This window comes from Nicotiana sylvestris, chromosome 2 (genome assembly GCF_000393655.2).
Source record: "Nicotiana sylvestris chromosome 2, ASM39365v2, whole genome shotgun sequence".
NCBI classification, from domain to species: domain Eukaryota; kingdom Viridiplantae; phylum Streptophyta; class Magnoliopsida; order Solanales; family Solanaceae; genus Nicotiana; species Nicotiana sylvestris.
Genome location: NC_091058.1, coordinates 121192961 through 121265049, shown reverse-complemented (window position 1 = coordinate 121265049; position 72089 = coordinate 121192961). Strand labels below are relative to the sequence as shown.

The 72089-nt window shown below is 39.3% G+C and overlaps 3 protein-coding genes across 4 annotated transcripts; 2 read left to right on the top strand and 1 right to left on the bottom strand.

The window, feature by feature from the left end:
• Positions 1-23132: 23132 nt before the first annotated feature.
• On the top strand, positions 23133-26786 carry LOC104231910 (mitochondrial import receptor subunit TOM20). Its single transcript, XM_009784973.2, has 6 exons — positions 23133-23416; positions 23603-23681; positions 24015-24184; positions 24265-24312; positions 26067-26153; positions 26478-26786. The coding sequence occupies exons 1-6, from the start codon at positions 23321-23323 to the stop codon at positions 26604-26606; spliced, it is 609 nt and encodes a 202-aa protein (XP_009783275.1). The 5' UTR covers positions 23133-23320; the 3' UTR covers positions 26607-26786.
• A 101-nt stretch (positions 26787-26887) lies between these two features.
• LOC104231909 (protein NUCLEAR FUSION DEFECTIVE 4-like) lies at positions 26888-35186 on the bottom strand. 2 transcript variants are annotated; one of them, XM_070168180.1, is made up of 3 exons: positions 34553-35186; positions 27804-28741; positions 26888-27717 (listed from the first exon to the last, which is right to left on the bottom strand). In XM_070168180.1, exons 1-3 carry the CDS (start codon positions 34889-34891, stop codon positions 27210-27212), a joined length of 1785 nt encoding a protein of 594 aa, XP_070024281.1. In that variant the 5' UTR covers positions 34892-35186; the 3' UTR covers positions 26888-27209. The 2 variants fall into 2 exon arrangements, with proteins under 2 accessions (XP_070024281.1, XP_070024282.1); XM_070168181.1 differs by having other exon boundaries at positions 27804-28900; positions 34553-34693.
• Positions 35187-55978: 20792 nt separating this feature from the next.
• Positions 55979-58771, top strand: LOC104235014 (nuclear transport factor 2B-like). The gene is made up of 2 exons (XM_009788685.2): positions 55979-56375; positions 58482-58771. The coding sequence occupies exons 1-2, from the start codon at positions 56082-56084 to the stop codon at positions 58554-58556; spliced, it is 369 nt and encodes a 122-aa protein (XP_009786987.1). The 5' UTR covers positions 55979-56081; the 3' UTR covers positions 58557-58771.
• Positions 58772-72089: the final 13318 nt, after the last annotated feature.

Genomic DNA, 72089 nt, shown 5'->3' with positions numbered 1-72089 from the left:
CAATCTCCGACGACTGGGCGGTGCAGGCCTTCACTCAAGGCCTAAATGAACGAAGCTCAGTGGCCTCGATGCAGCTGAAAGAGAATCTGATCGAGTATCTCGCCGTAATCTAGTCGGACGTTCACAACCGGTACCAGTCAAAGATCAGGGTCGAGGATGACCATTTCGGAGCACCCTCGGGCTCAGTATATCCAAGAAGACTCCTGGCGAAGGAGTCAAAATCGAACAAAGAGAGGTATCAGCCATACCCCAATGATAAGAGGAATGCCCCGAAATGCAATCCGTCTCGCAACGATCGGTTGGTAAACCGAGGATAGAATTCTCAGGGACTCATCAATAGAGGCGGATTTTACAGGGACACAGGGCCAACGAGGATGCCTCGCCTATCATAATACAACTTCAACATCGATGTACCGAACATCGTGTTCACCATCAGCAAAATTAGGGACACCGAATGGCCCAAGCCTATTCAGTCGGATCCTTCCCAGAGGAATCACAACTTAGTATGTGCACTTCATAATACGCACGGCCATAAGACCAAAGATTGCCACCAGCTCCGAAAGGAAATAGCCAAGCTACTCAATAAAATTCACCGCCGAGAATTTTTTAGCGATCGGGCTAAAATCTAGTTCCGAGAAAGAGAGGAGGCCAAGAAGAACGAAGCAAACGAGCCATGACACTTATCCACATGATATTTGAGGGGTGTCGACACTCCCTAGAAACCCGCGATGAGGAGGACAAAAATATCCATCACTAGAGAAAAACGAACCCTGGGGATACGTACCTGAGTATGCCCTCACATTTGGCGAAGAAGACTCCGAAACCTCGCCCTAACCTCATAGCAACGCACTGGTAACCTCTTCTTCCGTTCATTCATTTCGAATAAAACATGTGCTCGTGAATCCAGGTAGCTCAACCAACATTATTAGGTCGAGAGTAATAGAGCAGCTCAGACTGCTAGACCAAATTGTGCCCGCCTCTCGAGTCCCTAACCGATTCAACATGGCGATCGAAAAAACAAAAAGAGAGACCACTCTCCCAGTCAGCATGGTTGGCGTGGCCCAAAATGTCAAATTCCATGTCATTAAAGAAGACATGAAATACTACGCCTTATCCGGGCGACCAAGGACACACTACATGAGAACAACACCATCCACCCTCCACCAAATGATGAAATTTCCAACAGAGGATGGGGTTAAAACCATCTACGGGGAACAACGCACGGCAAGGGAAGCGATCGCGGTACGTAACGTAGCGCCGGCACCAATATCTCAACTCTCGAAAGAGTCAAAGGATAATCAAACTATGTCTTCGGCTAAGCCCGATTAAAAATAGCGGAGGACCGTACCGAGTCCTCGCTCTAAACAATAGGGACACATAAGACCTCGAAACATCGCCGGCGCATACCACGATAAGGTAAGACCACCTCCCTTTTTCATTATTTTACACTAACCCATATGTAGGCACCCAGTCAAGGCGGTCAAAAGTGCTAACCCAACCCGAAGGCCTCAAGGCCTTAACGGCATCCGTTGCACTCTTTTCCTTCGGCCGAGCTTTTCTTTGGAGTACGAGATACTTTGGCGAAAGACATTCTTTGATTGTTTAGCATAAGTACATGTTGTTTTGTTTTCGTGAGCCCGGCTTATGCAGACACGGTTCATTTGACCGTTTGGCCCGGTACATCATTTCCTATTGGAACCTTGTTTGTTGTTCCCTGGTTCTTCTGAGTAGATAACCTCTCAAGGGGGTGCCCTCAAGTGTTCAGGGTTGATTGTAAAAGAAGCCTTGTAAGCTTGTTGGATCCATAAGACCCCGAGCGGGCAGACTCGGTCTAGTAAGACCTATTTAAGGTAGCAACCAAACTGGAAGACCTCAAGCAAGGCATGAATCATACTTGTACCAAGTATCAACAAAACTGTAAGACCTCAAGCAAGGCATGAATCATACTTGTACCAAGTATCAACAAAACTATAAGACCTCAAGCAAGGCATGAATCATGCTTATACCAAGTATCAACAACACTGTAAGACCTCAAAAGGCATGAAAATTTTGTAAGACCTTACTACAGGCATAAACTCAATCCTAAAGTTTAGGCTATATGTTGCATTTGTAAGACTCCCAAAAGGGCATACCCTCGATGTAGACGCCTAAACTACTATACTCAGGATCAAAATTTGAAAGCTTGAGGGTCAAAGTGAGCTTGAGTCGTAACCCGATTCGGAGACTGGATCCAAAATAGTTAACTATACATGCCTAAGGGCAAAGCATAAGAGCTATCGTCGCCAACTTCATGAGCCTCAGGGCCACACACATAAAAGGTCGCTTCGACCCAAGGCGTAAGAGTCGTTATCGCCAGCCCACACAAATACAGAACTTGAGGGTCAATTGTGCTTGAGTCGAAACCCGACTCGGAGACTGAACCCAAAATAAATAAAATACAAATGCCCAAGGGCAAGGCGTAAGAGCCATTGTCGCCCGCCCATGCAGACACAAAAGCTTGAGGGTCGAATGAGCTCAAGTCGAAGCCCGACTCGGAGACTAAACCCAAAATAGTTGAGCAAAAGCATAAGAGCTCTAATGCCAGCTTATACTAAAGGCCGCATCGACCTAACGCGTAAGAGCCCCAAGGCCTACCTAATGAGCCCCGGAGCCGTATCACGAATCTAAGGATTCTCACCAACTCTGAAACCAATCCACCTGGTCAGAAGTGAAGTAGAAAGGGGTACATAAGAAATAAAGCTTCAAGATTTCTTTTATTCACATACATGAAAAAGTGCATTCTCTATCTACAAATACGCTCTGAAAATATCACATACAAGATGGCAAAGTCTACACTCCGCCCCTGAGGGATAAGGCCTACCAGCTTCATCTTCAATCTCCTCACCGTCGGACAGAAGTGACCGAGCATCACGCTCATCTGCCCTCGCTCGCGCCAACTCTTCCGAGAGAACAAAACTCTTGACACCGATCTCCTCGAGAACCTTCCTTCAGGATCTGCAACGAGCATATTCTTTGACCCTCTCTTCACGATCGAGGACCATCTTCAACTCAGTTTGGGCATTGGTAGCATCCTTCAAATAAATCGCCATCTCCTGATCAGCCTTAGCCCGGCTCAGTAGCTTCGGCCCGAGCATCAACGATCTCAGCCCTGACCTTCGAAAGTTCGGATTCGAGCTTCGTGATCATATCCGCTTGAATTGAAGCATTATCATGAGCTAAGAAGAGTTGGACCTTGAAGGCAGGAACTTTAGCCAAGGCGACTTTCTCCTCTGAAGCTTAAACCTGCACCTGAGCTCTTAGCTCGACGCATTCATTCCTGATTCGGTCGGCTTCACCCCTGAGGTGTTCCAGGGCCTCCGTCTTTTTCTGTAGCTGGGATACGCAAAGAATTAACTTGATAAGTTAAAAAGCAAAATGCATACCCGCCCGAGAAGGGAAGTTACCTACTCTATCAAATAGCTCTCGTAATTCGAGCTCCGGTACGCCTCATATTGCTAGTGTATCAACTCAACTTCCTTCTCATTGCAAAGGAGCAAAACAGACCTACCCTCATCCAGAGCTTTTCGGAGCCTAGCCCCATGACGGAGTAGCTCGGACCTAAGCATGTCAAAGGCTTGCAAAAGAAAAACTCGAAAAGGAAGGGAAGATGCGAGATTCAAAAGGCCTATGTCAAAGCTCACCGTAATGTGAAATCGGCGGACTTCCTTGAAGGCCGAGCATACCCTGTTAATCTAGTCCCCTCGACCTTGGAAGAATCAACCCCGGTCGAAGCACGATCACTTGGAGGAGCCACCTCTCCAGAACTGGAAACTTTGGGTGCAGCAGGCTCGGGCGATGTTTCTTCCTCAAAGACTCGGCCCCGTTTTGCCCTGCTGTGAGCGCCATCTCACTTTGCTCTGCAAATGCATATCCCATTTATCATTGTCGTCCTTTAGTTAGGAAGCTGGCAACCCCTCCCTCTTTCCGGAGGTGCACAACCTCGCCCTTGGAGACCTTCTGATACTACGATGGCAAAATTAATACATAAAAAGGGGAAAATGTTTTCCAAATGTATGTGGGATCGGGAAAAATCAATACACACACATACCATGATGTTTTGCTTCCCCTCTGCCCCAGGATACAGCTCGCCACTTGCACTCATCACAAGTCGAATGGGCCGCCAGCTTTCGGACCCAAATGGGCAGATCAGGAACTTCGCCCGGCACCCATGAAATTGCTGCAGAGAAGGGAGAAACACGATTAATAAACTAGCTTCCGCCATGAGCAAATTTGAGAAAGCACGAGACGCTCCACTCACGTGTATAATTCCATTCCTCGGGGAATGGCATAAGTTCCACGAGGATAACGTCAATCGTCCAGACCCGGACGAACCGACTAATCCACTCTCGATCTCCATCTTCCTCGTCATCAATAACAAAGGGCATGGACGAGCGACACCGCAAGGTTAGCAGACCTCGATAATGAAAGGGCCGGTACAGCCTGACAAGATGACTGAGTGTGAATTCAAGCCCTGTCTTCTCCACAAAGAACCTCATCATAAGCACTATTCACCAAAACGACGGATGTATCTACGCCAAAGTAACCCGATACTTTAAACAGAAATCGAGCACGTCCCTATCAAGGGGGCCTAGTGCAAAAGGGTACCAGTATACATTCAGGAATCCATCGGCAAGGTCCGTGATACCCTTATCCGGGGGAAGCACCTGTAACGCTACCCTCTCGCCCCATCTGCAGTCTCTTCTTACCAACTCAAGGTGCTCCTCTCTTATCAAAGACATAGTCTTCAAGGTAAACTCCCGTGGATCCTAAGCGCTGGGAGTGGAACTCTCCCCTCTCTGCCGGGCAGACCCTGAAGTAGCAGTTATGACTTTGGCGGGACTAGTAAACTGAAGCTGGAACCTACACAAACACTTTGGTGCTAAGGTAACGAAGGACCTGACGCCGAAACAGAAGGATAGCTATCTAAAATAGTGGGATCTCCCAAGGAGTGGGAGCAACTCCATATATATGTGGGGAAACAGCAACGGTTCCCCTACCCAAGTTAGGCTCCAAAAGGCCAACAACATTATCTCCAGTCCCGAGGTGGTTCCTGACCTCGAGGACCTCCATTAAAGAGAAGTTAGGCTTTAAAAGGCCAGCAACATCATCTCCAGTCCTGAGGTGGTACCCGACCTCGAGGACCTTCATTGAAAGGAAGTCAGGCTTTAAAAGGCTAACAACATCATCTCCAGTTCCGAGGTGATATCTGACCTCAAGGGCTCTTCTCAAGAAGAAAAGTAAGAACTTCCCTCAAGACATCGCCTAAATATGGGAAAGCCTCATTGGGAACATATCTACAACGCCTTAAGATATTATCTACACCAAGTTCAAAGCAAATCTCCAAGGTGCCCAAAGCTGGTCCTTACTCAGATACCGCTTTCAAAAATTCCAAGGATCGAGGTACTATTCCCATGTAACTCAAGGGCCTTGACGGCCCGAGTCTATCGGACGAATTCAGGCTTGGTCCGAGGAACAACGGTGGGCTTGGGGAGGAGCCATGATTATTAACCGAAGACTGGAAAGAATACTCACACCCGAGTTCGATACTAACGATCGTCGATAGAGGCATACATTCGGAATCCCTGTAGATGCACGAGAATATGGCAAATATCAAAGGCAGAAGCAAGAAAATATCTTTATATTCATAAAACTTTTCTTACAACGGTCCTCGAGGGGTTCTTACATATGGTTACAAAAGCCCGCAAGGGGTCCTTACACAGAACAAAGAAGAAAAGGGGTGCACACCCATAATAAAAGCCTAAGGGCCTAGTCTACCCTTGAAGGTTCATCTCCGGTAGTAGCATCTCCGAGCGCCACCTCCTCGAACTCACATCCTCGAAGGCAATTCCTTCGATCGCCACCTCCCCTAGGTTCCCAGCTCGATCCCATGGAATAACTTCGCCGAGGGAGAAGATGAAGAAGAGGAAAAGGGGAGGATGCAGAAGAGGCAGAAAAAAGAGACATAACCCGCTGAAGCCAAAGGTTGAAGATTCGGCAGGCCCCAACCTCAATAGCAGGTTGTGCCATCTTATCCCTTGGCAGAAAAAACCCAAGGGATGAAGTGCCATACCAGGCCAGGGTAGGAGAGTGAGCAGCAGTGTATAGTTCGAATACTCTCCCGAGCAACGGTGTAGAGTCCAAACGCCCTTTTATATCGGAGGATGCCAGTCGCCCCCGTATCATCATCTCGAACCAATAAGGGCAACAGTAGCAGGCATAACAATAACAACAACAACAACAACGACAAGACGGTATGATCTTGCTCGACAAGGGGAAGCTCAGGCAGAAGGCCGCCACACAGCCAATGGGAATGCTGCCAAATAAACTTAAGTCCGTGAACTACAAACATGGAGATCAACAATAAAGAAAGAGGGAGAGAAGAAAGGGACGAATGAATGGAGGAAGGCACTTGGAATAGGGAGATAACGCCAGAATACCCCCATTTATAGGGGGCGAAAATGACACGGCCATCAATGCCTTTGGAAAACTGACCGGCAGGTAAAATTAATACGTTCTCGAAGATCTGAATCGATGATGGTACTGTCACTTTGGAGAACGGGAATCGACAGCGCATTGAATGGCGTCGAAAAGACAAGTCCATGGGATGTCCCAGTTATCGTGAAAACTCACGCGACAGGTTACGTCATCAGCATGACGTCGTCACGGGAAGCCCGAGGAGTCGGGTATCAGAATCATTTCCCATCGCTTCGTTCTGGGAAACGCGAAGACTATCTATATGCAGCGAAATCAGAGGGTCCAATTTCTTGCTATTTAAGTCACTTCAGAAGAACACCTCGAGACCTCGAGGACGCGAAGCTGTGACCCAGTTCCCTCCATCGGAGCTCATAGATGCCCAACCTAAAGAGAATACTGATCGAGGCTAGAGTAAAATGGGGAATTCCCAAGGCATGCGGCTAAGTCTGACAAAGACGGCCTGTCCGGAACCTGTATCAAGATGTCACGTCTAGCCGTCCCATCTCCATACCTTTACAATTAATGCATTTTGTATTATGTTGGATTTCCCCTCCTATATAAAGGGGATCCTCATCACTTTGTAAAAGGATGCGGTTGCTCCAACTATTCTACACAAGATCAATAACTACACTCTCTCTTTTCTCTCTAACTTACTCGCTCGAGATTATCACTTTCATTTATTGTTTTCATAATTGTTCTTCATTCATTGCTCTCCATAGGCCATAAAGAGACTCTAACGATTATATTGTAACTGTTAGCCCTCCCCCGGTTATCCCCGATATCTCGAGCCCGAGCCCAAGCATCGACCTCGAGACCCCTCATCGGTCAGTCCGAGGCCCGAATAGCTAACCCCTCAGTTTGACTATAACTCTACTTTAGCTCGCATTTTATTTTTATCTTCACATATCTAGCATCGACTGCTTAAACAACAAGCATAAAAATAGATCATGTACTTTTAGAGTCCTATCAACAAATTTAATTGTCATTACCATACTCACAGTAAACATACCCAAATAGCATCGAACTTCTTCAAAGTCCGAGGGAGCCCAACTACAAAGTCCATAGTGATCTGCTCCCACTTCCACTCTAGAATATTCATCAGTTGAAGCAAGCCACCCAGTCTCTGATGCTCATATTTCACCTGCTGACAATTGAGACACCGAGCTACAAATCCCACAATGTCTTTCTTCATTCTCCTCCACCAATAATGTTGCCTCAAATCCTGATACATCTTCGCGACACCCGGATGAATAGAATACCGCGAGCTATGGGCCTCCTCCAGAATCAACTCCCAAAGCCCATCTACATTGGGCACACATATCCGGCCCTGCATCCTCAACACCCCATTATCACCAATGGTCATATCTCTGACATCATCGTGCTGAACTCTATCCTTAAGGACAAGCAAATGAGGATCATCATACTGGCGCTCTCTGATGCGATCATATAAAGAAGACCGAAAAATCACACAAGCCAATACCCGACTGGGCTTCGAAATATCTCACCTCACAAACCGATTAGCCAAGGCCTGAACATCAACTACAAGAGGTCTCTCTCCAACTGGAATATATGCCAAACTCCCCATACTCGCCGCCTTCTAGCTCAAAGCATCGGCCACTACATTGGCCTTCCCCGGATGGTACAAAATAGTAATATCATAATCCTTTAGCAACTCCAACCATCTCCGCTGCCTCAAATTGAGATCCTTCTACTTGAACAAGTGCTGGAGGCTGCGATGATCAGTAAACACCTCACAAGACACACCATACAAGTAATGTCTCCAAATCTTCAACGCGTGAACAATGGCAGCCAACTCCAAATCATGAACATGGTAGTTCTTCTCATGGGGCTCAACTGACGAGAAGCATAAGCAATAACCCTATCATCCTGCATCAAAACACACCCAATACCAACTCTCGAAGCATCACAATACACAGTATAAAAACCTAAAATTGATGGCAATACCAACACTAGAGTTGTGGTCAAGGTAGTCTTGAGCTTCTGAAAGTTCTCTTCACATTCATCCGACCACACAAATGGAGCGCCCTTCTCAGTCAACTTGGTCAAGAGCGATGCAATAAATGAAAATCCCTAAACAAACCGGCGGTAATACCCCGCCAAGCCAAGAAAACTATGAATCTCAGTGACTGAGGATGGTCTGGGCCAACTCTGAACCGCCTCTATTTTCTTTGAATCAACTTGAATACCCTCGCTGGACACCATGTGCCCCAAGAAAGCCATTGAACTAAGCCAAAACTCACACTTGGAGAATTTTGCATAAAGCTTCTCCTCCCTCAATCTCTGCAACACAACTCTTATGCTCCGCGTGCTCCTCCTGACTACGCGAATACGCCAGAATATCATCAATGAAAACTATGATAAACGAGTCGAGATAAGGCCGGAACACGCTATTCATCAAATGCATGAACGCTGCTGGGGCATTGGTCAGCCCAAAAGACATCACCAAGAACCCATAATGACCATATCGGGTCCTGAAAGCCGTTTTAAGAATATCCGAGTCCTTGATCTTCAACTAGTGATAACCTAAACGGAGATCAATCTCAGAGAACACCCCTGCTCCCTGAAGCTGGTCAAACAAATTATCAATGCGAGGCAAAGGATACTTGTTCTGAATTGTTACTTTGTTCAATTGCCTATAGTCAATACACATCCTCATAGTGCCATCCTTCTTCTTCACAAATAGAACCGGCACACCCCAAGGCGACACACTAGACCGAATGAACCCCTTATTAAGGAGTTTCTAAAGCTGCTCCTTTAACTCCTTCAACTCCGCTGGTGCCATACGATACAGTGGAATATAAATGGGCTGAGTGTCCAGTACCAGATCAATACCAAAATTAATATCCCTGTCCGACGGCATGCCTGGCAGGTCTGTAGGAAACACGTCGGAAAATCCCTCACAACTAGAACATAATCAATACCAGAAGTCTTTACACTAACATTCCTTACCAATGCTAAGTATGAAAGACAACCATTCCCAACCATACGCTGGGCTTTCAAGAAAGAAATCACCCTACTGAGAACATAATCGGTCGAACCTCGCCACTCAATCCGTGGCACACCCGGCATAGCCAAAGTCACTGTTTTAGTGTGACAATCTAATATAGCACGACATGGAGATAGCCAATCCATGCCTAATATAACATCAAAATCCACCATACATAACAATAAAAGATCCACTCGGGTCTCCAGACCCCCAATAGTCACCACACACTACCGGTACACACGGTCTACAACAACAGTATCGACCACTAGAGTAGATACACGAACAGATGAAACAAGAGACTCATAGGGCATATCCAAATAACGAGCAAACTATGATGACACATAAGAATACCTGTGATTATAGCATCTGAAGCAATAACATCGGGTCTAGTTGGAAGGGTATAGAAACGGGCCTGACCACCACCTGATCGACCTCCCCCTCTAGGGTGACCCTTAGCTGACTGGCCTCCATCCCTAGATGATTGGGTGGGTATTGGTGAAGTAACTGGTGCCAAAGCCGATGGTTGACTTCTTTGTTGAGATGAACCTGCAAGATGATGAGGACACAGCCTCCACATATGACCCATCTCTCCACACTCATAGCAACTCCCGGGTGCTGGAGATGGGGACTGAAGGGAGCCCTCAGCACCGAAATGACTAGCAGATGCACCTGGCATAGAAGAACCCTGAACTGATGGAGAACGGGACAAACTCTAAGCTGGAAGGGCACTAAGTAATGACTGGCCCTGATGAGAACTGTGAGAACCATGACCCGATAACGCCCCACAATAACCTAGGCGAGCTGGCTGAGCATGCCTGAATGGACGACCTCTACCGTGCTGAAACTGACCTCTCAAAGAAGCACCACCATAACTACCAGATCCCCGAGGCCTCTTGGCCTCCCTCTCATCTCTCTCCTGGCGACAAACTGACTCAATCTCACAAGCAATATCTACAACCTCCTCAAAAGTAGCACAAGACACCCTCTCTCTGGTCATGAGAAACAAAACTGATATGTGAGGTCATCAACAAACCTCTTAATCCTCTCTCTTTGTAGGAACCAACCAAACAGCATGACGAGCTAACTCCGAGAACCTCATCTCATACTGCATCACAGTCATCTCTTTCTAACATAACCACTCGAACTGCCTGCCCAGCTCCTCTCTGCGAGACTGTGGCACATACTTCTCCAAAAAGAGAATAAAGAACTGCTTCCTGGTAAGGGGTGTTGCACCAATAGGCCTACACCTATCATAAGCCTCCCATCAAGTAAAGGCAGCTCCAAAAAACTGAAAAGTAGTGAAAGCGACCCCGCTAGTCTCCAGAATACCCGTTGTGCGAAGAATCCTCTGACACTTTTTCAAGAAACCTTGGGCATCCTCGCCCTCTGCACCACTGAAATTCGGAGGCTGAAGTCTACCAACCTTTCCAACATGCGTTGCTCGTCCTCTGGCATGGCAGGAGCTACATAGTCTTGAGCAGCTACAACCGGCTGGGCTGGATGTGCCCCCGGTGTCTGAAGTCCCTGCACGACCTTCTCAGGTGTGCGAGCGGCAGGAGTCTGGTTACCTCCCCCGACCTGAGAAGTAGTTGCGGCTGTAATAACTGAAACTGCCTAAGCTAGGCCAGTGCATACTGATATAATCTGAGCGAAGGCCTCATGAAGACCCAAAATCACAATGGGCATAGTTGGTGCCTGAGCTGGTGCTGTTAGAGCGTCCACAGCTGGGACCTGATCCTGAACTGGGGCGACTGGTGAATCTGCAGGTGCTGCCCTAGCTGTTGTACGAGCAAGAATTTCAAGAATATAAAAGTTTTTCCTAAAGGTTCTGTAGCCTCTCGAGGATAAATACATATGTCTCGGTACCAATCCGCGAGACTATATTAAACCTGCTCATGACTCGTGAGACCTATGTAACCTAGGCTCTTATACCAACTTGTCACGACCCTAAACCCAGACCCGGTTATGATGGCGCCTTTCGTGAAGATAAGGCTAGCTGACACATACCCCAGATTAATTAACAGATAGAAAGAGTCATAATCAAATCATTAATAAAGATAAATCCCAAAATATAGTGAAATATATCAACTGCATAAACAAAACACAGCCCGACATCGGGTTGCCACCAATGAGCATCTAACATAAGTTTAGGAATACGAAAAAGGGACTATATAGTCTATTACAAAATCTAGTACAGGGGGAAGAAATAATGATAAGAGGGAGAAACACTAGGCTACGAACGCCGAGCAGCTACCTAGCGGACTCCGAAAATCTGCTGGAAGCTATCAACCCTCGCTAGCAGGACCTGAAGCTCCTGAATCTGCACACAGGGTGCAGGGAGTAAAGTGAGTACTCCAACTTAGTGAGTAATAACAATAAATGAAGACTGGGCGATAAGAAATCACATAAAAACACAATAACATGCTATAAAGAGGCAGAGTAAAACTAGTGAAGTGCAATAAAACAGTGAAATCTCATAAAACACCTTAGTTCAGTATAAGTTTCTTTAAAACACCTTTTTAACAGTTAGACAGGTAAATGAAAGGCAGCTAGAAAAGATAAACACATAAAATCCGTCCCTCGGGCACAATGTCAACAGAATCAGCCCCTCAAGCAATAACATGGAACAATACCAGCCCCTCGGGCTATATCTCATATCACAATAGGTACCCACACTTATTGGGGGTGTACAGACTCCGAGAGGGGTCCCTTACAGCCCAAACGCAATATCAAGCCATCTCGTGGCATAATCAATAGGTTCTCAGCCTCATATCAAGCCACCTCGTGGCGTATAACTCAGACCCTCGGCCCTACTCAGTCAGAAATCTTTAAAATCCACTCGGGTACAATAAAACATGATGCTCAACCCAAAATATCATTTAAAGTATTAAAACAGAGTAAGCATGGCTGAGTTATGAAAGCAGTATAATATAGCATGACTGAGTACGGATATAAAATCAAAACAGTGAGGAAATAGTAGTAAAAATTCCCTAAGGGTCCAAATAGTTGGCATGAGGCTCAAATATGGCATTCAGCCCAAAACGTGATGATAGCGAACAGTTTCAATCAAATACGCGGTAAAACAGTTATTCGGGGTGGACTAAGTCACAATCCCCAATGGTGCACGACCCCACGCTCATCATCTAGCATGTATGTCACCTCAACATAGCACAATGATGTGAAATCCGGGATTTCATACCCTCAGGACAACATTTACAATCATTACTCACCTCAATCTGGTCCAAACCCTAGCTCGCGATGCCTTTTCCCCTCAAATCGGCCTCCAGATGCTCCAAATCTAACCAAAATCAGTACATAACCATCAAAATATGCTAAGGGAACGAAGCCCACTCAAAGTAATCAAAATACCATGCAAATCCCGAAATTAACCGAACCCGACCCCCGGGCCCACGTCTTTAAATTTGATAAATTTTACATCATTAGATTCCTTATCTCCCCACGAATTTATACATATTAACAACAACAACAACAATAACCCAGTAAAATCCCATAAGTGGGGTTTGGGGAGGGTAGTGTGTACGCAGACCTTACTCCTACCCCGAAGGGGTAAAGAGGTTGTTTCCGAAAGACTCTCGACTCAAGATAATAAAAAGACAAAAGGAGAGAATATTAGATTCACCACGGAGATCATAGGAAAAAAGGAACATAAAATGCAGAAGAAAAATGCAAAGCAAAAACGATGGCTAGTAAATGGATCCTGTGTCGAAAATAGAAAATAGTAAGGCACGACATTTCCCCTAGCTATCTTAGGCAAAACTCCACCGGACTAGGCTCACAAAGGTACAAAGTAATGCAAGACTCAACTACCTCCTAGCCTACAACCGTAATACTCGACCTTCACAACTTCCTATCAAGTGTAAGGTCCTCAGAAATCTGAAGCCTCGCCATATCTTGCCTGATCACCTCTCCCCAATACTTCTTAGGCCGCCCTCTACCTCTTCTCGTGCCTTCCACAACCAGCCGCTCACACATCCTTACTAGAGCATCTGGACTTCTCCTCTATACATGCCTGAACCATCTAAGCCTCGATTCCCGCATCTTGTCATCAATGGGAGCCATGTGCACCTTCTCCCGGATATCATCATTCCTAATATTGTCCATCCTAGTGTGCCCGCACATCCACCTCAACATCCTCATTTCTGCTACTTTCATCTTTTGGATATGTGATTTCTTGACAGGCCAACACTCAGCCCCATACATCATAGCTAATCTAACCACCGCTTTATAGAACTTACCTTTGAGTATCGTTGGCACTCTCTTGTCATACAAGACTCCAGATTCTAACCTCCACTTCATCCATCCTACCCCAATACGGTGTGTGACATCCTCGTCGATCTCCCATCCCCCATGGATAACCGAACCAAGGTACTTGAAGCTGCCTCTACTTGGGATAACCTGTGACTCAAGCCTCACATCCACGTCACTTCCCCCGGCCCAGCGCTGAACTTACACTCAAGGTATTCTGTCTTCATTCTACTTAGCTTGAAACCCTTAGACTCAAGAATATGCCTCCAAACTTCCAATCTCTCGCTAACACTGGCTTGTGAGTCATCAATCAGAGTTCATACATATTAAAAGTACTAAAATCCAATCACAAATGACCCTTCAAATCCTTGCTCGAAGGTCTCCAAATTCTCAAGCCCTAGTTTCCCAAATTTTAACCCTAAATTTCCATAATTACAGCTCTAATCCGTGAAATAATATCATAGAAATGAGTTTTAGGTTCAACAATTTTACCTCAATGAAGTTTCTTAAACTCCTTCTTCAAAATCTCCCAAAAAGCTCCAAAATCGACTTAAAATGGTGAAGAAATAACTCAAATTCGCAAAGGAAATCTTTTATACCTTCTGGCCTAGGCTTTTCACACCTACGGTCCATTACTCGCTCCTGCACAACCACTTCTGCGGTCCCAAGCGCCGCTTCTGCGGTCATCACTTAAGCCTTCAATTTTCGCATCTGCGATGCACAACCCGCACCTGCTCCATCGCAGGTGCGGTTCCTTAATCGCTTCTGCGGTTCCTGCCTTCCTTGGCTCCTTCCGCTTTTGCGGCTGGTCTTCCGATCTGCGGGGGTCGCACCTGCGGCCTTTCAACTGTAGATGCGGTTATGACAGCAGTCCTAAAACTTCAACTGTCATTTCCAAATTCCTATCTTTCTGCCAACTATCAGAAATCATCCTGAGGCCCCCTAGACCTCAACCAAAAGCACAAACAAGTCATATACTACCATCCAAACTTATACAAATCTTCAAAACACCTCAAACAACATCGAATCAACCAAAACACATCGGATTCAAGCCTAAGGTTCTCAAAATCTTCCAAATTATGCTTTTGATAAAAAAGTCTATCAAACCACGTCCAAATGACCTGAAATTTTACACACACATTCCAAATGACACAACGGACCTACTTCAACTCTCGAAATTCCATTCTAACCCCTATATCAAAATCTCACCTATCAACCGGAAAACGCCAAAATTCCACTTTCGCCAATTCAAGCCTAAATCTACTACGGACCTCCAAAACACATTTCGATCACGCTCCTAAGTCCCAAATCACCTCCCGAATCTATCTGAACAATCGGAACTCACATCCGAACCCCTTTTTATATTATATATCCGGTTGACTTTTCCAACTTAAGCTTACTCAAAAGAGACTAAGTGTCTCACACCTTACCAAAACCTTTCCGAACCCGAGCCAACCAACCCGATCACACATAGTATCGATAAATAAAGAAATAAGAAGCAGAAATGGGGGAAACGAAGTGGTAACTCATGAAACGACCGGCCGGGTTGTTATATATTTGGTTGCTTCTGTTACTCTATTGATACCAAGCCTCGTAAGAATAAGTTTCTTCTCAGCTCTTTTTCTTATGTCTTTGTGGGTTATCCCTTGAGTTCTAGTGCGCCGTTCAGCAGTTTGAGGCCATGAGCATCTTCACTTTGGGTATTATGACTCCTACGCATGGTCAGAATTGAAATTTAGGAAGTTTGGAGTCGATTTAGAAAAAGAATTCTCATTTCAGAAGCTTTAAGTTGGAAAAATCGACTAAGGTTGGATTTTTGAGTAAACGACTTCGGAATTGGGATTAAAGGTTCCAGCAGGTTCGTATGATGATTTTAGACTAGGGCGTATATCCGGATCGGGTTTTGGATGACCAGCAAGTGTTTCAGCGCCTATTGTGGAAGTTGGCATTTTGGAAGAAATTCATAAATTTGGGTTGAAGTGCATTGCAATATTATCGATGTTCGTTTGAGATTCCGAGTCCAGGAATAGCTCCGTATAGTGATTCTGGAATTAGGAGCGTGTCCAAAAGTGGATTCGAAGGTCTGTAGGTCATTTTGGCGTCATTTGGCTAAAATTAGAAATTTGAAGGTTTTTGAGAAGTTGATCGGAAGTGCACTTTTTGATATCGAGGTCGAAATCTGATTCTGGAAGTTGGAGTAGTTCCTTAATGTCTAGTGTGACTTGTGTGCAAAATTTGAGGCTAATCAGACGTGATTTGATAGGTTTCGGCATCGAATGTAGAAGTTTGAAGTTCAGAAGTTCATTAAGCTTGAATTGGATTGCGATTCATGGTTTTAGCGTTGTTTGATGTAATTTGAAGGCTCGACTAAGTTTGTAATGTGTTTTGGGATGTGTTGGTATAATTGGTTGAGGCCTCGAGGGCCTCGGGTGGAATCCGGATGGTAAACGGATCGAGTTTGGACTTGGAAGAAAGGCTGGAGCAGTTGCCATCTGGTGTAACTGCACCTGCGAGGTTTGGGTTGCAGGTGCGTAGCCGCAGAAGCGGCTATGAGGATCACAGAAGCGGCTTTGGCTGGGGAAGGTTGGGATCACAAATGCGGTCGAGTTCCGCAAAAGCGGGACTGCACCTGCGCACGTGGGATCGTAGATGCGAAGGTGCATAAGTGCTGTTAGGGGCTACAGATGCGGGGTTTCGTGGCCTGATGGAGGACCACAGAAGCAGTATACTTGGACGCACCTAAGGAACTGCAGAAACGGTCAAGTGACCGCAGGTGCGAGGATTGCTGGGCAGTGATGTTTCTTTAAAGCGGGGATTTGGCCCATTTTCTTCCATTCTCTCTTGCTTGGGCGATTTTTGGAGAGCATTAAGTGAGGTTTTTCATCATCTACATCAATGTAATTTAATCCCACCTCTTGTAAGTTAAATACACGGTTTTATTATGGATTCAAGCATGAAAATCTATAGAAATTATGGGATTTGGAAGAAAACCTAGAAATTGATATTTTTGAATTTTGACCACGAATTTGGGCATGGAACTTGGAATAAATTATATATTTGAGTTCGTGGTGTTATGGGTAAAGTTTATCTTCAAAAATATTTTGGAATGCGGGCACACGGGCTCGAGGGTGATTTTATCGACTTTTTGATCGGGGTCAGAAATTGTTATAAATTGGATTATAATGAGTATTAGAGTATGTTTTTATGGGTTTGTATATTTATTGACCAGTTTTGGAGAGTTGGGCATCGATTTGAATTATTGGAAAGGCTTGGGAGACGACTATGGAGCTTCGGAGCGATGTACGTCTCCTTTCTAACCTTGTAAGAGGGAATTTACCCCATAGGTAAAATAATTCAATACGTGCTTCTATTTGTGGGGGCTACGTATGCACGAGGTGACGAGAGTCCGTAAGTAGCTACTATTCATGTTTATGTCCGGGTAGTTTTAGGTTTACACCATACTTTATGGACATTGTTACTTGATTATACTTGTTAATTGTATCAAATGGAACTAAGTTGAGAATTTTTTAAGGATTTTAAAGCTTCAAGTTGAATTGTCTTTATTTGAAAAAAATCAAGAAAGGGTTATGATTTAATGATAAATTTATATTTGACTATGTTGCAAGTATGATCCGCGAGCGGGTAATTTCTTAAATTTATATTTGACCGCATCACAAGTATGATCCGCGAGCGGGGTAATTCCTTAAATTTATGTTTGACTGCGTTGCATGTATGATTCGCGAGCGGGATAATTAGATGCATCTATGGTTCGCGTCGTTCGACCCTCGGCAGTGCACATTTTAAATATTATGTTGGACCGGGTCATACGACCTCGTCATGATTTGCGCATGACTTAATTGACTGTTTTGGAAACCCTTATTTCAACTTGATCTCAATAATGCCTTCTTGCATGGTGACCTTGATGAGGAAGTTTTCATGAAACTCCCTCCTGGTCTCTCTGCTGCTCCTTCCTCCTTTTCTGTTACTTTAGCGCATAGACTTCAAAAGTCTCTTTATGGGTTGAGACAGGATTCTAGGCAATGGCGTGCCAAATTGTTTCAAGCCTTGCATTTCAGAGGTTATACTCATTCTCTAGTGATTACTCTCTGCTTACAAAGGGTTCTGGCAGTTCTTTGGTTATTTTGGTTGTCTATGTGGATGCTATTTTACTTACTGGGGTTGATGTATCTGACATATCTTCTCTCAAGGCATTTTTGGATGATCAATTTAAAATAAAAAAATCTTGGGTCCTTTAACTACTTTCTTGGTATTGAGGTTTTGTATACTACTTTGGGAGTTCTTTTGCATTAGAGAAAGTTCTTTCATGATCTCTTGGCTGAGTTTCATTCTTCTAATTGTTCCCCTGTTACTTACCCTCTTGAATTGAATGTGAAATCGAAAGCTAAGGATGAGGAACCTCTTCCAAGACCCGAGGTATACAAAAGCCTGATTGATAGATTTAATTTCCTTACACACATCAGTCCCGATCTTAAATTTATTATGCAACATCTTAACCTGTTTATGCAGCAGCCTTGTGTGCCTCACATAAAGGCTACCATGCATCTGTTGAGGTACCTCAAAGGCAACTCTGATTTTGGGATTTTCTTCTCACATTCTTCTGACTTGTCCTTGCAAGCTTATTATTATGACAGTGACTGCGGCTTCTATCCGGACAGTAGAAGATCTGTTTCTGGGTGTTGTATTTTCCTTGGTGGTAGCTTGATCGACTGAAAGTCCAAAAAATAGGCAGTGGTTTCTTTGTCTTCAGCTCAAGCTAAGTACAAGGTCCATGTGCAAAGTAGTGACAGTGATTATTTGGGTATGCAGGCTGTTATCTGATCTTGGTGTCCTTTATGTTCCTCCCGTTCCTCTCTTTTGTGATGGCTTGTTTTCCATACACAACGCTCGTAATCCAGTTTTTTATGAGCGGCCAAAGTATATTAAATTGGATTGTCATTTTGTCCAGAGCAAGCTTGTTGAAGGGTTGATCACATTGTCCCACAATTCCAGTGCTTCCCAGCTTGGTGATGTCTTCACCAAGGCATTATCTAGTCCTGTTCATCATCTACATATTATCAAGTTAGGGGTTTTGTCACCCTCCAACTTGAGGAAGGCAGCTGGGATTATAGATATGGGCTAATTTCTCCTAAGCCCAATGTATCTATTTCTAATAGTATAGGCCCATATTTTATTTTAGTTGGTTCATTTATTTCGTAACATAGCCGGATAAATGTTATTTTGTTATTGGGATGTGTATAAATGGAAAAGGGGATTCGATTTGTAAAGAGAGATTCATTTTTCATCAATCAATAATATTTGGAACCTTCTTCTCTCTCTCAAAGCACTAACGTAGCCCCAATTTTCCTTCATTAAATTCATACAATTGCTGATTGTTAAGAAATAAGGCAACCAAATTTCTTCCGAGCTCCAACAGCCACCTCATCGAGAATGGACTTTCAATTGTCATCTCATAAATATTTCACGGGGTATCCTATTTGATCGCTCCATTTAACTAGTATTCACTTTGCTTAAAATAGATTAATTAGTACTCAAAGTACATATAACTTCTTTTATAATAATAATAATAATAATAATAATAATTATTACTACTGCTACTGCTACTGCTACTGCTACTGCTACTGCTACTGCTACTGCTACTGCTACTGCTACTGCTACTGCTACTGCTACTGCTACTGCTACTGCTACTGCTACTGCTACTGCTACTGCTACTGCTACTGCTACTGCTACTGCTACTGCTACTGCTACTGCTACTGCTACTGCTACTGCTACTGCTACTGCTACTGCTACTGCTACTGCTACTGCTACTGCTACTGCTACTGCTACTGCTACTGCTACTGCTACTGCTACTGCTACTACTACTACTACTACTACTACTGCATTTCAGACCAATTAAGTCTTAGGAGCATCTTGTGCCATATGGATATAGCTTCAATATTAATGATCTAAAACTGGGTAAATATGTAAGGGAAATTTTCGCTCCTATATCATACAGGAAACTATATTACCAAATATGTTCATAGTTTGCATATTACCCTTTATGCTAATAGTATTTCTACATAATATATACAATGCATTAAATAAGGAATCATTATAGTTGTAGGATTCCTTATTTAGGCGCGCTAAAAAAGGAGACTTAAATATTTTTCAGATCTTCCAACGCAGATGATAACGCCCAACTATGCCTTTTAAAAGACAAAGCGATCACTGCAAATATAATCGGTTTTAAGTCCGGAATCGAATCCTCAAGGAACTAACTTATCTATTACACTTTTCGGCAATGTTATTATCAACTCAATCAATTTCTAGATGCAAGATTTTTGATCAATAAAGACTGAGTTCTTTTGTTTAACTACTTCACTACTATTAAAATAACAATAAGCTAAAACAAAGATAATTCAATGGTAAAAAGGTCTAGGGCAGTGATTTCCCCAATTGCTAGTTTAGGTCTTGACTCTTCCGCTATAATCTTGTCGTAATACTCTATAAGGATTAAGAGTTATGGGCTATCGTAATTATCTCTCGGTCAACTACAATAATTTACTAGAGCATTCTCTCGAACTACTCTAGCTGACAATAGTTATGCAACTCTAAATTATCCCACCAAAGTTTTGTTATCTCTAAACCCACTTTTAAGTTCAAGTAATGAATCTCTTCAATTACCCAAAAGTGGTGTTGTTCAACAGCTATCTAACCTAATATTCTTTCTCAAGCAATATAAGGTAATTAGACACGATTAATCAAGGACCCATTCAATTAATCACCATACAAAACATAGTTGAACAATCATATCGTAAATCCGGCTGGATTATAACAACTTGAGTCAAGACTTCAACCAACAATTGGTTCCATCAACCCTAGATAAGTGTTTAGCTACTCATAACAAAATAAGAGAGAACTACTAAATTATTCATAATATAAAATTGCAAGAATTAAAAGGAGATAAAAAAACTCTAATGTTTGGTTGATCTTCTCATACTTCTTCTTCCTCCAAAAGTAGTCTAAAATTAGCTTCCCCTTTCAGTTGGCGAGTTTCTAAAGCTTATAAGGGTTTTACAAAAGTTTCCCCGAAATTATACTTTGGTCCACAACTTCCAGCGGAGTGAACAGTTCACCGCGGTCGCGGTGGCCTTCTTGCCTAGACCATTATGTTTCTTGGTGTTCGGGTACTTCTCGAGTGGGCGTTTTTCTTCACATTATCGCCTCCAAAACACTCCATGTTGCTTCCTCTCATATAATATCCCCTGCTAAACAAAAGAATACTATTTAGAGCATTTTGTTGGCAATTTATCTATAAAACAACAACAAAGTATGGTCATATTAAGGTGTAAATATCAACTATATAGCCTAATATCAGCAGATCATGCACAGTAATCACTATCGTCAACTTCTTTACAAAATTTCCGTACTCTATTTTTTGCGCTAAACTCTGTTTCAACATTTTCTCTGATTTTACAAATCAAAATCGACAAAAATCTTCTACAATTCTTCTGCAACAAAAGCAATTATGGCAAAAATACAGTGCAAAGGAAAAGAGAGCAGCAATTTCACCATTGACAACCATTAAAAAGCTTTGAACTCAAATTTGTATTTTTAAAAATCATTATTTGTTTGGATTGAGTGTTGTTGAAAATAATTGGGAATATGGTTTGGAGTTTATATCTTAATTTTGAGGGGTTTTGGTGAAGATTCGACTTGGTTTTGACTGAATTTCAGATTGAAACTCGAAGAAGAAGAAGAAGACGTATATTGCAGAAATTGTAGACAAATTGTAGATAAATTGCAGACAGTTGCTTATTTATTTTTCTTTTATTCATTTACCTATTGTATGAAAGTTGAACAACATTGTATAAAAATTATATTTAAGTGGATGATTTAGTACTATTTTGGACAAAAATATGTATAAAAAATGTGAAACATACATTTCAGGGGAAGCATTTCGAGTTACGTACCCAGTTTATAGATATTTTGTGGATAAATTGTAGATTATTTGTATTCTGATTGTAGATGCTTTATTTTCTGTTTTCACAAATAAAAAAATGACTAAAACTTCTACAAATCTTTTGAAAAAACGCAATTATGTCAAAAATTTCAATTATGCTACAATTGAATGGGAATTGGGATATTAAAATTCAATGTACCCAATTTGTAGATATTTTGTAGATTATTTGTATTCTGATTGTAGATACTTTGTTTTCTGTTTTCACAAATCAAAAACGACTAAAACTTCTACAAATCTTCTGCAAAAAACGCAATTATGTCGAAAATTCCAATTATGCTACAATTGAATGAGAATTGGGATATTAAAATTCAATGTACCCAATTTGTAGATATTTTTTTGATAAATTGTAGATTATTTGTATTCTGATTGTATATGCTTTATTTTCTGTTTTCATAAATCAAAAACGACTAAAACTTCTACAAATCTTCTGCAAAAAACGCAATTATGTCGAATATCCCGATTATGCTACAATTCTGTGATTCTCCTATATGCTCTTGTTACTCCTTACGAAACTGCTATGCTAAATATGGAATCCAAACAAATATTTCTGCAATTTTTCTTCAAGAAAAATAATTAAACAATAGTCTACAATTTTTCTTCAATTTATCTACAATTTCTGCAATATACGTCTTCTTCTTCTTCTTCTTCTTCTTCTTCGAATTTCAATCTGAAATTCAGCTAAAACCAAGTCTAATCTTCATCAAAATCCCTCAACATTGAGATATAAACTCCAAACCATATTCTCAATTATTTACAACAACATCCAATCCAAACAAATAATGATTTTTGAAAACCCAAATTTGAATTCAAAGCTTCAAAGCTTTTTAATGGTTGTCAATGGTGGAATTGCTGCTTTCTTTTCCTTTCCTCTTATATTACTGAAAGAACCCGAAATCATAACCATCAAAAGTTATTGCTGTGTATGAAACTTTGAAGATTTGACTTCAATTTTGACTGGTTGTAGAAGAAAAAATCTTGATTTTGGACGTTAATGATAGCAGGTATCAATTGTTTTTCTACATTTAGCAGAGGGTTTCAATTGTTTTTCTGGTTTTTCTGGTTTTTGGGTGTGTGGTGATATATGAGTGAGGGTGTGGGGTTGGGGGGATTTGGAGGAATATACGGTATAAGAGTGATATAAAGTACAATTAATGTACAACTAAAAAACCTTATGGTATAAAATTAATAATTAGTTATACTAAATATAATTATATCAAACCTTAAATATTGATGGTAATATAGTTTCTTATATGGCACAGGAATGTAAAAATTCCAATAAACCCCGCTTTCATTCGGCTATATTAAAGCCCATCACTCCAGCCCACTATATTTTTTCATACCCCTGACGTGTCACAAGCTGTGTTGTAGTACAAGTTGACGTTGCATACTGTCTTAGATTTTTAAGTTCAGTCCCCTCCGTCGACAAAACCAAGGGCGGGCCGCCATTAGGAAGTGGGAAAGAGGATTTTGGTAGAACCCTAATAAAAATAGTAAGGTCCTAAGTAACAGTGGACATGGATATGCAAAGCGAGTTCGATCGCCTCCTCTTCTTCGAGCACGCTCGTAAGACTGCTGAAACTACCTACGCTCAGAATCCCCTCGATGCTGATGTGCGTATTTCTCCTTTTTATCTTCTCATTTCAAGCTTATAATTTGCTACTATAGTAATAAGGAATATATATAGAGTTATGTTTATTTGTGTTCCACCAGCTTGATGTGTTTTTATATTTGTAAGTTATATGCTATATTGCCTCAATAAACTGAATCTATTGTTTCTGATATAATAACAAATGCAGAACTTGACGAGATGGGGAGGTGCATTATTGGAATTATCACAGTTCCAGCCCGTTCCTGAATCTAAACAGATGATTTCTGGTATTGTACTACCTACTTGAATCTTGGGTTTTGATTAAACAGTGCTAAAAATTGGATTTTTGAGGACAATCTCCTGCTGTTGATAAAATATATTTGCAGACGATTTTTTTTTTTTTTGGGAGGGGGAGGGGGGGAGGGATAATTTAATTTATTTTATTTTATTCAAGACAATGTTTCTCTTCGAAAAAAATGTTGCTTTTCCCTGCTGTTTATCCATATCAATCTCTATTCCCATGCTTAAAGACAGAACTGTTTTGGTACTTTGGGTTTTTAAAGTTCTCTTTTTTTGTCCGGCTTTTGTTGTTTAATTTATGGTTGGAATTAACTCTGTAGAGGCAACCTCAAAGTTGGAGGAGGCATTGGAGGTTAATCCTGAAAAACATGAAACTCTTTGGTGTTTGGGGAATGCACATACATCTCATGCATTTTTAACTCCTGATATGGACGAGGCTAAGGTTTACTTTGACAAAGCAACTCAGTGCTTTCAGCAGGCAGTTGATGCGGTATATATTTCTCAGCAGAAATTCCAAGTGTTTGTGCTTACTGTTGCAATTACCTTAGCTTTTTGGTCCTCTGAATGCAGGATCCAGGAAATGACATTTACCGCAAGTCTTTGGAAGTTACCTCTAAGGTGAAGCTCTTTTTTTTTTTTAGCTAACTTTCGATATGTTCTATCCTCAGCATCCTTATATTTCGTTTAGATATTTCAAATGAATGCTTGAGCAACTTAAAAGGCAGTTATTGTAAGACAGCCATTCAATTTTGGTGTTGAGCCAAATGCAATAAGTGCAATTATCTTATAAAAGAAGAATAGGTAACTTCCATCAAGATATACGTTATCCCTCATTGCATGTGCTCATACAGCTATACATATTATATCCATGGCGTTAGTAAGTGAACTACTTATTGTACTAATTCTGTTCCTGGAGGTCCCTTATAAAGAAATTGTGTTTCTGGAGGTCTTTTTGACTTCCAATTCAGTTCCCACTTCCTTTACATTGCTAGGAATTCACAAAAGTAGCAACAGCTAAGGAAAAATAATACGTAAGACCCTAAAATGAAGAAGGAATTTAGAAAAATGAGAGGTGAAATAGAACTGAAGCGAAGATGCACTAAACACCATATAGCAAGTGACAGTATACTTCAGAATTTACCTATCCAACAGAAAAAAAGGAGACTATGAAATCTGCAAATTTTTCCGCTACATCTGTATTTATTTTATTCTGTTGTTATTCACATAATTATGAGGTGTGAGACTCCTTAGAAGGTTTCGTCGGAGTTTACTAGGCTGGCTGGGTATTTCTCTGGTTTCGGTGGTGATGAAGTGGATCCCACGGGTCCGGAAAACATTCAAATTTACTATATTAAAGATTTACTAAGGTTGCAAAGGAAAAGCTTTTCCCTGCTTTAGGCATCTTAATTTCTTTATACAGATAACATTCAGCATTTACTGTATTAAAGATTTATTAAGCTTTCAGAGGAAAAAACTTTTTCCCTCTCCAGGCATCTTAATTTGTAAGCTATACGGGAAGCATTATGGACCTGATTAGAATGGTGTGATGACACTGAAAGCGCTACTATTATATAGATGCACATTAACATCCTTTTGATCTTCCACTCAAAAACCATCCTTTTGATCTTTTGGCTTTTGTTTGTGGTCTCTATTGAATCCTCTCTTCCTTATTTCTCCCCCGCTGGTATATTTCCCAAATATAGCAAAGCAATCCTTTGATGGAGATGTTTGCTCTGCATATAAGATTATGTGGGCATATAAATGTCGATTTACTGCAATGCGAATGGACTTTAATGTAATGAAGTTCAATATTAGCTTTTATTGTCAAAATTATTGCACATACTAATGAGGTACTAAGATGACTATTTTTCTTTCTTTCTGATTGCTTGGTTTTCGTTGAGCAAATGTTTGCTGGCATGGACCGGTACTTGCTTATAAAAGATGATTCACTTTTCTTCTTTTGCATGTATCTTCCTAAACCTTGTAGAGAATGGTGGTTTTTGGAGAGTTCTGAATAGATGAAGCTTTGTCTATCTAATGACCAGTTGGTTTCAATATTTTTTAGTCTGACCCTGTTTCCTGTTAGGGGAAAAAAAACCAATACAGTTGGATTCTTCTATCAGGCTAAGAATTTAGAGAAGTGTAACTCTGGATTGAGTTGCATTTTGTCTTTGGTAAATAATGTTGGTGTGTGATTCTGTTTATTCAATGCGAACAAGCTTATTATAAATGTCCCAACTAGGTGTTGCAGCTTGTGGTAATTTTTGATTGTTTTTGTTTATCCTTTTTGCCAAATTTGTGGTATTTCTACTCATGAAATGTCTCGTGTTCTGGTTGGAATCTCAATTATAATTCATCTACGTTATGATCAGGCTCCAGAGTTGCACATGGAAATCCACAAACAGGGTTCCATGCCACAAGCTATGGGACCAGAGCCTTCTACATCGACAAGCACAAAGGTACACCCCCATCTCTTGATATGAGCAATCTCTTATCCTTCTTAGTTGCATTAATGTACGATTAATGCGTCTTGTTTTTCTTTCTTTTTTTAAATTATTCTTCAAAGTCATGATGTCTTTCCTTTCAGAGCCCTATTTTTCTCTTTCATTTTGTACGCCTTTAAAAGTTTTACTTTACCCTCCATGGTAATTAATTTGAAACATTAAAAGTCCTCAAAGATAGGTGTTGAAGTTACGAAAATCTGCTGGTTTTATCAAATTTAGTTCCATTTTATCAAACTGTTGTTGCTTATTCACCATTATGTGTCTGTTCTTGCATTGCAGAGTTCCAAAAAGAAGAAGAGCAGTGATCTCAAGTATGACATTTTTGGATGGGTAATACTTGCAGTTGGTATTGTTGCATGGGTGGGATTTGCAAAATCTAATATGCCGCCACCGCCTCCTCCACAATGAAGCTAGAATACAGCTTTACTGGCCAAGATACATGTCAGTTTTTCATTTAGTTACTGAAATTAAGACTTTTGCTAGTGTAATAGATTAAATAAGAACATTTTTTTTTCTCTTGATATATTTCATGGAGTTCGGCTTTGACCTATGGTTTTAATTCATTATAATTTTATGCAAATTAATCTACTTGCGTTTCTTGGTTATCGAATTTAGATAGATGTCATTCCTGTAGTTGCTGCCATCAAAAACTTATACAAAAATTACTTGAGCGGCCAACCGATGTCCACTTGACCACAATCTCTGGCTGCAGAAGGACTTAATATTAACAAAGAAACAGTACAGTGACTTAATATTGACATCCAAACTTCAACAATTTCAAGTTCGAGAAAATGCAGATATACAAAAATCACTTGCAACACAAATATGTATATTTCACCCAACCATGGACAACTACCAACAGCAAAACCAGGCTATTGTGCTTTCTTTGTCGCTTGCTCTCAGCCAGAGGAGCTCTATTTATGGTTATGCAGTGTCATGCCATGAAAATAGCGAGGGTGTCTCTCTTCAGGATGCTTAGATTTCCATCCCTTTTGTACTTTTGAGGATAAATTATGTACGAGACTTTCCATACATTTGAGCATACACAGTCTTCGTGCGGTACACCAGAATCATGCTTAGAACAGCTGCAATAATGCAAAGTCCTGACATTATCAAAGAAGTCAAGAAGAAGCAAATGGCGCCTTCACACTTGAGAGGTTCATCCATGTTAAGAAAACTTGTCAAAACCGAAGCCAAATTCAACTGTCCATCATTGTGCTGTTGAGCTTGCTTTTCAGCTTCCCAGTCATATATACTACTGGCAATAAGACCTGAGAATACTAATGAACCAGCTGGATTGGCAAGAGTGAGGAAATTGTACAATGCCCCAAAATTTTTTAAGCCAAACAATTCTGAAGCAGCAGCTGGTACAATCGCCCAATGAGCCCCATAACCAAGTCCAACCAAAAGAGTACCAATGTACATTGCCCCAGGCCAACCCATAGCAAAGAAGAAATGGCCAATGGCCATTACAACTTGGGCAACAGCCATAGCTGCATGTCTTGGATATGCATTATCCCTGTTTGTCAATAAGACAATGTTGTGTTAGAAATTTCTTAGAATTTAAGTGAAACCATCAATGTATGAGCAGTAAATTTCATGTACCTGACAATTATTTCAGAAAAGTATCCACCCCCAATACGGCCAAGGAAGTTCCATATGCTGATCAAGGAAACAAATACATGTGTGTTATTAGATCCTAAAGATTGGCTCATCTGTCCCAAGTTATCAATGACAGTTAAACCAGAACCAGAACCTAAAAGCAGTGAGAAAAACATAAGCCAAAAATCTGCCTTTTTTAAAGCCTGCAGTAATGTAAAGTCCTCCCCCCTATGGGGACCCCTTCTTCTTTTGATCCTCACTGCTCCTTCAGCAGCTGCTTGTGCTAGTTTCACTTGTAGTTGGGCAATTCTTTTTTGCCTTTCTAAAGCCGGAAGCAAGTCTACTTCCTTTGGCTTCTCTTCTTCAACCTCACTAAATATAATTTCATGACCATCGTCCTGTTCAGAATTTTCAGGATCTTGTTTCTGTGACTCGGATAGTACTAGTGCCTCTTCTGCTGGTACTCTTCGCTCTTGAGAGAAACTCAAGGAGATGGGAATCACAATAGGGATTATCAAGAGGATAAATAGAATAGCTGTGAAGATTATGACAACATTGTGGCTAACATCAATAAGGTCTTCAACAAGCATAACTCCCATTAAGTAAGAAGCCAAAAGGAGACATATGCTGTAAATAAATGAAAAACTTAATCCATCGGAAGGCCTGATTTGTCTGTGGCCTCCAACAGGCCTGATTATAAACATGAGAGCGATAATTACCATTGCTGGTCCAACGGCAATCATAAATATAAGTGAAGCATGATCTGGGGAATGGATTACTGCATATATTTGAGTCAAAATAGCACCACCTAAGCCAGCAAATCCTTTAAGAATCCCAACCACAGGACCACGGCTTTTGGGGAAGTTTTGCACACAAGAGACCAAAGCTGCTGTATTAAAGTAGGTCTCACCATTTGTTCCTACAAATATAAGAATACACATCTGCAGAGAAATGGCTAAAATTAAGTCAGGCGTTTCCCGTGATGATACAGCACTATAGTAGACACCAGCTAATTATGCCAGTAGATGTCATGGATAAGACATTATGGTGGCCAGCAAATAAGGGACTTTGATCAACATCTGAGGTGAATGACCAACCGTCTGAGAGAAGCACAATGAATATTCATCATATAGATATCCCGATGCAAAACAAAGAATCTTGCTGCTATGCAAGCAAATTGAAGACATGCTATATGAATTCTCACTAATCAAGCCGCTCCACTTAAGCTCATATATATAGGACCGATATTATCCAAAATAAATAAAAAGTACTCGAGGTTCTCTATGTTTTCTACTAGAAATGAGGATATCTAGATGAGGAGATTGTTGATACGTAATGTGCAAGCTATCCAATAAGTAGGGAAAAAAAAGCAGTCCACTTCTCCCAAATATACTATTGCACCTTCCCTTTTACATTTACAAACTTCCTCAAAATAGAAACATCAAACTGTTGCGGAAGCCAAATGTATATAGTGTGAATGAGTCACAACTAATATATCAAAAATTATGACAGCTACCAAATAATAAATAAGACAATAAAGCAACAATAAAATGAACACCAGAACTTACGAGGTTCGGCCAATTTTGCCTACTTCCTCGGACACAACCAATATTTTATTTCATTCCAAAAATACAAGTGAAATAATATTAAAGAGAGAAGATACAAATGCCTTAAGAAGATGAGAAGGCAAATGAGATGTGTTTTTAAATCCTAAACATTAGGCCTTCTTTTATAGGGAGAAATTCTCCCCAAATTAAGTCTCCCACCGATGTGGGAGTTTGCCATTTCAACAAATCTCCACCTTGGCAAAATTCCACATCTTCAATTTTTTTTCGGTAACAAATTTTGGTTGTGTCTTCATCTTCAATCTTCAGTATTCAACAATGTTGATCAAATCCAAACAATATTGAAACTTGACCGCAGTCACCACTTTTATCAGCATATCAGCAGGATTCTCTGTAGTATGAATTTTCTTCACCGTGACTCCACCTTCTTCTATGATTTCTCGTACGAAATGATACCGAATTTCAATGTGCTTCGTCCTTGCATGATAAACTTGGTTCTTCGCTAATTGAATAACACTTTGACTATCACAAAAAATTGTGATACTTTTTTGTTCAACACCAAGCTCTTTTAGCAACCCCTGAAGCCAAATTGCCTCTTTCACAGCCTCTGTAATAGCCATGTACTCCGCCTCTGTTGTAGACAAAGCAACTGTTGACTGCAAAGTACACTTCCAACTAACTGGTGCCTTTGCAAAAATAAACACATAACCAGTAGTTGATCTTCGTTTGTCCAGATCACCCGCAAAATCTGAGTCACAATATCCAACTACAGACTGATTGCCTTCCTTCTCAAAAACTAACCCAACATCTACAGTATTGTGAATATACCGTAGAATCCACTTCACAGCTTACCAATGCTACTTTCCTGGATTATGCATATATCTACTAATAACTCCAACAGTTTGTGAAATGTCAGGTCTCGTACAGACCATTGCATACATCAAGCTACCAACAACATTTGCATATGGTACCCTTGACATATACTCCTGTTCAGCTTCATCTTTTGGCGACATAGTAGCACTTAGCTTAAAATAGGGAGCAAGTGGAGTAATAACCGGCTTAGTCTTCTCATTTATGCCAAAACACTGCAGTACTCTCTTCAAATATTCTTTCTGAGATAAACAGAGTTTCTTTGAACGTCTATCTCTTATTATCTTCTTGCCAAGAATTTTCTTTGCCTCACCTAGATCCTTCATCTCAAACTCCTTCTTTAGTTGAATCTTCAACTTATCAATTTCTTCCGAATTCTCGGAAGCTATCAACATATCATCAACATATAGGAGAAGATATACAAATGAACCATCTTTAAGCTTGCACAAATACACACAATGATTATATTTGCTTCTCTTGTACCCTTGCCGCAACATAAACTCGTCAAATCGCTTGTACCATTGTCTAGAAGATTGTTTTAATCCATACAATAATTTTTCAAGTTTGCACACTATATTTTCTTTTCTAGCAACTTTGAATCCTTCTGGCTGAGTCATGTAGATTTCCTCCTCCAAGTTTCCATGTAAAAACGCAGTTTTTACATCCATCTGAACTAGTTCCAAATCCAACTGTGCTACCAAAGCCAACATAATTCTAATGGAGGAATATTTTACAACTGGAGAAAACATTTCATTGTAATCAATTCCCTCCTTTTGAGCATATCCTTTGGCCACCAATCTTGCTTTGTAGCGAACATCTTCTTGGTTAGAAAATCCTTCTTTCTTTGCAAATACCCATTTGCACCCAATTGCTTTCTTTCCCTTCGAGAGATTGGCCAATCTCCATGTATGATTCTGATGAACGGACTGTATTTCATCATTCATGGCAATCCTCCACTTATCTTCTTCTGAACTTTGGACTGCGTCTTTATAAGTATAGGAACATCATCAGCTACAATTGAGGTGACACAAACAACTGTCTCTATAAGACGAATAGGTTTTGTTATTGTCCTTTTTGGCATGCTGGTTGCTATTGATTCAAGTTGTTGTTGAGGTTCCTGAGTTGGAATCTCCCTCTCTACTGGCTCTTCTTCCAGAGGATAATCTTCATTTGTTTCCTCCTCTGCTTCTTGTGTAGGAAAAATAAATTTTCCCTCAAACTCCACCTGCTTAGAAGCACCCTCATTTTGTTTGGTATCTTCTGTTACCTTATTTACCATAGTAGATTCATCAAAGGTAACATCCCTGCTGAATATTACTTTCTTTGTCATAGGACACCATAAGCGATATCTTTTGACTCCAGAAGTAATTCCCATAAAAATAGCCTTCTTTGCCCTTGGATCCAATTTTGACTCTATCACATGATAATATGCACTTGAGCCAAATACTTGCAAAGAGTCATAATCTACAGCAGACTTTCCATACCATTTTTTAAATGGTGTCTTGCCATCAATAACAACAGATGGTAAGCGATTAATGAGGTGGCATGCATATATAATTGCCTCAGCCCAAAATTCTTTGCCCAAGCCAGCATTGGACAACATACACTGTACCTTCTCCAGCAAGGTCTGGTTCATATGTTCTGCCACTCCATTTTGTTGTGGTGTATGTCTGATAGTGAAGTGTCGAACGATGTCATCATTTTCATAGACCTTATTGAAATGGTCATTTTTGTATTCACCTCCATTGTATGTGCGAATACACTTGATCCTCCTTCCTGTTTGATTCTCCACCATCGTCTTCCATTTGAGAAAAATTCCCAACACTTCATCTTTGCTCTTCATTGTATACACCCACACTTTTCTGGAAAAATCATCAACAAAGGTTACAAAATAGTGCTTCCCACCCAATAAATGTGTTTTGGAAGGACCCCAAACATCAGAGTGTACATAATCCAAAATGCCTTTAGTATTATGGATCGCTGTACCAAATTTAACCCTTATCTGTTTCCCTTTGACACAATGCTCGCAAAACTCCAAGTTGCAAACCTTTACTCCTTTTAACAATCCTTGATTTGATAAAGTTTTCAAGGATTTTCCTCCAGTATGTCCCAAGCACATGTGCCATAGCCTGGTTGCTTCTGCCTCTTTTTCATCATTGGATGTTACTGTCGCTGTCCCAATAACTGTACTACCGCGATAACGATACATGTTATTGTTCTTCCGATTGGCCTTCATTACCACTAGTGCACCGGATTATACTCTCATCACTCCATTTTCTGTAATGATTTTGAACCCTTTTGATTCTAGGGCTCTCACAGAGATGAGATTTTTCTTCAAACCCGGTACATATCAAATATCTGTTAATGTTCTGATCATTCCATCATGGTTCCTTAATTGTATTGAACCAATACCATATGAGGTAAGAGGGCTGTTATCCGCTGTGTTGACGATTCCATATTCTCCTTCTTGAAATCCACGAACCAGTCCCTGTTGGGACACATATGATAGCTACAAGCCGAGTCCATCACCCATATGTCTGATGATGTTGATGGCTCTGTTGTAACTAATGAGAAGTCTGAATCATCACAATCAGCTACATTTGAATCCATAATGGCCTTTCCATTGTTATGTTTGGCCTTATTCTTCAACTTTGGACAGTCTTTCTTCCAGTGCCCCTTTTCTCGACAAAAGGCACATTCATCTTTGCTGGGTCTAGATCTTGACTTGGATCTTCCTTTCTTTGTCCTCGTTTGATTTTGAGGACGACCCCTCACAACTAGTGTTTCTCCTTCTCCGCCCTTTTGTTTTTCTCCCTTTCTTTGTTCATAGCTGTACAAAGTCGAACAAACTTCTCTAAGAGAAATTTCGTCATTCCCATGGAGTAGAGTAGTTTCAAGGTGCTCGTACTCATCAGGAAGTGACCCCAACAACATCAAGGCCAAGTCACCATCATCAAAAGTTGCATCCATATTTTGCAAATCTGTGACCAACTTATTGAAACTGGTGATATGTCCATTCATCGTGGTACTAGGAACATAGGTGAAGCGAAACAATCTCTTCTTCATGTACAATTTATTTTGACTGTTTTTCTTCAATAATTTATCCTCCAATGCTTTCCATAATTTACTTGCAGAAGTTTCCTTTGTGTATGGATATTTCTGCTCTCTAGCAAGGTAGGATCGAATGGTACCGCAAGCAATACAGTTGATAATTCTCCAATCTTCTTCTCCAATAACATCTTGTCTTTTTTCTTCAATGGCAAGATTAGCCCTTGTTGAAAAAGGACATCTAGAACCTCGCCTTGCCACATCCCAAAATGTCCTGACCCGTCAAAAATTTCTATCGCAAATTTTGCATTTGACACAATTCTTGTCATAAGCGAAGATGCCAATGATGACGTATTGTTGACACTTGATGTAGATTCTTCTTGTTTATTGTCTTCCATCTTTGACACAAATATTATTTAATAGCTGATGACACAAATCAAGATTATTTCCTTTCTGGTGTGGAAGATCAGACTAAGCTGCAACCACAGAGCATACTGAGACAAAACCTTGACTCAGTTACCAAGATAAATCTTTTCTGATGTGGAAGATCAGACTATGCTGCAACCACAGAGCATACTTAGACAGTACCTTGACACTGATACCAATTGTTGCGGAAGCCAAATGTATATAGTGTGAATGAGTCACAACTAATATACCAAAAATTATGACAGCCACCAAATAATAAATAAGACAATAAAGCAACAATAAAATGAACACCAATTCGGCCAATTTTGCATACTTCTTCGGACACAACCAATATTTTATTCCATTCCAAAAATACAAGTGCAATAATACTAAAAAAAGAAGATACAAATGACTTAAGAAGATGAGAAGGAAAATGAGATGTGTTTTTAAATCCTAAACATTAGGCGTTCTTTTATAGGGATAAATTCTCCCCAAATTAAGTCTCCCACGGATGTGGGAGTTTGCCATTTTCAACACAAACAAGATTAAAAAAAGCAGAATTCTTAAAGAGCATCAATATACAGAAACATGTTCTTCGAGGCCATCTGAGCTCAAGGCTTTTTAGTTATGCAAGAAATTTTCAGTTGAAGCAAATTGTACAAGTAATACATAGATTCTAACTGATGCAAAAGCAAATAGGCCTACTAAATGCAAGAGTACCACACAAATAGTTTGAGTTTGACAAAGCAAAACTTTTGATTTAATAATCCCTGAACAAACATGAAATAAGTGGACAAGGAAAAAGAGCAAGATACCCTTTACAAAGAGGAGCAGATTGAGGGAAAAGAGCAGAAGGATACTCACAGCCCATAATGGCAAAGGAAAAGTTCGGCCAGTGACAATGAGCCAAACCCAACCATAACCAATAAAGTTCTGAATAGCACCAACAAGAAGTGCAGCCCATAAAGGCAAGATTTCACACAAAGTACCAGCCAAGAATCCAACACTATCACCCAAGTCCTTTGCCACACCCAATCGAGCAATCTGCTTCTGGTTATAATTCAGAGAGCTTTTAATTATAGGAGAAATGCTGCCGAAGAGATATCCAATGCCAGCAAAAGTTTGAATCCACATTGCAACAACAAAAACCAGCCATCTGTTGTGGAAGAAGAAACCAAATCTTTCTTTCAAATGAACCATCATTATTGGATATAATAATTCTGGCAATTAACAGCTTCAGAACTTCTCAAAGTTCAATCTGTTTTTTTTTTTTTTTGGTTATGAACGAAGTTAATGGTCCTGTCTTTGTTTGGGGTGGAGGTGGGATACGTTACGTATGGTTTCTCTGTTCACTCTCTTATTGTTTTTTATAAGAGCAGAGCAGAGGAGCAGGGCATCAAGGTGGGACGCAGGTAAACTATAATGCTCTTGTTTTCTCGGCGTATTATATTATAAATTTATAATACTCTTGATGATGTTTTATTGGTGTTTGCACATTAAAAACATGAAGAAAAGGGACCCGTTTGATGAAAGAAAAATAATACTACTCACCCATAAGGATAGGGGGCGGGAGACGAGGGACGCAACACATTCATTATTTTAGAACCAATTTTATAAATACTTAAATTAATAAAATATTTATATTAAATTGGAAAAAGCAAAAATCACTTATACAATATCTTTTTACCTTCGGTTATCATTCATATTGTTGATATTAACAAATTGACTTGTATTTGCTAATTTAATGAAATTACAACCTAAAGTATAATAGAGGAGAATTTTGGATCAATAATAAAAGTAAAAAAGGTAAATTTAGATATTCTTTCAAATATTTTGACAGGTAAAATTCATTCATTCCATGTTATAGCTCCATTAAAGTCAATGACCAATACAGAACAATTTACTAACGGTATGAAAGACTTCAAAATATAACAGGGAGTAAAATTAAAGTATTTTGTATCGTAAATAAAAAGATTGTTTGAATATAATACCATATATATAGCAGTAAATTAATTACAATTTTGGAGCCGTATCCAAATAACAGAAGGTATTGGTATGAGACTAGAGACAGGTCATAGTAGGAGATAACGACGGAATGGCCACTCAAATTTGTTGCGATAAAAGAAAAAAAAAAAAACAAAAACAAAGCACATACTGATGGTTATCGTGCTTTCCGTTCGCGATGGAGTGGCCTTCTGTTTCTGTAAATGCTACACTACAAAAAGCTAGTGTCCCACCAGTGTAACCGTCTTGGTTAGGATTTGAAGGTCTTAAGTACACTTTTGCATTCAAAATAAATCTGCTATGTATATCGAGCGTCGCTACAAATATATCACTACTTTTTTTTAAAGATATATAGATATATATATGAAAATTTTTGTAGAACTTTTCAGTGTTGGTGACCCTCTCCTTACAACATAGGTCCGCCTCTATGATTCTGCTGCTTTTTGTTTGTTTTCGTGTTCTAATCTGGTCTTCCTCTCCCACATGCCTCTATGAAGCATGCCATATTTCATGTCTTTTTAGTTTAATCATCTGCTATTTTAAAGGCAATTAATTCATATTTATGCCGAATAAGGTTACTAAAGGAAAAATATATTCTCTACTGTAAAAAGTTTCATTTTTAAAACTCAAATCCAAACGATCTAATTTAGAATGGAGGGATCGAGTTGGAATCCTACCACACCCCCTGTAGTTTGAACTCTTTTAACATATACGCTGTTACTACCCTTTTTTAATTAACAAAGATGATGTGGAAATGAACTTGTGTTATTTAAATTTGAAAGGAACTATTAAAGCACGACTCCAAAGCATAACAAGAGTAACTAATACACGTTCAATCTTTTTATACATTTTAAAGCTAACTTGTACATTAAATTAGACTTAATTAATAGCTGGTGTGCGACTCTTTTAAATAAGAGTATATAGTACTTTTATATGTTCATAAACAGAACAGATATCCATTGGCTTCAATGGGTCGCAACTCATCGAATATCCAAGCTCGACAGTGATACTATTAGACTAATGAACATTTGTAGTCGGTAAAAAGCCTAGAATAGCAATTCCAACCCCGCCTCCCTACCAAGTAGCTATCCGAACCTTATATTATTTTTACGAATTGATAAATAGAGAATGTCATTATCATTAATCAATCATATATTTGGAGAGAAGGTAGTGTCGAACAATATCAGAGTGGATTGTTTGTACACGCTTTTAGGCATTGTTTATCTTATTTTATATGGATCACTTTTCAAAAAATAGCTTAGCTGGACAGGATAAGCTCGTCAGGATTCTAATGGCTCCTTGAGTCCTTGTCAAGTTATACAAAACAGGGAGCCCATATGATGGATTTTATTTACATATAAGGTCATATTAGGATCTCGAACAAAAATGTCGGTATGTCCGAGTGGTGGTTGACACAGACTTGAAATCTGTTGGGCTTCGCCCGTGCAGGTTCGAGCCCTGCTGTCGACACTTTTTTGCTTTTTGCTTTTTGCTTTTTGCTTTTTGCTTTTTGCTTTTTGCTTTTTAGTATGTGCGAAAGTATTGGCACGAGCCTGCTTAAAATTCAAAGGCATACTAACTCAGACGAGGAATTATGGCTTATGACTTATGAGTGGAACTAGTTGGGTGCGGACAAGATGACGCTAACTCAGAGGAGGGCTTATGGCTTATGACTTGTGAGTGGAACTAGTTGGGTGCGGACAAGATGTTTTGCATTTTTTTTATGACGGTGGTGTCTGGACCAATTTGTGCGAACCTTGATTATTCCATCAAATACCTACTTGTATACGGCGGAAACCAGGCTCATCTATTGCACGACGGATCGGGACTGAAACATGATGGATTGAAGATTGACCCCAGGTCCCATCGAACCAAAGTACGAAGTCAGAACATACGTCTTCAAAATCTTCGAGCCCGTGACTTTGGAGTCGACCCGACTCCGATTAAGCCCGAGGAAACATTATCGGACCCAATAACGGAAGAACGAAATATCCACGACCGGTCGGATATCATGGCGAGAATCTCGGCACGTATCAACGAGAGATTGGTTAATTAGCAAATCATGAGATTTCCTACTTTTTATAGAATTGTATCTAAAGTTAGACTCCCCTACCATATAAAGGGGGTCTAATTCTTTATAATAGACATGGTAACACGCATCCCAAAACTTTATAATATTTTTTTCTTTCTGCAAGCTACCGTTCTTCTGTTTTTGACATCATTTGAATCACATTCAGTTCGAGTGAGATCTATTTTCTCAAGGCTATAATTGTTGAAGTCACACGGTTTGAATTCACTTTTTTATTTTTTGCTTTATTTATAATTCAATCTATCACTTTGTGTCAAACTAATTCACGTATCCTTAAAACCACTTGTAAATTCAATTGTTATCCGATTTAGAGGGTAAACAGTTTGGCGCCCATAGTGGAGTTAAGGATAATAGTGGTTATTTGATACAAATTTCCATAACACATACTATTTTATACTTGTTCTTTGAAGTGTCTCTGATTTCAGGCTTAATCTCAAAATGTCAAACTCACAATTAACACCTCTACCCGCTGATAATGAATCTGGTCACCACGGTGAGAACAATAATATAGCTCCTGGTAACGAGGTACCACCCATTGATCTCGTCAGAATTCCAATTGCGGACCTATTGGACGCTAATTCGCACGTGGCTATCGACACAAGCCTCCATGTTGACCCCAAAAATAGCATCTGTGGTGGAGCCCAGTTGACAGCATAGAATACGCAAAACAATGAAGGAGACGGGGCCAATCTACGGATGATCTTCGAAATGTTGCAGGCTTAACATGCGTCAATAACTCAGTTACAAAACTAGAACTGCGTACCGAGCATGATCGAGCCCGACCCGTCTTGTGAGATCACTCGCAGGGAGGAAACGGTCGCGGAAATATCGAGTGGGAACGAGTCCGGTAACAACCCGAGATCATAAAAATGCTCGAGGAGATAACAAAACGAATAGAATCAGGGGAGAAGAAAATCGAAGCAAACGACAAAAAGGTGGAAACCTACAATTCTAAGGTCGACCAAATCCCGGGAGCGCCGCCAATATTAAAAGGCTTGGATTTCAAGAAGTTTGTATAGAAACCTTTTCCTCCGAGCGCGGCTCCGAAGCCGATCCCTAAAAAATTTCGCATGCCCGAGTCCTAAGTACAACGGAACGACTGACCCAAACGAGCACGTCACTTCATACACATGCACCATCAAAGGAAATGACTTGGAGGATGATGAGATCGAGTCTATCTTACTGAAGAAATATGGAGAAACCTTATCAAAGGGAGCCATGATATGGTATCACAACTCACCCCTAATTATATTGACTCATTGCTATCCTTGCAGACTCTTTTGTGAAAGCAGACACTGGGGCTATCAAGGTCGAAACTAAAAAATCAGACCTCTTCAAAGTGAGGCAAAAGGATAATGAAATGCTCAGAGAGTTCGTATCTCCATTTCAAATGGAACGGATGGACCTACCACCGGTCGCTGATGATTGGGCCATTCAAACTTTTACCCAAGGACTCATTGTTCGAAGTTCGGTGGCTTCACAACAATTGAAGCAAAATCTGATAGAATATCGGGCTATCACTTGGGCTGATGTGCATAACCGATATCAATCGAAGATGATCAACTGGGGCTCCTTCCGGGTTTGTTTATCCTGTTAGACTCGTCAACAGAGTCAAGAGAGATATTGATCGTGAACCAAGGTCGAATAGGGATCAGTATCAACCGTACAATGAGGATCGAAGAAACAATGGGTCCGTACGGAGTTCAATACGAAATAAAAGAAGAAATGACTGAGGCCAGAGCAACCGGGGACTCATGAGCAAGAATGGTTTCGACAGGCCTATCGAACCCAAAGAAGCACTGAGATTGTTAGAATATAACTTTAACGTTGATGCTGCTGCTATCATATCGGCTATCAAACGCATCAAAGATACCAAATGGCCTCGACCTCTACAATTCGACCCAGCCTAAAGGGATCCAAACCGGATGTGCAAATATCATGGCACTCATGGCCATAGAACAGAGGATCGTCGATAATTGATGGAGGAGGTAGACCGGTTATTCAACAACGGGCATTTTTTAGAATTCCTCAGTGACCGAGCCAAGAATCAATTTAGAAATAGGGACTCCAATAAACAAACTGAGCAAGAACAACCTCAACACGTCATTCACATGATCATCAGAGGGGTCAATGTCCCTCAAGGCCCGATGTTAAAGCGTACCAAGTGTCCATCACAAGGGAGAAACGGACTCGAGATTACATACCAGAAGGAACTTTGTCTTTCAGGGACGATGGCGCAGAATGAATCATGCAGCCCCATAACGATGCACTGGTAATATTTGTACTCATGAATAAATTCGAGTTAAACATGTGTTAATTGATTTAGGTAGCTCCGCTAACATCATTCGATAGAGGGCCGTAGAACAACTCGGCCTACAAGACCAAATCGTGCTTGTAGCCCGAGTGCTAAACGAATTCAACATGGCTTGTAAAACTACTAAGAGAGAAATAAAATTACCAGTAAATGCCACCGGGACCATCTAAGAAACCAAGTTTTATGTGATCGAAGGGGACATGAGATATAACACCCTGTTCGGAAGGCTACGGATCCACAACATGAGGGCAGTTCCCTCGACCCTATACCAGGTGTTAAAATTCCCAACGTTGGGAGGGATTAAAATAATCTACAAGGAGCAACCGACCATAAAGGAAATGTTTGGAGTCGAAAAAGTGATTTTGGTATAAACACTGACGACATCAAAAGAGCCAAGTTCGACCACAAAACAAGAAACTAAATAGCAATTATTGGCACCAGCCATGACCCAATCGGATAAATAGGGGATCGATGATTATTACGGGGTTCCCAGATCTTTTATAGTTCTTGATGATTCCGATGCTACAAATTCAACGGTCGAAGAGCTAGAAAAAGTCACATTGGTTGAACATCTACCCGATCGGAAGGTATACCTGGGCACGGGGTTAACCTCCGAGCTCAAAAAAAAAACTCATTCAATTTCTCATAGTTAACATAGATTATTTTGCTTGGTCCCATCTTGACATGACTTGGATCCCACCGAAGATAACCACTCATAAGCTAAGCTTGGACCTGGAATTCCACCCGATCAAGCAGAAAAAGAGACCCAGTCCGAGATCTAACACGCTTTCATCAAGGACGAGGTAATTAAACTCCTTAAAATAGGGTCCATTCGGGAAGTCAAATACCCGAAATGGTTAGCAAACTCAGTAGTAGTCCCTAAAAAAGGGAACAAATTGAGAATGTGTGTAGATTATAAAGATTTAAATAAGGTATGTCCCAAGGACTATTTCCCTTTGCCCAACATCGATCACATGATCTATGCCACGACCGACAACGAGATCCTCAGTTTTTTCGATGCCTACTCCGGGTACAACCAAATACGGATGAACCCGGATGATTAGGAAAAAGAACTCTTCATCACTAAGTATGGCACATACTACTATAACGTGATGCCATTTGGATTAAAAAATGCCAGTGCCACTTACCAATGACTAGTAAATCGGATGTTCGAAGAATAAATAGGGAAATCCATGGAAGTTTACATTGACGATATATTGGTTAAGTCCCTACGAGCAGAGGACCATTTAAAGCATTTGCAGGAAACTTCAATATATTGAAGAAGTACAACATAAAGCTGAATCCGAAAAATGTGCTTTCAGAGTCAGATCAGGTAAATTTCTCGGGTTTATGGTATCCAGCCGAGGAATCGAGATCAACCCCGACAAGATCAAAGCTATCGAGGATATCACGGTAGCGGACAACATGAAGGTTGTGCAAAGGCTAACCATGTGCATTCCTGCCCTGTGGCGATTCATCTCGAGGTCCTCCAATAAGAGCCACCGATATTTCTCATTACTGAAGAAGAAACACAACTTCACATGGACCCTGGAATGTCAGCATGCCTTGGAAGAACTTAAGCGATATCTATCGAGCCCGCCACTGCTTCACACGTTGAGGGTAGATAAATAACTATACTTGTAGTTGGTAGTATCAGAGATAGCGGTAAGCGAAGTCCTAGTTCGGGAAGAACAAGGTACACAATTTCCAATTTATTATGTTAGCAGGGCCCTAGGTGAGGCCGAAACTAGATACCCTCACCTAGAAAAATTGGCATTGGCTTTGCTGATCGCCTCTAGGAAACTAAAAACATATTTTCAGTGTCATCCTATATGTGTTGTGACAACCTACCCATTGCGAAATATAATGCATAAACTCGAACTCTCAAGACGATTGGCCAAATGGGCCATGGAAATCAGCGTGTACGATATTGAGTATCGACCCCAGACAACCATTAAGTCTCAAATTTTGGTAGATTTTGTGGCCAAATTTACATCATCCCTAATACCCGAGGTTGAACGAGAGTTGTTGGTAAACTCGGGAACATCCTAATAAATCTAGACCCTCTTTATGGACGGTGCTTCGAATGCGAAACCGGACTCGGCATCGTATTGAATCCACCAACAAGCAATGTAGTTAGATAATCTATTAGGAGTGTAAAATTGACTATCAACGAGGCCGAATATGAGGCCATGATTGCAAGTCTCGAACTAGCCAAAAACTTGGGGGCAGAGGTGATCAAAGCTAAGTGCGATTCCTTCCTCGTGGTGAACCAAGTTAATGGAATGTTCGAGGTCAGAGAAGAATGAATACAACAATACCTGGATGAGTTGCAAGTAACATTACATCAGTTCAAAGAGTGGACTTAGCAACACGTACCTCAAGATCAAAATAGCAAAGTTGATGCCCTTGCAAACTTAGGGTAGTCGGTTGAAGATGACGAGCTCAACTCGGGGGCAGTTGTACAGCTCATGAGATCGATAGTAGAAGGACACGTCGAAATAAACTCTACAAGCTTGACTTGGGATTGGAGAAACAAATATGTAGAATATTTGAAGACCGAGAAACTACCCTCAGATCCAAAAGAATCGAGGACCCTGCGCACAAAGGCAACCCGATTCAGCTTGTCCGAAGATGGAACCTTATTCAGAAGAATGTTTGATAGCCCACTAGAAATATGCTTGGGACCAGGAGATACCGAGTACATTCTGAGATAAGTCTATGAGGGCACATGCGAAAATCATTCAGGCGTTGAATCATTGGTTCGAAAGGTAATCAGAGTTGTCTATTACTGGATAGACATGGAAAAAGACGCGAAGGAGTTCGTACGAAAATGTGATGAATGCCAAAGACATGCTCCAACGATTCACTAACCAGGGGAGCTGCTGCATTCGGTCTTCTCACTGTGGCCATTCATAAAGTGGGGAATGGACATCGTTGGCCCTCTTCCATGGGCACCCGGTAAGGCTCAATTTATATTATTTATGACTGACTATTTTTCTAAGTGGGTTAAAGCACATTCGTATGAGAACGTCCAGGCAAAGGAAGTCATCGACTTCATTTGGGACCACATCATATGTCGGTTTGGAATGCCATCCGAAATCGTATGTGACAACAAGAAATAATTTATCGGCAACAAAGTGACCAAGTTTCTCGAAGATCATAAGATCAAAAGGATCCTATCAACACCTTATCACCCTAGTGGGAACGGACAAGCCGAATTGGCCAACAAACCATACTCCAAAACCTCAAGAAAAGATTAACCGACACCAAAGGAAAATGGAAGGAAATCCTACCCGAAGTCCTATGGGCATATCGTACGACCTCGAAGTTTAGTACTGGGGACACTCCATTCTTATTGGTTTACGGCGCCGCAGCTCTAATACTGGTCAAAGTTGGAGAGCCAAGTATCAGATTCTAATATTCAACAAAGGAATCAAATGATGAGGCCATAAATACAAGATTGGAACTACTGGATGAAAGGCGCGAAGCCGCCCTTGTTCAGTTGGCTACCTAAAAGCAACGGATCGAGAGATATTACAACAGAAGGTCCAACCTTCGATACTTCAATATCGGGGACTTAGTGATAAGAAAGGTCACGCTGAACACCTAAAAACCGAGCGAGGGAAAGTTGGGACCGAACTAGGAAGGGCCGTATCATATCATCAAAATCACCGGAAAAGGATCCTACAAGCTCGGAATGATGAATGGTGAACAATTATTGAGCAATTAGAATGTAACTCACCTAAGATTATATTACTACTAAGGTACGACCCCATTCATTTTCTTTTGTTTATATTTCAGACTAAACACTTGCAGGTGACCAACAAGGAGCAGTACAAAGTGTGAGCACGTGATTTTTGCCCTATATGAATTACTCCCACAAATTCAAAACAAAATAATTTTCCCATTATTTGCAATTTCGTAGATTTTTGTAGCATTTTTTGTTAATTGTTTGCATTTGTCTGCGCATGTTAATTTTGTTCAAATTATGAAAAATACAAAAATATGTTGCCTTTGCATTTAGGATTTAACTTTGCATTAGTAATTTAGTTGCTTTATAAAAATGGGAAAAATAAAAAAAATAAAAAATAAAATAGTTTATTTTGCACTTTTTAACTTTAATTTTGTATTTTGGTAGTTTTCCTTTAATTTGATTTTTAATTATTTGTGGTAATTGTTATTTAGAGTTGGTTAATGTAATTTGATAAAATAATTTGATTAGGAATTAATTTAGGTGTTATTTTAAAAAAAAAAAATAGAAAAATAAAAAGAGGAATTGAAAGAAAATGAAATGAAGGAATTTGACTTAAAGAGTCGGAATTGGGTCAGTCCAATGCCAAGGCCCAAATATTTTCCACCCATTTGCCCAAGTCCAGTCTCCAAACCCGGTCCGGCCAGTCATTAAATCAAACGACGCCGTTTTGGGTTTGTGAATCTGAGCCGTTGATCTCCTCTTGATCAAACGACTCAGAACTAAAGCTCCGTAAGTATTTAACGGTTCGAAATGGACCCCCCCCAAAAAAAAACCCCTCAGTCTCTTCGTCTCCAACCAAACCTTAGAGACGCCGCCCTAGTGTCCACCGCTGGTTGTCGGCGGCGCCATTCCCAAATCGCCCCATCTTTACACTACATAACCGCCATGACCCCCTTGTTCCAAATCCCCACTCCACTTCCCCCGAATCTTGCTAGAACGTCTCGAATTTTAGATCCAGGTTCGAGCCCTAAAAGTTCAAAACCAATTCCTGTCGAATCTGGTGGCACGCATCGACTCAAGCCTTTGTTTTCCACGATTAGGAGGCTGATGCACTACAAAATTGATGTTGTTCGTCTGTTCTTGACAGAGAACAAGTGAGTAGCATCAGTTTTGTGTGAATCAGGATATCAAGTGTAATTTCGAGTTTAATTAGTGAGTTTCTATTCATCTCTATGTCCATTTTTGGTTTTATTTCACCTTTTGTCCTTCTTCTTTTCTTCTCTTATTTCTTTGGTTGAAAACTTGACCAATTTTTCGAGTTTGAATTGTTTTCTGTTCGATTGTTCCCTCTATCTCTTTTTCAAATCGTAAAAAACTTGTTCTCCGATTTTCTTGGTCTGTTGAGTTTTGTTAATGTCATAGTTAAATCTTTGATCTTCCCTTTTGGTTTTAGTCTCATTAGTTTAATTTAATTAGTTTCGTTCCCTGCCTATTTGTGTTATTAATCAGTCATGTAGTTAAAATTTAGTCTTCAAATCATGAAAATGTTTGCTTTCTCCTGCTCTTAGTTAAATCACAGAAGCTAGTTTGGATCAGTGGTTGTTTGGGCTTTGGGTCATTTCTGACCCATTTGCAAGAGAAGCCCGTTCAGTTGGGTTTAATTTACTGGGTCGGCTTAACCCATGAGGTAAGCTAGGGTAATTGACAGGGGTTTTAAGGGTAGTCTGGGGAATTTAGGTTAGGGAATCTCTTGTAACTGATTGAGGGAAGCTTCCTAGAAGCTGGCTTTGGGACTTTACTGAAAATACTGATTTTAAGCTAGGGATTGAATAACAAAAATAAAAATATCAAAAGGTTTAAAGTGCAAATAAGAATCCCTTTTAGGCTGCCCTAATGCCTTGCCTTTAAAGGCACCTTTACTTGGCATTGAAGGCAGACTTTGAAGGGATCAGATCTGGAGAATTAAAAAAACAGCTGAAAATTCCAATAGAATCACTGTGCCATTGAATTTCATCTGTGACTTTTGAGGTCTTCAATTTCTGAAACAAATTCTGATTCACCTGGGGTTGAAAATGGATAGATTTTGTTTTTTTGTTTTGAAAAAAAGTTTGGTTCGAAGTCTGCTGGGCTCTAGTTCGATTGAAACTTTTTTTAGGGTTACTGCACCTCATTTCTTGGTTGGAAGCTGGTTTTACTGGTTATTTCTGTTTCTACCTCATACTATTGCTACTGCTGATCCTCCACCTTCTGTTTTCTTTCCATCTCCAGGTACCTTTCTGAAACTATAGTTGGAAATTGAGCTTGGTTGAGTCTTATGTAACGGTTTATGAACCAAATTGAAGCTGAATGAAACACAATATTTTTATATTGTAATTGTTGCTGCCTTTGCCATATTCCTTTCCCTGATTTAGTCTAGCTTGCTTTGGATGTCCCATTCATATGCACTTAGTATCAGATATTGGATTTGAATTAGTTTGAATGTAAGAGGTTCAAAGGTACTTTAGATAAAACTTGTAATAATTAAGGACTCTGATGTTGTAGTTTGATTACTGGAAATTATTTGGTCTTTGGTTTGTGTTTGTTATAGCAATAAGTTAAATGTATGTTGACCCAGAATAATTGGTCTCATGAATTTAGTTTTACTTTGTTTTCCTAGTAATTCTGCTCAGGTTTGCATCTGTATGGTTTGAAACCTAGTTCGGTGTTTTTCATAGTTTATCACTGTTTCTCCTTTCATGTGTGTTCTGAGTTATTTTTTCTTCGAATTTCTGAAAAGGAGCTTTTAAAGTAGATTGAATCGGATTTCAGACTTGGCAAATCCCAGGCCTAAGCTTGGTTTTATTTCATCTTCTTTAATAATTGCGAATCATATATGATCTAGCTAAACTTATTGGTTTGAGTCAGACATTGCATAAGTTTATGATTGTTGAGTTTTGATACCAAATGATGGATATGTTGGGCAAATGCTTATCAACATGATTGGGAGTTCCGCGTTGCCATAGAATGCATGTATTATTCTCCAAATTGTGATTTTCATGCGTTTAATGTTTGTCCATATTTGGTTCAAAGTGGAGATTGGTATAGAAGATGTAATACTCTCAGATATGACAACATCAAGTTGGCCATCAATGGGGATCCATATGCGCCGAGTTTTCCCGTTGAGTCAAGTTTTTTTTCTTGATTTGGGCCTTATTGCAAGCCCAATTGGCTCTCTGCCTTTGTCATGACAATGGGTTTGTGGGTTTCAAGCTAGGCCCAGAACCTGAATAATGAAAGATGGATTAGATCTTATCTAGTTTGGGGCCTCTAGGTTAATGACTTAAATTCAGCTTTAATTAAAAAAAACAGTTACAATTGCCTTAGGTCTTATTTAATTGGTAAGCCCTTTTAGTTAACTTGAGGCGTGCCATGCCGAACAAAAATCTCAATTGTATGGCCCTCGTTTAATTAATCTGGTATATCCTTAGAAATCGAGACGTGTCATTTAGCGAATTTTCATGGCCCTCGCAAAATTGCAAATGCGTAGTTGTTTTAGGCGCGTTATCTTAATACCTTCCTAAACTCGGGTGCGCATTTCATGTGACCCAAATTCAAATCTCAACAATGTTGAGTAAAATACGTTTCGGACTGCGGGTGCATTTCATGTGGCGCGGTCCAAAGACATGTTTTGGACGACGTTGAAATCTTCCTTAAAATAATTAAAAACGGTTTAAAGTTAAAATGCACATAGGTTCAAAAGAGTTTTAAAATCAGATAATTATGCTAATAATAACAGTTGAGTGACCGTGTTAGAACCACGGAACACCGGAATGCCTAACACCTTCTCCCGGATTAACAGAATTCCTTACCGTATTTCTGGTTCGCGGACTGTGATATAGAGTCAATCTTTTTCTCGATTCGGGATTTGAATCGGTGACTTGGGACACCACACAATTATCCCAAGTGGCAACTCTGAATTTAATAAATAGATAATCTTGTTTTGATTGTCACTTTAATTGAAAAAAACTCTCTTATACACCCTTACGGGGGTGTAGGTAAAAAAGAGGTGTGACACAAAGTTTTAGGTCTGAAAGCACGCATTGCACTTTTTTTCCCTTGAACCGGTTTTGTCCCAAATGGGTTTTCCAGCAAGGTTTTTAATGAGGCAACAATGTATTGTGCTAACTTAGGATCAAAGCCCGATCACGAATCGATGTCAAAGATCACATTAACAGTATCCGAGACTTATCTACAATTAATCTCGAATTCTGGGGGCATTACCCTTGGATATCGACTTTAGCAAGGAAAGAAACTTCGTAGCTGAAGGGTATTAATCGATAGGATTTAGTAAGATGCAAACGGTCGAACGAACCGTATCCGCATAGATTGCTCGAGCCCTGGCATAAATCATGTACGCATGTATAACTGTTTTACACAAGAACGAAGAGAAGTATCTTCCTTGAAATCATCTTGTTTTTTAAAATTTCTTATTTACATTTCCTAACAAATTCCTTGCTTCCGATCCCCTAAAGGTAACGAGCCTACGGGCCGCTTTAACCTTAGATCGAACAATCACTCTTTCACTCAGGGACTGCCATCCGAAAACAAACTCAAATGGTCCAAGCTATTAGACCTCGGGGGCATAAGACCTATTAGGCAACCCCCGAATTTTAAGGCCATGGCCATCCCTACTCGGGGACTGTTATCTTAGAAAAGCCCGAATAATCGGGAAAGCAAGCCCACTGGGCGACAACAGAACTAAAAGGCTACGACCAAATTAAAACGGAAGAGAAGTATCTTCCTTGCAATCATCTTGTCTTTTAAAATTTCTTATTTACCTTTCTTAAGTTATTCCCTGCTTCCGATCCCCTAAAGGGAACGAGCCCAAGGGCGGCTTTAACCTGAGATCGAACAATTACTCTCTCACTCGGGGACTGCCATCTAAAAATAAACTCGAACGGTCCAAGTTATTAGACCTTGGGGGCATAAGACCTATTACGCAACCCCCGAATTTCAAAGGCCACGACCATCCCCACTTAAGGATTGTTATCTTAGATAATCCCAGATAACTCGGGAAAGCAAGCCCACTAGGCGACACCCAAACTAAAAGGCTACGACCAAATTAAAACTGCTAGGAGACGTTCGAGGATCCGTAACAAAGACAAAAAGGCCTTAAAATTTCTAAACCGGTTCTAGAGACTACCCTTAGCAGACTATGAAATAAATAGTCTAAGTATTTGGGGGAAAGAAAACTTTTGGTCACATCGAACCCTCACGATGCCCTAAAATGAAATAAGTTGAAGGCAAGGTTTCTTCGAGTTTCTGAACAAAACCTGAGGCATTTAGATCTTTGCAAATATAAGTACATGAGGCAAAGTGAATTGAAAGCTGTTGAAAGGAAAATCCTTATATTCATAATAAACAAGGGCCAAACAACCCGATAGATTTTTTTACAAAAGTCGAACGACCTCAACAAAAATACAAAAAAACAAAAAATAAAACATCTAAATCCCTAAGTGGCCTAGTCTTCATCGGGAGCAACATCGTTACCCTCGGGACCTTCGCCATCCTCAGACTCTCCCAAGTCTTCTGGCTCCTCGTCGTCTTCGGTATAAGACAAATTTTTTGCCTCGGCTTCAAGCTCTCTGGCGCTTTTGATCTCGGCTAGTAGGTTGAAACCCCGAGCGTGAATCTCCTCGAGAGCCTCCCTTTGAGATTGCCATTTATCATGCTCGGTAATGTCTTTAGCTCGAACCTGAGCTGCCTCGGCGTTGGCCTTATAAACGGTTACCATTTCATTGGTATCGGCCTTAACTACTTTAGCCTCCTACTTGGCCACTTCAAGCTCCGTGGCCAGGTTTTCTCAATCAGAGATGGTCGAATTCAACTGGGATTGAAGATCCTTGATTTTCTTGGCCTGTACCAAGGACTTCTCTTTTATATCTCGGAGTTGGACTTCAGCCGAAGCCAGTTGGGTCCGGGCGACCTTCATTTATGAGTCCAGGCGATCCATGTTCTTTTTCCATTCTTCGGCCTCAACCTTTACCGCATCTACCTCTTCCCCTAGCTGTCCGATCTTGTCGATCTTCTGTTGGACCTACAGGTTCAGACCGTTAGTCACCATGTCTGACTCATCGTTACTAACTGTAAAAAAATCTTCTTAACAGCTCAGCCAAATCTGCATGCTCTTTTCGAGCCACCTCTAACTCAGCCCAGAGGCCTTTGGCCTCCTCTTCTCTTTGCTTACTGAGAAGCTTGTAAGTGTCTTTTTTCTTAGTGATCCTCGGATCTCGGCCTCATACTGGTCCAGCTCTTCCCGATGGTGGAGGAACGTCTCATAGTGGAGTACTAAGGCCTACAAACACAGAGAAAGGAGTTACGGTCACCTACAAACAAATCTAAGTATAAACCAAAAATTATTAAGAAGTATCTGAAGTTACCCGATTTAATGCCTGTTGAGCTTCATTGAACAGGCAGGGTGCTTCCACCTCGTTCATCTTGGCCTGGTCCTCCTCTGTTACCAAGCACCAGAGGTAACTAGCCACCCATACGGGGGCAGAAAGTAGTTGGGCATCTTCTGGAATGGATATAATAATCGACCATTTTCGTCCAGGATTCGCACTAGGAGCTAGGAACCGATTGAATAGTTTGGGACTTGATGAAGATCCACTCGTCATCGATGATGGACTCTTCCTCGACACTGATAGATCACCCAACTCGGTGATGTCCTTGGTAGCGGTAGAGTCTACGCCATTGAAAAGGTTATGAAAAGAGTCCATCGCCCCTTGTGGCTCTTCGTTGGGTCGTTCTTTCAGCGCCTGAGCCTCCATAAACATAGACTCAATAAATCAGGGCGAACCAGAGAGTTCTATCACTCCGGATATGCCCTTCAAAGCATTATCTGCTATCCGGGAAGAATCGGCTACGACCTCGTTATCGGCCTCCCTATCTCGAGGCAAGGCGGCCTCACCCTCGACCTCCCTGAATTGAGGCAATTCAGTTTTAGCTCTCATTGGTTTGGGGGCCCCTCGTACCTCAAGCCTTGACCGCACATGAGCCACCAGTTCGGAGGCTTCTTCTTCTTCTTCTTCTGGCTCATCCTTCAAACAATGAAATTAGTCCGAAGAGGGAGCTCGAGCACTGGTGCTAGCTTTAGATTTACGCACTAGGCTTCGTTTTGTTTTCTTCTTTTCCGAGCTTGGAAAACTCGAGTCCCTCTTCCTTTTATTCTCATCACCTTGCCTCAGAGCAGAGGACTCAATAGGCACATCCTCGTCACCTGATAGAGGCCTCATAGCAATATCCTTAGGAAGACCTGCAAAAGAAAACGGAATGAATAAGAACGCAACAACACGAGGAAAAAATCAAATATTATTAACTCGGAAAAAGAAACATACTATGAGAACGAGCCTCCCACCGGCCCTTCGACAGTTCACGCCACGCGCGCTCGCAATAGGGTTTCTATACACAAGGCCCTCGACCAACTCCTTGAGTCGATGAACTGCATTCGGCATCCGAGCAATAGCTGTAACACAAAATGTCGATAAAAGGGAGGAAAAAGGAAAAACAATAAATGAAATATTTAATTCAAGGTTATACTTATGTTTCATATTCCATTTCTCGGGAAATGACATGTCCTCGGCCGACATTAAGTCCAAGGTCTTCACTCGAACGAATCGGCCCAACTAACATCGGTCCCGATCTTCATCTATACTCGAAAATGGGGCCTTACTGGCCCGACGGGGAAGTTTTATTAATCCTCCTCGATAGAGTCGGGGACTGTACAGGCGCATGAGATGATAGAGGGTGAAGGGGCACCCCTCAATTTTGTTTACAAAAAAGCGGAGAAGAATTACTATCCTCCAGAAAGAGGGATGGATTTAACCGAGGGTCACCTTGTACCTCTTACAGAAAGCAATGATCACCGGGTCCAAGGGGCCCAACGTGAAGGGATAAGTGTAAACACTTAAAAACCCTCCATGTGGGTATTAATCACTTCCTCAGGCATAGGCACCACCACATGCTTACCAACCCAGTTGCACCTCCTTGACCTTGGAGAGGAAATTGTCGGTGATTGAGCATATATATCTTGAGACTGGTTCGCATCGACCCGGTACCGAGGAAGTTTTTTCGAACTTGAAATCAGCACCGGTCAAGCACCTACCGGGAACAAAAACTTCAAGGTGAGGCTCCGCCGTTGGTTCCTCTCCAACCTGCCATGATGAAGAGGCAGTTTATTTTTGTGGAACTATCTTAAAAGTCCTCACCATTTTTTTTGAGTAAAGATGAATAAGAGAAATTTAAAAGGTTACATTTAATGTTTTGGAATGAAGATAGGCGAAAGTTCTTGCAAAAGCCTCAAGAAATCTGGTACAAGTTTTAGAGAGTGCAAAGATTTTTTAAGAAAAAGAATAGAAGAGGCTTAAATGTAAAGTTTAAATGAATGAAGGATGAAGTATTTATAGTTTTCAAATGACGGTTCAAAGTCTGTAGTGGCCGACCAGCGACCGACGAACATTTAATGCCATTAAGACGTGACTGACAAGACGTCTTGTCTATTTTTGTCGTTTCTGATGCAAAGTATCGAGATCAGGATCAGGGGATCGTATCGTTTCTTGTCGCTTACACTCCGAAAAACAAGGGGACTATCTGTATATAGTCGAAACCGAGCTCATCTATTACACGACAGATCGGGACCAAAACGTGATGGATTGAAGATCGATCCCAGGTCCGATCGAACCAAAGTAAGAACTCAGAACATACGTATTCAAGATCTTCGAGCCCATGACTCTGGAGTCGACTCCGACTCCGAATAAGCTCGAGGAAACCTTTATCGGACCTAATAACGAAAGATCGAAATATCCGCAATTGGTCGGATATCACGATAGGAATCTCGGCACGTATCAACGAGAGACCGATTAATTAGCAAATCATGAGATTTCCTACCTTTTATAGAAATATATCTAAAGCTGGACTCCCATACTATATAAAAGGGGTCCGAATCTTTGTAATAGATATGGTAACACGCATCCCAAAACTTTATAATATTATTTTCTCTATGTAAGTTACTGTTATTCTATATTTGACATCATTTGAATCACATTCAGTTCAAGTGAGATCTATTTTTTCAAGGCTATAATTGTTCAAGTCACATAGTTTGAATTCACTTTATTATTGTTTGCTTTATTTATAATTCAATATATCGTTTGTGTCAAATTAATCAACGTATCCTTAAAACCACTTATAAATTCAATTGTTATCCAATTTTGAGGGTAAACACTACTACTTACCACCAATATAATTAGTTACCAGGTTACCGCTAAAGATATGGACGGATAAGAAAAAATGACCTAGTATTTTTGACCTCCGGTGAAACATAAACCTAAGACCTAAAGGGTCGTTTGGTTGGAAAGAAGTTATCCCAAGATTAATTATTATTCCAGTAATCCCGGGATAATTATCCCGGGATTAGTTATCTCAGAATTAATTACGCCACCTTTTCATGGGAATTAAAAAAATACTACAATCCATGGATAACTAATTTCGAAATTAATTATACCACAATTTTCCACCAAACAAACATGGGATAAACTTTTCTTAAATTTAGTCCTGGAATTAATTATTCATTATCCCTCATACCAAACGAGCCCTAAGGGTTCTTCACCATTTAATTGAACTCTAGGCTAAAACCTAGGGGTGCTTGGGCAAGATGATTTACACTGTGTAATCGGGATCAATTTTTTCCCTGCTATATTTTGTTTTGATCATGTTGACAAAAGCAGTAGAAAAACTAAACTGTTTTGAAATTCCTTCTTGCAGAAAGTGTAATCCAATCTTATCAAGTTTCATTTCTTCTTTTGAACGATGGGGAAAAGAGGCATTTGCATCTATATCCAGTTTTAAGGTCATTATTGAGCATTTACCTGCTTTGCATAAAAATTGCAAGTCTACTTACTTTTCGGATAACTTCAGACATAAGGGCCTGAAGCAGCAAAAAATTATGTCTGAGGTTTGAACTTCAATTTTTTTTGCATGAAGTGTGACCTTATCAAAGCAAAACCTCAAATATTTTTGCCTGACTTACAAAGGCAATCGGGAAAACTTCAGTTTATAATGCAAACTTCAGACAAATTAGTTTAAAGTTCTTCAGTTTTTATAGTGCAAACTTCTGATGCGCTAAAGAACTTTATACTTGAAATTAGCTGAAGGACACAACCAAATTAGATAAAAGATCAAAAAATTTTCTAATCCCTTGAAAACTCCTTCATTTTCTTATTGTAATACTACAAAATAATCATACAAAGGATTACAAATTCGGTGTCTTCCTCCTTACATAACTTCACACATATTCCTCTATATATCCCAAACACTACCACTTCTTTAAGAGCATATTTCTTTCTCTCCAAGCAAAAGTATTGGTCTTAGTTTCTTCTTCTTCTTCAACAAAAGATAGATAAAATGGCCATCAAAATATCAAATTTGCTACCACAAGCTGCAATTTTGAAGCAAATTATGAAAAGCTGTTCGAGATTGGGTAAGAAGCATGATTATGATATTGAAGAATATGGACTTTCCATTGACGTACCAAAAGGACATTTTGCGGTTTAATTACGTGGGGCAGAACCGAATTCGATACATCATACAAATTTCTTTCTTAATCTCGCCCTGAGTTTCAGTGCCTCCTCCAATACGCAGAGGAAAAATTTACCTTTGATCACGACATGGACATCATACAACATACTTAACGCAAAACAGTGTATTTGATATTCAATCAATAATACTTACACAGAGTCTCATGTGTTTGAGAGAGAAAAGAAGAAAAGAGAAGGAAAAGAATTGGAGGAAGAAAGGGGCGCACATGGCACAAGAAGAAGAGGAGGAGGCGACCACATGTCTAAAGTTGTAAAAATTAAGGTATAGGTTAAACAATTTTAAAAATCTGGGTATATGTGTGTTATTTTTACGAAATAATCTGTACAATATTTTCTTCCGTTCAGAAAAGCAACGATGAAACAAGTAATAGATTTAATACATATATTATAGTTACATATCTACCCACACACAACTAAAGATGATATTAAACTATTGAGTTATTGCGTAGAATTTAGGCTAAATATTCTATTGTTAATACACTTCAAAGCTGCCCTTATCATTATCATCTCCAGCATAGCACTCTAGTTTATCGAGTACTACTCCGCCCCTTTTTACGTGAAAGTGCTTTGATTGAGCATAAAATCTAACAAATAAAAAATACTTTTGACATGCAAGTCATACGAAAAATATAAAAATTTTCCTTTAAATTAATGATGGTAAGTGTTATACCTATTTTTTGTTTTCTGTCTCCTTATGAATAAAAAAGCTTTTATATCAAGTAAGATAAAAAATATATTTCATTAATTAATGACAATAAATGAGGGAAGGATGTTGAGAGTAGGCGTTTAGACGTAAGAATTATAAAATTCCAAAAAACAGTAAAAAAAAATTTCAAGTGAAAATGGTATTTAAAATTTAAAGTTGTGTTTGGACATAAATTTCAGTTTGGGTTGTTTTTGAAATTTTATGAGTGATTCGAGTGAAAATTTTGAAAACCGTTTTTTGGAGTTTTTCAAATTTTTGAATATTTTCAAAATGCATCTTCAAGTGAAAATTGGAAATTTTATGAACAAACGCTGATTTCAAAAAAAATGAAATTTTTATAGAAAAAAGGAACTTTTTTTTATGTCTCTAAGTAGTTTCTTAGACCATCTCCAACCCTAACACTAAATTTCACACCAAAATGGTGTAACACCAAATTTACTCCAACCATTACACCATTTTTTACACCAAAAAGAATATTTCTTCTCTCTTATATATTATATTATTATCTTCTATTTAAATTTTATTTTTTATTTCCTTCAAACAAATTCTATCTTTTTTCTTTTTTTCCATATTCATCATATATAATTCACATTCACCACTTATATAATTATTTATTACAAAATTATTTTAAAGGATAAATCAACTAAAAGTGAAATCATTGATACTAAATAATAGTACACCCTTGAAGATGCTCAAATGTTACTCCAATTTTATTTCGAAACAATTAAAAAAGAAAAATATAGGAATCACGTAAAATGAGACTGATTGATGAGGCAAGTCCAATCCTAATATTTTGGGCCCTGGACCAAAATATCCCTAGGCCTGAGAATAAGAGCAATCATACAAAAAAGGGTTCCTATATTCAAGCAGGTACACGCCTACAGGGAGAGAGGAACAACGAGAGCCATCGCCTACAGCGTGCTGTAGATTGAGCGATTATTCCGATTAGGAAATGGATCCAGAAAGCGTCGCAAAAGCATTCGTGGACCACTACTACTCCACCTTCGATACCAATCGGGCTGCGCTTGCTAACCTCTACCAAGAAAACTCTATGTTGAGTTTCGAAGGTCAAAAGTATCAGGGATCTCAAAACATCGTTGCTAAGCTCACCAGTCTCCCCTTCCAGCAGTGCAAGCACCATATCAGCACCACTGATTGCCAGCTCTCTGGTGCCAACGGTATGCTTGTCTTTGTCAGCGGTAATCTCCAAATCCCCGGCGAAGAGCACCCCCTCAAGTTCAGTCAGGTATTTGTTGCTAATTTTTTGGATTCCTTTCCATTTGTTACATTGCGATGTGCTACCTGGTTAGGGTTTGAATCTCATCAGATGCCATTTCGGGTTTAATTTTGCGTGTCCTGATTTGTGTTCGGCGCGTTAATTCGGTACTGTTGCTTGCTCCTATGTTCCGATTCTGTATTGCGATTGATTGCTCATCGCTGATTTGTCCGGCTAGGGTTAATTCGCTTGTCTGTATCAGAACCGATTTTAGGGTTTAATTTTGCGTGTCCTAATTTGTGTTTGGAGCATTCATTCGATACCGAGGCTTGCTCCTGTGTTCTGGTTCTGTATTTGTGATTGATTTCTCATCGCTGATTTGTTATATAGCATCTTAGATCGGTTGCTTAACAAGGATGCATTTTACTGGAATCCTATCCTTTTACATGAATCTAATGAGTATTGAAGACATAGTTAAGTAAATAAAAGTGTGCTCTCTTTAGACATGGTCACACAATTCAATATGGTACCAAGGGCAGGCAGAGTTTCTGCATCTGAGTCTCACCACCACTATTATTAAAAAGAATTTGCATATACTTAGCTAAGCATATGTTTAAAAAGAAATGAGTGGCATGGTTCTATAGCATTTTGATTTGGATTGGCTGGAGCAACTTTTGAATTGTTTGTTAGATTTGAATTTGTGTTTGTTTAAGTGCTCTTTCTTCTTCTCTTTGTATTTGAAATCACTTCTTTCAACATGTAAATGAGAAAATGTGTGTTTATAAAGCAAACGAGTGATGTGGTTCTGTAATTGGTTTATTTGAATAGGCCGGAGCAACTTTCCAGCTAAACAGTTGGAAAATTGCAACTTGAAATAAGTGCTAAACGCTATTCGAGGACAGAAATAGTGACTTTAGGAAAAAAAATCAATCAGATGTAAACGATTAAATAACTTGGCTGTCCACATTGGGAATTCCCTTGTCACGACTCAGAGCTCGCCAAACAACCCAAACTATGTTTCTGATGCATTTTGAAGTAACCCATGTTGGAGCACCTTCACTAAATTCCAGATGCTTCTGGATTTGGTAGACGGTTCTCTTGGATGATTGGATGATTTGAAGCTGTGTGGACATTATGATGTTAGCTGACGTATGCTGAAAATCATGTAGCATTGGTCTGTATATGTGTACATGCCTGTGAGGATAAAAAGAGGCAATTACGGAATGGTGTAGTGGAACTTCTGAATACGAGTACAATAAGCTTCTTTAATCCCTTATTTGAAGAGTGCTTTGTTTATTGGGATTCTACATCTAGCCTATGAGGGGTGTTTGGATCTTCACTTTCCCACGCTCTGTTTTTTTTCAAAAAAAATTCCTGAACAGGACAAGGGTATTATTAAGTCGGTTTTCTTCTGTTATCTCTATTTTGTGAATAGCTTAACAAACGATCAGTAATATGTGTTGTAGAATATCATCTTTATGGTTCCTTCTTAGTCATTCTATAAATAATGGTAGGGTGTCGTGCTTTGACTGCTCTCGAAGTTATTTTGTTGGACTCGCATCTAATGTTGACTGTTTGGTCTTGGTTTGCCACTTTTTTTTAAAAGCAACTAGCTTTGGCACACCTTATCCCACAGAAAAAAAGATAAATAAGAAGAAACAAAACAAAATCAACTATCTTTTGCGGAGAATTTTTCCTTTCTTTCCCGAAACAAGAACTGTTTGTTTTTCTCTTGTTCGTATTGAAAAGCAGCCTCCTATGTTCAATACAGAAATAGAGCGTTCTTTGAACTGGTAGTTTGGCGCAGTCCTTCAAACTGATTATGCAGACAGATTTTGTTTTGGTCGTTGCTTACATATTTAAGGAGATAAGAAAGGATTTTTCTCGGTTTCCACTTTTTATTTCTATTTTCCTTCCTCGTGCACCTGTTCCTAATTTCCAAAGACATGGATGTGCTTGCTGTTTTGTTGATCATTCAGAAGAAATCAGCAGTGATGAGTTTGTCGTCTGAAAATATTTTATTATTGAAGGATATCTGTCTTAAGTTTCTTGAAATTTGCATTTCTGGATACAATGCTTCATAGTTTATGCATCTCAAATTTCTAATGTTATACGTCTAATTTTCATGGACTGCAGATGTTTCAGTTGATACCAGCAGGTCAAGGAAGTTTATATGTGTCCAACGACATATTTCGCTTGAATTACGCATGAAGGGTTCTGAGTTGAATTGTTTCTTGGTCATGTTTTCGTGATTGGTTGTCTAAAACTAAACAAGTCAGATTATAACTTCTAGCAAGATATTGCCTCTGTTTGATATCACAGTCAGTATAAGACCAGTCTTCCTGTAATGGTTTGGTGAATTGATTGATGCACTTGGCGACAGTTTGAATTTTATGGAATTGAATGAGTCCTATCTTGCTTCCTGATGTTATTTTCTTGCAAGTTTCTCTCTCTGATGTTGCTCATCATGATTCCTCCCTTTTTCTCTTTGCTACTTTAAGCCGTGATTATTTGGTGGATCTCGAGACATGTAAAAGTTGTGTTGGAAGTGCTTGCGGTGCCTGAAGCTGTTGAAACGTGGGCCTAAATTTTTAAGAAAAAGGTTGTTAAGATATGGATTGTGTTATCAGGTTTGCACTTGATTCGTAACCGTTGTCATGGCGAAATTTTTATATAGTAATTGATTTAAACTTTCCGAAGCTGAAGGCAGTCCTGTAGAATTTGATACCTGACACTTTGACCAATAGCTTTGCTATGTCGTATATGAGTGAAGAAGTGCTGTAGTAATCCTAAAGTATGGTGTCTATTTGTTTCTTTTTTGTCCGAGGAAAAGTAACGTGGTCGTCTTCCCCTTTGGTAATTAGAAGCTTTATTAAATAAATATATTGAACAACAACTAACTAGGTACTTGGAGGCCGGAGGGCAAGAGTGAGTGGGTTGGGAGAATCAGAGTTTTGATATATTAACGCATTGGTTCTTTATTGAAATCTTATTTGTCATGCATGTTATATTTTGCCTCTCTTTTTGATTTTCAAATCTCCGTCCTAGTTAACGACTCTATTATGATCTGAAGATTGACTTATTGATCTGTCATTTCAAAGTCCTCTCTCTTCTTGTATATAATTATTTCCTTCTGGGGATCTTGCTTGATTCTAAATACTAATTAAACGTACGTTTCTCTTGGTGGAAAAATTAATGGTATCTCAAAAGGGAATGTTTAATATTTTTTCAACAATCTTAAGGATATTTACACTCTTTTATTATGGAGAATGAAAGAGTGAATAATTTACTATACATGATAATCATTCATGTCAAATAGGATTTGACATATTTTTTTGATGAAAGGGAAGATGATGATTAATGTGTTGGTGGAACTCTTTATGAGTTGTGAAAAGATTATCTCCTTAACCTGAAATTTTTTAAAAATATGGGGATTCGTGGTGCCCAAAGTTATATATCATGTTCCTAAGAAGGAAAAGTTATTTGTTAAAATTATAACTTGGCCTTAAAAAGTTGAGATTTTTTTTTTTGGCAAAAATTTATATTGGAAGATAAAAAATATGTTGTTTTTTTGGCTCTGAAAGTAATGTTGCTTCGAGTCTCTTAGTCATTTGGGTGAAGAAATCTTTGAATTATGACCCTTTCCTACTAATTTGAGATATTTTTGCAGAAGTTAAAGTTGCTTCTATGTTTAAAAAATTTTATTTTGGTATTTGAATATGAAAGATACCAAAAGAAAATAGATTCTTATATGTGTTGAAAGATGTTTCAAAAAACACTTGTATAGAAGTCAAGTTTCATTTTATTTGAGGTGATTTTGTGCCTTATTTGAAAAATACTATGAGTTAGTATTCTGTATGTGGATTTTCCACTGTATTAGAAGGATACAATGATAATATTGAATCTTTGGTTCAGATGTGAAAAAACTAGCCGTTGGAGCAACAATTATATAAACATGGTCTTTGGAGAGCTAAAGACACAATTTCTAAAACAAATTTCTGAATCATCTTTTCATCCTATATGCTGGGTTTCTTTCTTGAGTTTTCTGCTAGTTCTGTTCCCAATTTAATAATTGGAAGAGTTTGTTGAATCCTGGGGGATACACCTAATTTTATTCATTATGGTGTGAGCGAAATATCATTAAGGACAATATCCTTGACACGCCTCAAGTTAAATCTTGTTCTCCATAATTAATTTTTCCAACATCTCTTCTATCATTCTTATACCGACTATTACAATGCCACGAAATCCCTAACGCCATGTGAGGTTGATTATGCACAGTCGGAGTGTGCTTTTCATATTTTCCCTTCTCATAAAACAGTACGGAGTGAATTATGTATGCATTTCAAATCCTAGAAACATTCACTTCTCTAGCTATACATCAGATAAAGCTAGCGGTTGTTTTGAGGGAATATAATTACACCTGCGTGATTAGTCAAAATAGAACTAGATAGATCAAGGTGCTAGCACAGGGGTAAGAATATACGTTATACTACGATTTTGAAGTTTTGGATCTATCATTTGAAAATCGAGAGGAAGAACTCTGTCATATTTGATTAGTTGAAGGACTTGCTAGTTGATAATATAATCAAACCCCTTGTGATATATAGAAGAGAAAAAACAAAAACAGTGGAAGGTGGTGGGTCTTATTTAATTAACAATATGTGAATAGTAAATCGCAAACAAAAGTTTGTGCATATATAAACGGGGAATTATGAGAAGTAAATAAAGCGTTAATGCCCAACGGCCTCGCACCAGATTGAAATTTCAGTGATCAATGCTGCTGAAAGTACTGAATACAAAAATAGCAAATTAAAAGAGAACCTTCTGCAGGTTGCAGAATAGTAGAGCATTGAAGGAGCATGTTTAGTTCTAGCTTCTTATATTATTTGCTGTAATTAAACATAGAGATGCAGATTGAGAACAACGAGCAAAAGAATGAGAAGCAAACCAAAGAGGATAGCATGAACCAATATGGAAATCCAACTTGTCTTCATGTTCAAGAAATCAACTGGCCGAATCTTGCCCGGCATTTGAAAGAGTAATCCGGGAGATAGAAATGCAAATAGCGATGTAGCTATGATCGGACCAGCCCAATCATTCATATTTTATGATCTTTAGCACTCTATTCAACTTTTGGATAGATAAAAATAGTACTAAGTAAGAGATCTAAGAAAAGAGAAGAAGAGAGAAAAAGTACACTAAACAAGTAGTAGTAGTAGATAAGAAAAGGAAGAGCTTTGGAATATGATATCAATGGCGTGAAAGTAGAAAATGATGAGAGAATCGCATAAAGTAAAGGAATATATGAAAATATCAAACACTTTCTAGTTTAATTATTCCCACCTTGTAATATAACTTACGTACTGAGTCTAGAGAGTACTACTTTATTAGCTATAGTGGATAAGGCAAACCCATCCATGATGTTACAAAGGACACCAACCGGACAAAGCTTAGCTGCCTAACAGAGCTAATTGGCTATTGTCTTTGCCTGCAATTATGCATGCGCATATTGACTACTACACCAATACATAGTATCATAAAAAAGATCAAATTTACTCCTATGATCAACTTTGGCATTGTTACATTTTTTCTCTAGTTTTACTCTGCCGTAAGAAAAAAGTTTTCATTTTTTCCTTGACTCCTTACCTAGCTTCAATCAGAAGTTAATTTTAAAGTATAGTCAAAAGTTATGGAGAACTTGAACCTTTTTCCGAAAGAAAAGTTGACCTTTTCCCAATTAAAAAAGAAAGAAAAAACTATAGTGCAGTTCCATTCCTCCAATGGTTGATTGGAAGCTAGAATATTAGGTGTATAATACTAGCATTAGATTGTGGAGTACTAAATTACTAGTAGTTTGCTAGAACATTAGGTGTAAAATACTAGCATTAGATAGTGGAAGCTAGAATATTAGGTGTGAATGACTGGCACTAGATCGTTCTAGTATTAGTAGTTTGCTTTCCGGTTTTCCTGTTGATAACTTAAGTAAACTTGGGTGGAATTTGATTATTTTACTGTTATAATTTCTTTTTCAGCTTAAACTTTAAATATTTTTGAAATTTTAAACTAAAACTTTTTAACGCCATCGAAAACTACTTTATTAGAAAGCGCCAATCCGGCTCCAGCTCTGCTGCTCGATAACTGATAAGCCAGCAGCAATACTTGACGGTGGTGTTAATTGAGTCAATCCATTAAAACCTCAAGAGAAGTAGAGAACAGAGGTGAAAATTAGGAAAAGTAGTGTATGCAAAAGAATATCCCATGAAAATTTAGACCAGTGCGAGCTGTAATCAAGATGATGATGGAGCAATTGAATTATCCTGAGCTGAGAGTTTGGAGAATTCATATTGACGGCTATTTTGATACTTAAAATTGGAAAGCGGCTACTCTAATATATCCTTTCTCTTTCCTCAATTTTCGATTTGCACGCGTAATGCTTTTGTCATAATTCGAATTAAAAACTCAATAAGCTGAAGTTTTATGGTCCCGGATTCATTAGTTTTGTCATTAAGCCTTTTCAAAAACTTCAGCAGAAGATGCTAAAGTTATTTAGTTCATTTATAAAAACTTCAACACTAAATAAGCTGAAGTTTTTTTGTCCTGGATTCATTAGTTTTGTCATAAAGCTTTTTCAAAAACTTCAGCAGAAGATGCTGAAGTTATTTAGTTCATCAATAAAAAACTTCAGCATTAAATAAGCTGAAGTTTTTTTTGTCCTGGATTTATTAGTTTTGTCATAAAGCTTTTTCAAAAACTTCAGCAGAAGATGCTGAAGTTATTTAGTTCATCTATAAAAATTTCAGTACTATATAAGCTGAAATTTTTGAAAAAGCTTTCTAACATACTAGATAAATAATCAGATTGCCAAAAGTATCTAAATCATAAATTTTGGAAAAATAAACATGAAAAGAACAAAATTATCACGAAAAGAATCACTAAGTGTGACCTTAAACTTCCCGTACGTGAAAATATTTACAAATTATTGGCTACTAACTTACGTAATTATTTATATTTTGTTTTTAAATAATCTGATAAACATACTTATGACAATCATCCCATGAAATGAAGTTTCATAGCAGCACCAACAACAACAGAAGAAAGAAGAAGAAGAAAACGAAGGAGGAGAAGGAGGAGGAGAAAGGGGGCTGAAATTGTTTAAAAAATGGGTACAAAATAAAACTTAAAAAAAAATGGGTATAGGTTAAATGAGGACGACCAAATAAGGCGCCCCACCTGAATTACGCCTGTGATATCACGATTGAAAAAAAAGCGCATATTGAATATAACTTAATTTCTAACTAGTTTCAAGCTTGTGAATCGAGTATTGTCTAAAACTATATAAAGAATCCAATACTATATCTGAACATGTAAATGGCATCTCATCAAAAGCGGGTCCAAAAACTGCTTGTTTTCATTTGCATGAATTTTAGTAAACAATCTATACACCTTTTGACAATTACCTGTGAAATATAACTATACGGAGAAACAAACACAGAGAAATTAAGTTTGATAAAACAAGAACATATCCCTATTAATTAAGGCAAAAGCTAGCTTAGCTTTCCAAGAAATTAGAATTGGAAACATATACTACTCCCTAATTAAATCTTGATTGGAGGGAAAGAAAAATCGGACCAAATGTGGAGATTAGCGGTGACAATCAAAAGGGTATATATACAAAAATATAAAATGGCATGAACAAGTATTGAAATGCCACTGGTGTACATATTCCCGAACTCAATGCACCTCGTTCTTGAAGGCAACTGGAATAGCAGTCCCGGCGACAATATTATGAACAATGCCGCCGCTATCACCGATGGCGCCCAATCTGTTCCCATTATTTATGCTTCTTCTATCTTCTTCTTGCTATAATTTCTCTTAGCTAGTCAGAAAAATTAGTAAGTGGCAAAGAGGAAATTTATATAGTGGTTTTGCTTAGTGAAGAAGGAGAGAGAGAGGATATATGCTAAACTTGAGAGTGAAATGCACGTATGGTATTAAAAAGAGAGAAGAAAGTGTATATGGTGTGACGGTGGGGTTTTTGCTTTATGGATCCAAGTTGACAGAAATTAAACTACTGCCTTTGTGAATAAGTTACCAGAAGGAAGAAAAAAAAAAAGTTTTCCTCTTAGTTTTGCTAAACACATTAACACTACTAGAAATTGGTAGAAAACCGTCCAGGACCTATCGACCGAAATCGCTGGGAAGTAAGAAAAATAGTGTAAATTGATCGTAAAAGGCAAACAATCAATTTCAAAAAAAATAAAATGTGGTCCCAAAATATCGAGATACTGTTTTATCTGGCACATTTAAATATAGCGATTGATGTCGGTCGAAAACCAGTCAATGTTTTACCAAAAGCTGGTTAGACTTGCATACTATGTAGGAATTTTTTTTTTCAATTTTGAGTCGGTATTTTTAATTTGCATTTTCAGCCCAATTTCAACAGTCTCGAAATCTGACAAAAGTCACAAAACCCGAAAGGCCGTTCACTCACGAGTCTAACCATACCAAATTTACTCAAATCCGATAATAAAATCTCATTCAAAACCTCAAAAATCCATCTCAAGAACACTTCCTCTTTCCCCCCAATTTTCCACCCTAAATCACAAATTAAATGATGGAATTAAAGACATAATCATGGATTTGACCAAAATTAGATAGAAATCACTTACTCCAAACACCCACGCAAGAATCTCTCCAAAAATCGCCTTCCACCGAGCTCCCAATTCAATTTTGTGATATGAACTCAAAATCCTCGTTTTTGAATCTTTTATTCTGCCCAGGTACGCCTCCTTTGCGAACGCGGAGGTACCCTCGCGTTCGCAAAGCACAAATTGCCTCTGACCAAAATTCCTTCTACGCGAACGCGAACCTTTACTGGCCCCTCTCTTCGCGAACGCGGACCTTATGTCATGACCCAAAATCCATTAAGAGTCATGATGGTGCCGGACACCACTGTCAGGCAAGCCAACACCAAGAAGTTAATTAAATTCTCATTTTAATATTTTTTGAAATCATTTCTTTTCCTCAAATTAAACAATAAATAATGAACTTCACCGAATAAATAATGATGTCGTTAACAAATTTCCAATACTGTATAATCCCATATACATCCCAGAACCCGGTGTCACAAGTGCATGAGCAATTTCTAGGAATAAAATGTAATACAATAACTGTCTGGAATACAAATTGGACAGAAAAGAAAGTACAATACTCTGAAGGAGACTCTGCCGGTTGCGGGTCGTCTCGAGAGATGTAGCTCACCTAAGTCTTCGTATCAACCATGCCGCTGCGCCCAACGAGGCCACTAGACATATATGTGCCCGTGCAATAAAAATGCACAACAAGTGTAGTATGAGTATGAAAATAACGCGTACCCAGTAAGTATCCAGTCTAACCTCGAAGAAGTAGTGACAAGAGGTCGATCCCAACACTTACTAGTGGTCCAACAATATGATAATATGAAATTCTAATTAAGCATGATTTATAGAGATAACAACAAAACTCAGAACATGAAAAATAGCCGAACAATTCTTTCATTAGTATTATAGGACTCCAAAACACTTCCTTCATTTAAAACAAATAATCTCTCAAAAACAAATTTATACAAATTATAAAAAAAAGTTTCCGGCTGTATTATCACACATAATTTCTACCGAGGACGTTCGACCCGATCCAACATAAATGTAAATTGTGCACTGCCGAGGGTCGAACGACGCGAATCATAGACACATCAATTTTCCCGCTCGCGAATCATACCTGCGACACAGTCCCCGTTCACGAATCATACATGCGACGCTATCAAATATAAATTTAAGAAATTATCCCGCTCGCGAATCATACCTGTGATGTAGTCAAAAATAAATTTAAGAAATTACCCGCTCACGAATCATACCTGTGACGCAGTCAAATATAAATTTTGACATTTAAATCATATCTCTTTCTTGGGGGGGGGGGGTTAAAAAAAGAAAAATTCAACTTGAAACCTTTTAGGGAAATTACCCTGCTCGCGAAACATACATGGGACGTGGTTACACATAGATTTCTTAAGTTATTATAATATTCCTCAATTCTTTTCGAAATTTACGAAGTTCAAATGGAACCTTTTAAATCTTAAATTCTTCAATTTTCATTTCTTTCAAGAAAAATATTGCTCAACCTAAATCTTGCTTCTTCTCAAGGCAAACAATAAACATGATTCGACAGTAATATCAACAAGGCATGGTGTGAACCTAGACTATCTAGACATTGGCATAACTAGTAGCTATGTACGGACTCTCGTCACCTCGTGCGTACGTAGCCCCCATAATTAGAAGTACATATTAGTTTATTTCACCTATGAGGTTAATTCCCTCTTACAAGGTTAGAAAGGAGACTTACCTCGCTCTGAAGTTCCATAATCGGCTTCCAAGCCCTTCCGACGACTCAAACTGATGATTAACGCTCCAAAGCTAGCCAATAATTGAGAAAATCCATAAATGCATGCTCCAATACTCACAACAATTCAATTTAGATAAATTCCCAACTCCGCTCGAATAGTTGACAAAATCGCCCTCGAGCCCATGCACCCGGATTCCGAAATTTTTTGAAGATAAAGATTACCCATAACATTACGAACCCAAATATATATTTTATTCCCAATTTCATGTACAATTTCCAAAAATACCAATTTTCTAGGTTTTTTCTCAAACCCCAAATTCTTACTAATTTCCATGTTAAAATCTATACATAATCAATATGTTTAACTTATAATAGGTGGGAATGACTTACCTTGACATTGAAGATGAAAACCCCCTCTTGAAACCCTCCAAGAATTGCCCAAACCAAGAGAAAATGGGCCAAATTCCGTTTTTAAAATAACTCACTGCCCAACGATTTTTCGCACCTACGGTCACTTGACCGCTTCTGCGGTTCCGCAGGTGCGGACCAAACACCGCTTCTACTGTCCTCCATCAGACCCCTTGATCCCGCATCTGCGATCGCCATCCGCTCATGCGCCCTCGCTTCTGCGGCTCCCCGCTCGCACGTGCGGTCCCGCTTCTGCGGAACGTGGTCGCATCTGCAATCCCAGTCTTCTCCAACCTAAGCCGCTTCTGCGACCTTCATGGCCGCTTCTGCGGCTCCGCACCTGCGGCCCTAACCTCGCAGGTGCGGTTGCACAAGAAGATAGCAGCCTCAATTCCTCTTCAAATTCCAAATTCGATCCGTTAATCCCCCGGAATCTACCCAAGACCCCCATGAACTTATCCAATTATACCAACCCATCCCAAAATACATTACAAATTAGTCGAGCCTTCAAATCAAACGACGTCGAATTTATGGATTGCACCTCATTCCGAGCTTAATGAACTTTAGGATTTCCAACTTCTACATCTGAAGTCGAAACCTATCAAATCACGTCCGATTGATCTCAAATTTTGCACACAAGTCATATTCGACATTGCGGACCTACTCCAACTTCCGGGATCAGAATCTGACCCTGATATCAAAAAGTCCACTTCCGGTCAAACTTCTCAAAACCTTTGAATTTTTAACTTTAGCCAAATGATTCCAAAATGACCTACGGACCTTCGAATCAACTCCAGGACGTGCTCCAAATACCAGAATCACCATATGGAGCTATTCCCAGACTCGGAATCCCAAACTGACATCGATAACACTGAAATGCACTTCAACCCAAACTTATGAAATTCTTCCAAAAAGGCTAACTTTCACAATAGGCATTGAAACGCTCCCAGAACATCCAAAACCCGATCCGGACATATGCCCAAGTCCAAAATTATCATACGAACCTGCTGGATTCTTCAGGTCCTGATTCTGAGGCCGTTTACTCAAAAATCCAATCTTAGTCAATTTTTCCAACTTAAAGCTTCCAAAATGAGGATTCTCTTTCCAAATCAACTCTGAACTCCCCAAAATTCAATTCCGACCATGCGTACAAGTCATAATACCTGAAGTGAAGCTCCTCATAGACTCAAATCACCGAAGAACGCGCTAGAGCTCAAAATGACCGGTCAGGTCGTTACACCTTACCTCCGCGAACACGTAGACCAAATGCATGGGGTCCCCAGTTTTCTCTTCTCTTCTTTGCAAATGCGTTCCCCATCTCGCATCCGCGATGCACTCACCTCCTAACCTTTGTGAACACGTCCTATTCTTTGCGAATGCGAAGAACAAATCCTCCTCAGCCTCCAGGTACACCTCGTGAATGCGAGACTTGTATCACGAACGCGTAAGAGGAAACTAGCAACATAAAAAACCTACAGTTATCAGCCAACAAGCTAAGTCCAAAATTGATCCGATAGCCACCCGAAACTCATCCAAGGCCCTGAGACCTCAACCAAACATACCATCAAGTCCCAAAACACTATACGAACTTAGGCGAATCCTCAAATCACCTCAAACAATATCAAAAATATGAATTACACACGGATTTAAGCCTAATGAACTTTGAAATTTCCAAATTCTACAAACGATGCCGAAACCTATCAAATCACGTCCGATTGACCTCAAATTTTGCACACAAGTCATATATGACACCACGAACCTACTCCAACTTATGAAAATCTAATCCGACCCTGATATCAAAAAGTACACTCTCGGTCCAACTTTCTAAAATTCTAACTTTCGCCAATTCAAGCTTAATTATACTATGGACCTCCAAAATACAATTCGTATGTGCTCATAAGTGCAAAATCACCTAACGGAGCTAACAAAACCATCAAAATTCAAATCCAAGGCCATTTACACATAGGTCGACATCTGGTCAACTTTTCCAACTTAAGCTTCCAATTAAGAGACTAAGTGTCCCAATTCACTTCGAAATCACTCAGGACCCGAACCAACTAACCCGGTAAGTCATAATACAACTGTAGGACATAAAAGAAGTAGGAAATAGAGAAACAGGACTACAACTATCAAAACGACTAGCCGGATCGTTACATTAATATATCGACCAATATTGATCTTTATTAGAAAATAAATAAAATTATTTTCCAATATACTGGCTGACTTATGTTGGTATATGTAGTTTTTCTAGAAAGCGTGTCAGTTAATTTGGTCAACTTTTGGTTGAAAAACCGACCACCATCGGTCGAAAATTACGACCGACTTCGATCACTATTTATTACCGACCAACCTTATTTCGACGAATTAAAGTCGGTCGGGAATCAGTTGATTTTTCAAGATTTTCGACCAATTTCGATCGATATTCTTGGACAAGTTTTAGCAATATTCGAGTAGTGTAATCACTTAGATTAGTTAAGAAAAGCTAGTAGTGAACATACGTACATGAAGGGCGGTACCTTATTACACAATTAAAATTCCAATTGCGGCTAATATGTCAAAACCTACCCTGAATGATGACAATAGTACTTGGTTTCATTTTCTAAGGGACGTCGGCAATGATATTCGTGGCTCAGTCTCACTTAAAGCTTTTTCCACTAGCAAAGTAAAGAGCTAGGAGCTTTCAATTTATGTGACACACTTTTCTTATTAGGCTGTTGGCGAGCACAAAACACAACATATAATTGATGCTCACCAGCTAAATATAGTATAGTTTAATTATCATCTATACAGGGATTGAATTTAAATAATGTTCAAGTAATTTCTGGCTTAAACGCTATTCATGATGATTAACACTGTGATTGAAATGATTATGAACTAAAATTAACTATTAAAACTGAAGCAATAAACAATTGATCACAGAAAGACAAGAGTTGAGATACACCGATATAGTAAATGGGAGAAATAAGGGTCGTGATAGGATATGTTCAAGATAGCTATGCGAAATCTTTCAATTCACTCTAATGTTCTAATGATTCTCATGAATTCACTCGATGATTAGTTCAATCTTATAGCCAAGGCTCCTCTTTCGATTAAATTTGAACTCTACGAGGTGAACTAATATAAAACACTGTGAATGTATGCAAGAATACCTTAATGGACTAATCTTTTGGAAAATATCTCTTGAATATTCTACTAACTTGATTTAATCAACAATTCAACAATCTCTTTCGATTACTCAAAAGAATCACTAAATTAAATCAAACAAAATAAAGCAAAGATAATCACCTAAAATATTTCTTTTTTGATTAAATAATTTGGTGAACAAAATTGCAATCAATTCAAAGCTCCATAAACGAATTCATACAAAATAACTAGATTTAAAATCCACAAATATCAATCAAACACTATATCTGTCAAACCCTAAAGTAAACTACTCCATAATCAGGGAGAAAGACATCCTAAATAGAGTTAAAGAATAAAAAAACATGAATCCAATCCAAACTTGGGTGTTGAGTTGAGGAAAGAATGTGAATCCTTGTGCCTTAAAGTCTCCAATGCTCTCCCAATCTTCTGTAGGTCAAAATTCCTTTAAAAATCATATTTTTAGTGTATTTATACCATGAAGGAACGACCCCAGATGAAAAATATCCTTTCCAAGTCGAAGCGAGAAAACTAGATCGCGAAAATACACTGGCGCGGCACGCCATGCACCGCTAGAGAGTTCATTTTTTCACTTTGCAGAAAAATGACACTAGCGCCCCGCGGGGCGTTAGTGCAATTTTTTCAGAGTAAGTTTTTCTTCTCACTTTTTGATATCCAGACTTGTCCTTGACCCCCAAAAGCGATCTCAGTTGAATTCCTTAGCTTTTATTCAAACTTTAAAACTCTAAATTATCTTCTTAACTTATAATCATCTCTTGCAAGGCATAAAACAACAAATAAGTGCAAATTATCATCATTTAAGTTCAAACATGAATAAAGTGCAGTAATTAGAGTGTAAAATGTAGCTAAAGCACGGGTTCCTAGCCTACCATCATCCGTTTCAAGAAAATAACATATTTTTATATTTGAAACAAATTAACTCTTGGCTTTTTATTTTATTAATTTTATGTGATTACTGAAATTGAAAGCTATATAATATTTTTTACCCTTTAAACTTTTGAGATCACAAGTTTTCAAAAGTTTTTTCTTTTCTCTTGAACTTTGTACTATGTCGATTGAATTTACATCACATAAATTAAACTGAAGGCTTGTCAAGTACTAAGAGCCCGTTTGCCCATGCTGCCAAAATCTGCTTATTTTGAAAAGTACTATTTGCAAAAGTACTTTTGAAAAAACAGTTTGTATTTAGCCAATTCATTTAAGAAGTACTTTTTACAACATTTGGTAAATAAATCATGTTTGGCCAAATCTTTCCAAAAATACTTTTGTGACGACCCGACCAGTCGTCTCATGAGTTACTACTCCGTTTCCCCTATTTCTGCCTCTTTATGCTTCGTTAATTGTGTTTTATGTGATCGGATTGATCAGTTTGAGTTCGGAGAGAATTTGATAAGAAATAAGACACTTAGTCTCTTTTAAGAAGGTTTAAGTTGGAAAAGTCAACCGGATATTGACTTATGTGTTAGAGGGCTCGGATGTGAGTTACGATGGTTCGGTTAGCTTTGGGAGGTGATTTATGGCATAGGTGCACGATCGAAATTGGTTTTGGTGGTTCGGAGTAGAATTGGGCTTGAATTGGCGAAGTTGATATTTTGGCGATTTCCGGTTGATAGGTGAGATTTTGATATAGGAGTCAGAATGGAATTTCGAGAGTTGTAGTAGCTTAGTGGTGTCATTTGGGATGTGTATGCAAAATTTCAGTTCATTCGGACGTGGTTTGGTTGGGTTTTTGATCGAAAGCGTATTTCGGAAGATTTTAGAAACTTAAGCTTGAATTCGATGTGATTTGGTAGA

Coding starts and splice junctions, on each gene's coding strand:
- LOC104235014 (XM_009788685.2), top strand. CDS start 56,082: ATGGATCCAGAAAGCGTCGCAAAAGCATTCGTGGACCACTACTACTCC. Junction 56,376..58,481: donor ACCCCCTCAAGTTCAGTCAG/GTATTTGTTGCT, acceptor CATGGACTGCAG/ATGTTTCAGTTGATACCAGC.
- LOC104231910 (XM_009784973.2), top strand. CDS start 23,321: ATGGATATGCAAAGCGAGTTCGATCGCCTCCTCTTCTTCGAGCACGCT. Junction 23,682..24,014: donor ATCTAAACAGATGATTTCTG/GTATTGTACTAC, acceptor TTAACTCTGTAG/AGGCAACCTCAAAGTTGGAG. Junction 24,185..24,264: donor TTCAGCAGGCAGTTGATGCG/GTATATATTTCT, acceptor CTCTGAATGCAG/GATCCAGGAAATGACATTTA.
- LOC104231909 (XM_070168180.1), bottom strand. CDS start 34,891: ATGATGGTTCATTTGAAAGAAAGATTTGGTTTCTTCTTCCACAACAGA. Junction 28,742..34,552: donor TTCCTTTGCCATTATGGGCT/GTGAGTATCCTT, acceptor ATTTCTCTGCAG/ATGTGTATTCTTATATTTGT. Junction 27,718..27,803: donor TTTTCTGAAATAATTGTCAG/GTACATGAAATT, acceptor ATTGACAAACAG/GGATAATGCATATCCAAGAC.